Genomic DNA, 72,089 nt, shown 5'->3' on the forward strand with positions numbered 1-72,089 from the left:
TGTTCTAACTCAGATAAAAAATAAAAATTGAGCTCATAGAAGTAGAAAGTAGAACTATGGTTATCAGAAGCTGGAATAGGTAGGGGGAGAGGAGGATAGGAAGAAGTGGGTTAACAGATATAAAGTTACAGTTAGATGGGAGAAATAAGTTCTTGTGTTCTGTAACACTGTAGGAAGAATATGGTTAATATTGACTTAGTTCATGTGTTCAAAAAGCTAGAAGAGAGGATTTTTGAATGTTCATAACAAAGAAATGATAAATATGACAGGTAATGAATATGCTAATTACCCTCATTTGATCATTATGCATTGTATATAGGTATTGAAATATCACTCTGGTGGGTACGATGTGTGTTGCTTCAGTAATGTGCACACTGAAGGCCCTAACTTCACCACAACGCCATAAATCAATGTAACTAAACTGCACTTATACCCTACGAATATATACAAATAAAAAACAAATGGGAAAAAAACAAAAATAAATAAATAAATAAATAAAAATTAAAAACCCACTTATTTTCCCCTAATAAAACCAAATGCTTTTTATTATCTTTATTGAATACAAAATATTTACTTCTAATATAGACAAAAATACTTGATTATAATAGCTTGTTCAAAAGAATAAATTAAATTGATTCTCATTTTTACCCTATTCCAAAAAAAATGTAATTATGTATTTTTAAAAAATAACTCTGTATCCCATGAATATGTACGCTTATTATGTATCAACTAAACATGAAAGAAAAAAATTACCTCTTCTTGTATAATTATGATCATACTAGAAACACTGTGGGAGACAGCCTCTAAGATAGTTTCCCATTATTTCTGCATCTTGATTTCATGTCTTTATGTCATCTCTACACCTTGAGGGAAATGAGATCAGTGACTTGCTTCTAAACAACAAAATACGGCAAAGGTGATGGGATATCCCTCTCATAATAGCATGACATTATTTCAGACTTGGTCTTGCTCACAGGCTCAATGTAGAGACTCTCCATGGTGGCTTAACGAAGTAAGCAGCCATGTTGTGGAAGCTCACATTGCAAAGAACCACAGACAGCCTCTAGGAGCCGAGGGCAGCCTCTAGCCAACAGCTAGTAAAAAGCGAAAGCCCTGTGTTCCACAACTGCAAGGAGATGAACTCTGTCAATAAGGAGTGAACCTGAAAGTATTTTCTTTCCAGGTAAGCCTTCAGATGAGAATTCAGCCTGGCCAACTCCATCAGTGCAGTCTCGTGAGACCCTAAACAGAAGACTCAGCTAAGGCATACCAAGACTCCTGACCAAAAGAAATCGTGAGGTCATAAACATGTGTTAAGTTGCTAAGTGTACAGTAACTTGTTATATAGCAATAGAAAACTGGTACAGATATTCTGCAATGTGTTTTTTTTTAATTTAAGAATGCATCTTATTAAATACATTGGACCTATTACAAAAATGTCCAAGAATCTTTTTCTATATTATGACATATAGATTTATATCTTTATTTTCAATGAGTTAGTGATATTCCCTTTAATGCTGTGGTCCCCAGTCACCAGGCCTGGGACCAGAACTCGTCCTGGCCTGTTAGGAACCAGGCTGCACAGCAGGAGGTAGGTGGCAGGCCAGCGAGCACAGCTTCATGTGTATTTACAGCCACTCCCATCACTTGCATCAAAGAATAAGCTCCGCCTCCTGTCCGATCAGCAGTGGCCATTAAATTGTCATAGGAGCATGAACCCTGCTGTCAACTGCACATAGGAGGGATGTAGGTTGTGTACTCCTATGAGACTCTAATGCCTGATGACCTGAGGTGGAGCTGAGGCAGTGATGCTAGGGCTGGGGAGCGGCTGCAAATACAGATCATCATTAGCAGAGAGGTTTGACTGCACAATAAATGTAATGTGCTTGAATGATACCACAACCATCCCCCCTGAACCCTGGTCCATGGAAAAATTGTCTTCCATGAAACAGGTCCCTGGTACCAAAAAGGTTGGAGACTGCTGCTTTAATGCATATATGTCAAAATGCGTATAACTGCTCACCTACTAATAGACATTTAGTTCATTTCCAGATTTTTGCTTTTAAATCAAGTGCATTGTTACATGTACATTGTTTTGCATATATGTTTTATATATAAAACAATATGTACAACAATTTATACATTGATGAACATATATATTTGGGTAATAGTATTAAAACATCGGTAAGATAAAATATGTTACTAGAAGCAGAATTTCTAAGTACACATGCGCTTTTCTTTATAGAATAAGGGCTTAAGTTTTAAAAATGTATTTATTCTCATAAATTCAAAGTAACAAAGTACAGAGAAGACAGCATAATCTAATTCCATATCCTACAACCCCAAAATAATCAAGGTTAACATGGGTTGAATGTCATTCCAAACATAGCTTCGATGATGACAGACCAAGATAGACCAAAAGCTATAAAAGTAAATAATTCAATCAATTCACATATGTGTAACTTGATAGACAAAGGGGATCTACTATTTATGTTATTTTGAAATAGAAAGCATTAAAACAACTTTTATTTGAATTAAATAATAGAAAAGGAACTAAAACTAAGAAATTGTTAGACTTCTGATAAATATTTTTTATCAAATCATTAATATTAAAAGATCCCTTTCAGTTGAAGAAAAAAAATAACATGACAAATATTAAGAGGTTCTGCTTAATTTTTATTTAACAATCTTACCTATCAATTTTAGAGTATATGTATTGACTTACTGCTATGAAAAAATGGTACTTAGAAAGTACCCCAAGCTAAATTATGATTCATAGTGAAAACAGAGGACATCTTTGGCTCCCAATTACCAGGAATCCTCCAGAAGTTTTATCATAAAATGAGTAGTATATTTGTGGTTAATAACATGCAAGGAACTTCTTCATATTCTTAGTTGCTAAAGATAATTATTGTAAATGAGGTTTGAATTTTATGAAATGTTAGTTGTTTTCTAGATCTAATGGGGTGAGCCTTTGAGTTTGCTCTTTTAATTTTATTGTAATGGATTACATAGAAAGATTTTCTGATGTTGAAGTATTAATGCATTTCTAAAATACCAATTTTGAGTAAGCTCTTGGATTCTATTTGTGATATATATATATATATATATATTAGTATGATTGAATAGTGTGTTTGAATCTCTGTTTTAAGAAAATCTGGCCTGGCTGAATTACATAATGGGTAAAATCCTTGGTTCAATATTTCACTTATCAATTTATTCTCCAACTGTGTCTGTTAGATTTTTTAGCCCATCTCTTAAGTTTTCTTTAACTGTATTTATATATATATTTTTTATTTTGTATTTCCACATATAACGGGGGTACAAATGTTTAGGTTACGTATATTGCCTTTGCCCCACCCAAGTCAAAGCTTCAAGCGTGTCCATCCCCCAGATGGTGTGCACTGCACACATTAGGTGTGAATATACCCATCCCCCCTCCCCCTCCCACTTGCCCAACACCAGATGAATGTTATATTACTATATGTGCTCATAAGTGTTGATCAGTTAATACCAATTTGATCATGAGTACATGTGGTGCTTGTTTTTCCATTCTTGTGATACTTCACTCAGTAGAATGGGCTCCAGCTCTATCCAGGATAATACAAGAGGTGCTATTCAACAATTGCATACCTCATTCCTACGGTCTTTATTGGATTCTTTTTCATGCATATCTATTAATGCTTCATGGCTGCAATGTTGTCTATTCCAAGTCTTAAACTACTGCTCAGTTCAGTTTACTTATATGCACATTTTAAATGTTTGTTGATTCTGTTTCATGGCTGACACTATTTAAATATCTTTTGCTTTTTACTGTGAGTATATCTTTGCTATTGAGATTACGTGGATATAAAATTCATGTCTGGATATAAAATTCTTAAGTCATAGATTATTTCTCTCAGATCCAATGGACTGGTATGTTCCCCTAATGACTGCAGCTTTACAGAAGCCTGGGGCCAACCCCAATTTTTTGTTTTGCAGGTAATTTTATTTGTGCTTTGCAGGTACTATATGCCTTCCAGATGGGCAAGACACCATGTCTCTCCAATAGGATGCATCCTCCCTTTTTTTCTTTCCTCCCATCCTCTCCAACTCCTTGGTCTTCTCCCTCCCTCTATTCCCAAGTTCAGTTGTTTTTCTAGGATATATATCTCTCATGGTTAATTATTCTGTATTAACTTTTTCATGGACAAGTTTCCAAGGATAATTCCCTTTAAAGTATTTCATTTACACACACACACACACACACATACACAGTTGTCCTTCTATATCTGTGTATTCCACATCTGTGGATTCAACCAACAACTGATCAAAAATGTTAAAAAAAATAAAAAATAATACAAATTAAAAACTAATAAAATATGACAACTATTTACACAACATTTACATTGTATTAGGTATTATAAGTTATTTAAAGATTATTTAAAATATATAAGATGATTGTGTAAATTATGGGCAAATACTATGTCATTTCATATAAGAAATTTGAGCATAAGCACATTATGGTATCTGTGGAAAGTAGGGTAGTCCTGGAACCAATCTCCTGCATAGACCAAGGGATAATTGTACACATATATTTATATGTATACATGCTAATTATATATCTGAATTAATGTACACATATATAGTAATATATATAAATTCTCTCACCATTTTTCCTGTTTTATCCTTTTTCTTTGTTAATTATTATTCATATTAGATATAATTAATCTATTTTCCAAAATTATCTCTCAGATCACACTTTCTTTTTATTCTTTCCTATTTTGTTTCATGGGATTTTGTCAAACATACCCTATGTATGTATGATCATATTTTTTAAAATGCTTCAGACACTTTTTTGATGCTTCTTATTTGACTTTCTTTTCGATAATGTTTTATTTTTCTTTCATTTTTTTCCTCTAATCTCCACCAGTTCAATTTTCATTGTCTTTAACTTTTTATTTTTAGCTCATATTTGAAGCACTATATGTAAATTTTTGGAACATTTAGAAATTTTTTTTTTTAGTTCTGTTCCTTTGAACAGAATCTATATATACACACACACACTCATAGAGATAGAGAGAGAACATAGCTTTTCCTTTCATTTCTTTTTTAATTACAATTATATATATTCCCTGTGCTGTTTATAGCTTATCTTTGAACAGGAAATCCATTATTTTTGAAAGCAAACTATGGAAAGTGAGGTCACTCTGGGGAAGATAAAAGCTTAAATTTAGCTATCATCTCAGAACATTTTTTCACAAAATCTTCATTTTTTCTCTGCTCTTGGAACATATCTCTTGGTTTTCATTTCTTTCCCCTACAATAAGTAAAAAATTAGTATGGGTCACACTGAAACTGTGCATGCCATAGGTTCCCTGAGGAGAAATTTACTAATTTGGATCAACAACTGCAAAACAATTTGTTGTTTTCTTTCTCACTTTCACTCTGCCTCACCACCAGGCAGTTTCTCTGTGTAGAACACTATGTCAAGGAGAACATAAGAACAATTTCCCTTTCAGTCTTATTCTCTTATAATCTTTATGTGGAACCTGAACTCTCTAGAGACACTCCTCAACCTCCACTTATTTCCTCCTACCCCTGCTATTTATGCTTTTTTCATAGCACCCCATACTTCCAGATCTCATTGGTTCAATTAAAGAATCACAGATGAGCCTTCAGCACCATGCCATTCACTCTCTCATCATTTTAACTAAGTGATGACTTCCACATTTATCACCCTAATTTGACTGTATCATAAACTTTAGACTCACGTATCCTTTTGGACATACCAACTTGAATGTCACACAAGCACCTCCTCAAGCTTACTGTGTTCAAAACTGAACTTATTTTTTATTCCAGACACAAACTTCTGCTGCTGCTCCAGTACTTAGGCACTATTATCTATGCAGCTATTCAATCAGAAGCCTGAAAACAATCACAGACTCTTCACCTCTGATAATTCTACTCCCTCATATTTCTTGAATGTGCCCCTCCTTGACATTCCTATGTTGGTGTATTCCAGTGTGACCACTTTTCTAGATCATATCCCTAATTTCATCATTGTTCATTAAGTTATCCCAATGTATTTCTAGAGATGTCTTTTTAGAATAATCTAATCATGCTTTTATGTGTTGCCAGTAGACGTTTACTTATTCTCTTACAATAAACCTCCTGTTTATATTATATTCTTCTCATGGCAATCAATCCATATTATCTTGTCCAAAAGACACCTATAGCTCATACAAAGAAAAATAAATGCATGTTTCAAATATCTCAGACTTTAGGTCTTCCATAGTTGGAATAGAAAAAGATAGTATTTTAAATATCAGAAATGGTGCTTCTCTTAATTACTTTTTCATAACTTCACTAAATAAAGAGTACATTTGTATTTTGTGAGATCAACCAATCTAAAACCTTCTACTTACAAGTCCTAAAAATGGCTGTTATAATAAGAAATATCACTTGAATAAAATTCTTTGGGTTTAGGATTAGGGGAAAAAAGGTAAAAAAAAATTTTGCTTGTAAATGGAAACCACAGGAGTTTAATAATTTAAAATAAGAGTTCAAACTGTTTGTTATTCTCATACTCCATGAACTTTACTGATTTAACTAACTAAATCAAAATATTTCTTTTGGTATCATATGGACCCCTTACTTCATATAGTGTCATAGTTTCAGGGCCTCCATTCTAAGAAAGAGAAACCAGCCTATTTAAAAAAAAAAAGAGACATTGATAGAATCATAAAAACTCTATGGTACCTCAGGTCAAATTTCTAGTGTAGCTTCATAATTTTATTTAATGTGTTGTGAATTCCAAGGATAAAAGGCATAGAAGTGCCAATACAATTACTTTTCAAACCCAAATGGAAATGATTTTGATGCCATGAAACATTTAAGTTTGGGCTCATTTCTAAGTCCTTTCATCATTATTCTGAAAACTCTGGAATTGTCAGTAGGTCCAACATAGAATAGCTATCTTATTTGTGGGATCAATACACAGACTCTTTGTGATGCAGAATAAATGGTATTAAGTAAAGAGAAAATAGCATGTGTTCAGGTTCATCAGCCAGGTTATTGTGATAAAGCAACATCTAAGATGTATTGGTATCATCTACTTTTGTAACAGAGATAAAGGTCTGAAGAAGGGCAGCAAAATGTTTTACAAGTTGTCTTTTTAAAACCCCTACCCTTTTGGGAATTAAAACCTGTATTCCTTCCTGAGGCCAGTAATCAAAGGGGCAGAAAAGTATTCTTTGCTGTTTGTCTTACAGTGTCTTAAACAACAGGCGACAGCTCAACAAAATTGCCTAAGACAAGGATCATGAGATCGTTGTCATCAGAGATAAGGTCCACCAAAACCACCAATTATAGTTAAACAACAATAGCCCAAAGCCAGGACATGTGACACTGGTCAGGTATACCTGAGCCCAACTGCTGACAACACCCCTTTTAAAAAGCCCTGTATGAAACTTTTCTAAAGAAGACAGAAGAATGGCCAACAAACATATGAAAAAATGTTCAACATCTCTAATCATCAGGGAAATGCAAACCAAAACCACAATGAGATATCACTTAACTCCAGTGAGAATGGCCTTTATCAAAAAGTCCCCAAACCACAAATGCTTGCGTGGATGCGGAGCGAGAGGAGCACTCCTACACTGCTGGTGGGACTGCAAACTAGTTCAACCTCTGTGGAAAGCAATATGGAGATACCTCAAAGCGATACGAGTGGATCTACCATTTGATCCAGCAATTCCACTACTGGGCATCTACCCAAAAGATCAAAAGTCACTTTATGAAAAAGACACCTGCACTCGAATGTTTATAGCAGCACAATTCACAATTGCAAAGCTGTGGAAACAACCCAAGTTCCCATCAATTCATGAGTGGATTAATAAAATGTGGTATATGTATATCATGGAGTACTACTCAGCTTTAAGAAACAATGATGATATAGCACCTCTTGTATATTCCTGGATAGAGCTGGAACCCATTCTACTAAGTGAAGTATCTCAAGAATGGAAAAACAAGCACCACATGTACTCTCCAGCAAATTGGTATTAACGGATCAACACCTAAGTGGACATATAGGAATAACATTTATCGGGTGTCAGGAGGTTGGGAGGGGGGAGGAGGGGGGTATATACAACCACAATGAGTAAGATGTGCAACGTTTGGGGGATAGACACGCTTGAAGCTCTTACTCAAGAGGGGAGGGGAGCATGGGCAATATAAGTAACCTTAACACTTGTACCCCCATAATACGCTAAAATAAAAAAAATCAAAAAATTAAAAGCCCTGTATTTCTGCTTAAAGACAGGATGATGGTCTTTTGAAACACTAGTTTGTCACCCTCCTCATTTGCTGGCCAATTAATAAACTCTTTCCTTCTCCTCAAACCACTTGTCCTTGTTCTGATATGGCCTCAGGGACAAGTGCTGAACTTTTGGTAACAGTATATTCTCTATTTTCTTAGGATAAGCACATGAGGGATTAGAAAAAAAGGAACTGAATAGAGCAGACCTTTGAAACATACAATCTAAGCAGATAGCTCAGTTGCACAAACTTAGAAGAAAATTATACTTCTATATAGGAGCAGTAAATTTGAACAACAGTTCAGTGGTTTTTGCTTTTATTTGTTTGTTTTTTAAGAGACAGGGTCTCGCTCTGTTGCTCAGGCTAGAGTGCAGTGGTGATCAACAACTCCCTGTTACCTTAAACTCCTGGGCTCAGGTGATCCTCCTGCCTCAGCCTCCCAAAGTGCTGGGATTGTAGGCATGAGCCAGTGGGCCCACCCATCAGTTCAGTGTTTAAAATGATGGTCTTTTTTCCTTTATTGTTATAGGTTTTATATATTGGGAGTAAAAGGCTGTGGAGAAGCAAGTTGAGGAATGCCAACCTTAGTGCCTCCCTTCTTCTTACACGTAACCTTTTCCAAATTTGGGGGGCTTACACAATGCCATAAAAGAGTAATAATGAAGAACTCAAAGAGATCATTGAAGGCAAATAGAGGAGGTCTGTGGCGGGGCTTTTTGGTTTTGCCTTAGTTCTGCTGCTACAAGTTAAGTACATCATGGAAGTCACTTAATCTCCATGTATCTCAGTTGTCTCATTTATAAAATGATGATACTTATACCAACAGAGGGATATTACTGTAATAAATGATTGAGAAACATGTTTGAAATGCTTTGAAAAGCTGGAAGCACATTATATATGTAAGGTACTGTTCTGTGTTGATGGCAACTCGAAAACAAACACTGGGACGTTTTCTCAACGAGGAAAACTATCTTTGGGTCACTGGGATGAAAAATTCTGAGAAACAACAGTTTGTGTTCTCTGTTTCCGAGTGGCCAGTACTATGAGGAAAAATCACTACTCTATCATTTTGATTGAGTAGATATTATTCTTTCCTAACTGAAAGACAAGAAAATATATAGTTTTGTTTCACTGGTGGTGCCTCCAGTGTTTTAAGTCACTCCATCATTATTTTGGGAATATTTTGGAGAGGTGGCAGAAATGAACCTCTCTGAAATAAATCATATGTGTGTTCTTTTAAAAAAAAAAAAAAAACACACACATACATTACTCCAGAATGGTAGGTCCTACTTTCAACTTTATAGCTTTCAATACTAGCTTCATCTACCATTTATGTTTATCATGTTTAACTCTGGTGTTTCCCAAGGTAAGCAATGAAATTTCTCCTTTTCTAGCAAGGCAGAAAAGAGGAGCAGAAAAGACGGGATCACTCTGATATCTCATTCCTGAAGTGTGACTGATGTTAGCAAAGCCTACGGTGGTCTAAGGCTTGGAGGAAAGATGGGATGGAGTACAATGGTTTTGTGATCTCATGTCAGTCTCACCTGGATGTCAGAGTGTCCTCTTGCAGGTGGAGGCCACCCAAACAAGAGAGAGCCAAGTTCTAAAGCAGCCTAATCATCTCATTGTTCCTAGATGTTCAGCCCTCAATGGTACTGTTCTGAATATGACTGATCTTAGTTCTATGCTCTGTGATTTAGCTTTTCTCCAGTTTCTCCATCTGACTTTAAACTCAAAATGCCACTCAGAGCTCAGCACTGACCAGGTTTTCAAGTCCTAAACTAAATCATTTGATTAAAAAGTCGTGTGATGTGCCTGACCATTCTGTTCTTCCTGCATGTTGCAGTCTTAATTTTCTAGCAGCTATTTTAAGACTGAAGGTGCTCCAATAGCTAACAAGTGACATCTCTGATTGGCCACAACAGGATTCATGAGTCTCATGGGAGATTCAGCTTGGAGAAAGGGAAGGTCACCTTTATCTAATTGGAAATAAATTTGAGAGCCTCACAAACATGAATCCAGAACATTAATAAAAATGAAGAAAGGAGCGCTGCCAAAAATGTTATCCAAGCAGATCACTCAAGGGCTAGTCTTCTGGGACTGATAAAATCATGCACATTTGCTTAAAGTCTGTAGGACTCCTACTGTGTCACAGCTGTGCACTTACCCAATTTATTGACCCCAAATACAGAGTATGAGAATAAACCTAAGACACAGCTCACGTCGTGTTGTGCATTGGGATAAGCTTGAAAGTAAACTGCAAGCCTGGCAGGGAAAGACAAGGGAATGGGTAGTTTCTATTTGGCTGCAAATCTATTTTAGATACTCAGCAATGGGGACAGCAAGAAGGTTGAAGAGACAAAGGAATAAAGGCAGGAATTGGTGATAATTCATATTTGAAAGAAAACTGCTAAAAAGGGAGGGAAGCATTATCTGTAAACACACAATTTCAGAAATGTTGGTTATTTCAGACTTTGAAAGGGCACAGAACACTTTGGATAACTGTTCCTGTAGGTGCTATTCTCAGAGAACAAATTTATCATCAGTTCTTGTGGCATATTTCAATAAACAAAGAGGCGACTGTGATAGGTATTCTAGAGGGAAAAAAAAATCAGAAACAAGAGGAATTATCCAGAATGAGTCTTTACAGAGAATAAACTATCCTATTACTGCTCAATTCTCCCCTTCACTCTGGCTTTCACAGGCCATGAGCCTATGTGTTCCATTATTCCATTAAGTACACAACATCCATGAGACTCCCTGGTTTACTCAATGACCTAACTTTCACAGTTTGGTCAGGCCATAGATAATTAAGTAGAAATTCCTGCTTTCACTTTATAATTATGCAAAGACTCCCAAGCTCTTCCCAGGTTACCTGGTCTAACCATGTGATATTTCAGTTAAGAAGGAAATCTATCTTTCTTTGGTATTGAGGGAATCAATTTAAAGCAAATATTTGGATCGAATATTCCAAATATTGGCTCTTTTTTTGTTTCTTTTTTACAGTCAAGGTAGGTATGCTGTTCTTTATTTTAAAAAGATTTATTTATAAATAGAAATATTATATATAATATATAAATAACATATATATTATATATAGCTATATATATAAAGTGTGTGTATATATATATATAAAATATATGTATAGCTATCTGGAAAGTATCTAGCCACGTAAACATTCTCATTATATTAACAATGGCTGGATACTTTCTAGACAGCACTTTTACACACACACGTGTGTATATATACACAAATATATATATACACATATATATACACAAATGTACATATTTGTTCAGTCATAAAACAGCTTCTGATAAAATGAATATTTTGAAATAAAGTTTTCTGGCCAGGCACGGTAACTTCCGTCTGTAATCCCAGCACTTTGGGAGGCAAAGGTGGGAGGATTGATCACAGCTGACTGCAAACTTGAACTCCTGAGTTCGAACAATCCCCCTGCCTCAGCCTTCTGAGTAGCTAGGACTACAGGCACGTTCCACCGTATCTGGCTGATTTTTAAAATTTTTTTGTAGAGATGGGGTCTCACTATGTTGCTCAGGCTAGTGTTAAGTGATCCTTCTGCCTTGGCCTCCCAAAGTGCTGGGATTACAGGTGTAAGCCACCATGCCTAGCAGTTTGGGATGATTCTTCACACTCTCCCATGTCGCTATTGGTGTGCAATGTCACCCTGGATCAAATCCTTTCGAGCATTAAGTCAAATTCCTTAGCCTACTCAGACTTCCGGCCTCCATCCCTCATATCTCTGGCCAGGCTATGGTGGTATGGCCCTGCCTTACTTTTCCAATCTTTTCTGCTATAATTCCCCTTCACCCACCCAGGCCACAGGCAAACTGAATGACTAGCTGCCCTCTCTTACACCATGCCTTCCCATCCATGCCTTTACTTAAGCCATTCACCTGCTAGGAATGCCCTTCCTCCTTCCTCCACCACATTCACCTGCCTTAATCCTGCTGTCTTTCACAGCCCAGCTCTGATGCTTCCCTTGCTTTTGTGGCTGGGAGTAATTTCTCTCTCCTGTAAAGTTTTGTAGCACCTTCTTAGTATATTTCTTGTGAACTTCTCACTTTGTAATATCGTTATTTATATCTGAATCTCATTTGACTCTCTAGAGCTGTGGGCAAGATCTATGATCCATTCACTGTTGTATCTTCTACAGAGCCTAGTTTCTGTATTAGAAGCTAACATAGAAGTGAGGATGCCAGATTTAGAAATAAAATGTTTAAAAGGACACATAGTTAAATTTTAATTTCAGTTGAAGGACAAATGATTTTCAAGTATATTTTTTATCTTTCATATCAAATATATGAAACATTTTAAAAATGTTCATTCCTTATCTGAAATTCAAATTTAACTGTTTTATATTTTATCTGGCAACCCTCTTAATAGACACTTACCAAATAGTTTTTAAGTGAACGAATTTCATCTAAGTGCTCCAAATTTGAGACTATGGTATCATTAGCACAGATTGAAGTACCCTCAAATAGTCATAAATTATAGGTAGTTTTGAAAAGGATCATAACGGTAATTTAGTCTAACCTCCTAGTTTTAGGATTATTAGAAAGAAAAAAAAGGATCTCTCAGAGACTTGCTCCAAATTGCACAATTAACTAATGTTCAACTATCAAAACTGGAACTGTTAAAAATAAAAAGTAGATCATGCAAGCAAGCCTCAGAGAGCTACTAGGACATAGAGAACTTCTGTACACTTGAACTGTACTTCTGTATTTGCTCAATTTACTCATTTTGGGGTTGGCATTAGTAGCTCTGTCAGCCCTAGTTTTATTGATCTATGTCTCTCTACACATTTGTACATATTGTTTCAAATTATAAAGTCTTAAGAGTCATTGACTGTCCTGTCTGATCATTCCTGCCTGCTAAATGAGATGCAATTATAAAACGCTCCCTGAAATATATTCACAGAATCAAGGAAGATGTATGTAAAATGATCTAGGTCACAATTTTGATTCACCCCACTGCTGGTAACACTTCTTTTCCCTAGATGCCCGACACATGACCTTAGGATCCTCAGGGAGCCCTGCCTGCCAGACTTAGTTCCATGCAAGGCCTTCTTTCTCCTTCCCTTTATCAAAACTTTCCTGCCCTGCTCTCATCTACTTGCCAGGTGGGAAAAGCAACCTATAAACTACGCTGAGCAAAGGTGTTAAAGGCTGACTTGGATTCAATAGGTTTAATGTGCATCTCCTCCAAGAACCAGCCCAAATGTCATACTCTCTGTGAAGACTCCGCTGATTTCCAAGGAGGTCAACTGCTTCCTTCTGGGAGCTACCACCGCACTTCTATCCACCCTCTGGTATAGTACTTCTCTTAGCTATTTATAAATACTCACAACATGCCTTCCTCTTATTTATACTGCCAACACCTAATATAGCATATGCTCAATAATAAGCAATCAATATATACTTGTTAAATAATTTTTTTTGTTAACTTTATTTAAACAGGGGATTCCTAGATATTTAATAGGCAATACAATGATTCTTTAATGATTAGAAAACCAAACATTGGGCATAATCAACAAGGAAGTCTTTTGGGTCTTGGTCTAACAAGTAGTCTTCAATTATGTCTAGCATTTCAACCTTGAAGATCTCTTCTGAGAATAGGATTATTATCGGTTCAGGAGTGTTTATAAGGCAGAGCATTATAAACCTTAAGCTGTTTTATTTCTTCTAATTATTGTCTCCACTTATGCTATCTTAAACCTCTCTCTCTCTCTCTCTCATTTTCTTTAATGACATCTTGGACAGATTCTATAACTTTCTGGTCACACTGAATGGTCAAAACAGGAGGGGAGAGGGTGAAGCATGGTATGCTTTCTGACTCCTTCCCTCCCTCCCTCCCTCCCTTTTTCTAGGTCTATTTTCTCTGAAGTTGGGGGCAGGGAGGAGGGAATAGGAGAATCAGAAGTCATCTTACAAAAAAGATCCATCTACTGGACTGAGGTGTTGGGCATTTCTGGAATCACCCTGGCTTGGAATGGCTGTGTCCTTTTCTCATGGCTTCTAATGTGGTGGTCTCTGTAGGGACAGAGTTCTTAGTTTATTGGAGACATGTTCATCTCCCTCCAGCCCCACTGCAATACCTTTTCTGGATAGGGCTCCCTCTCTCTGGGTCCTGCATGAGCTGCCTTACAGCTTCTACACCCCCACCCCAACCACTGTGTCCTTTCTCATGGAGCTTCAGAAGTGACTGTTTTTCATCCAAGTATTCTTTACTTTGGTGCTTTAACACAGTATAAATACAGGCTATCCTAGTAAGCTTCCTGACTTTAAAATATCTAAACCAGAAATAGGTACTTTCCCCCATGATTACAAACATGCTCTTCCCCCAAATTCTTTGTCAAGCTCTCTTAAACATTTCTTTCACCGTGCTCCCTTGTGCTCCAATGGGAGTTCTACAGTGGGCTATGGTTTCTACAAATCAGCAAGGATCAAGAAGACAAACTCTCCCCTTTTGTTGGCATCTCTACCTGCCATGATTTTCTTGCAGCACCCCCCTCTCACCTACCCTCTCAGACAGCTATTCTTAAGCAGGGCAAGTAGTCCTCAGCTGGCCAGCTAGGAATGATGCTACAAAACTGTGGCACTAGGGTGCCTCTCTTGATGCTGGTATATAACTATCTACAGAACTGACAGTTACAGATACAGAACTGGACTCTACAACATGGATCATTGAAACGCGGCTATACATCTTAAAACAAACATTTTCACCATCTAAAACTATCATGTTACCAGCAATTGGGGCTTGGGCAGATATTTAAGTTGTTTCTAAACTGTTACTCTGTTACTCTTGTTTCAATTTTATCTTAGCTGTAGAATTCAAAGACACTGTCAGCACTGCTTAAATTAGGATAATCCTCTAGGCTCTGTTGAATGAAACCTTACTTTCCTCTGAGACACTCAAAGTTTCACCAATTCAATTAACTTCCTATTTCTCCCCCGCCCCATGGAAGATATACAGACAGTGCTTTTTAAGAGTTGTTTCTAGGAAAAATAAAACAAATCACACGTACTCAGCATGTAACACTCAAAGGGCACTGGAATATGAAAATAATAAGTAATTACTACTCAATTTTAAAAGGAGATAAAAAAACCAAGAACTGTATTTTGCTGGAAGGAAGCTAGCACATTGTCCTGGCTTGAGCCCTCAGGCTATTTATAGATCTTGCCCAGGAAGGCCTTTGGCTCAAGATGCTGTGAACCATATTTTATGGGTTGAATTGTGTCCTCTAAAAGACATATGTTGAAGTCCTAAGCTCCAAACTCCAGAATGTGACCTTATTTGGAAATAGGGTCATTATGGAGGTAATCAAGTTAAAATGAGGTCATGAGGCTGGGCCTTAATCCAATAATTGGTGTCCTTATAAAAAAAGAAGAGTTGCATATAGAAACAACACAGGGAGAATTCCATGTAAAGATGAAGGCAGAGATTGGGGTGGTCCATTTACGAGCCAAGAAATGCCAAAGATCACCAGCAAATCACCATAAACTAGGGGAGCGGCATGGAAAAGATTCATCTTCACCTCTCTCAGAAGGACCAACCCTGCAGACACCTTGATCTTGTACTTCTGTTAGGTAGATAGGGTAGGATTCCAGGTCTCCTAGGGACAAAAGTGGGTACTCTTGACTTGGTACAATTGCCCCGCCTGGAAAGAAGAACAAGGGTGGGCCCCAGGCCCCCATCTTGGTCCTGCCCCACCCTAATTCTCTCCTGAACACAGAGGACTCTCTAGCCCACAGGCCAAGCAGCATAGGTACCATAGAGTCTGGAATTGAATAGAATAACCTGCATATATAAGTAATGCAACTCCCAACTGTCCAATCTAAGTGGTTCCATGGTGACGTCTGAGCCACTAGGAAGGTTCCAATCTGGGCACTATAAAACAAGACTCGGACCATAACCAACCTCTTTTGTGCCCTTTCTTTCACTCTCCCTTTGCTGCAACAATGGGTCCAGATGTCATCTGTGGCATATGTATCATGCTCTATAAACCTATATCTTGCTCTTTCCCTATAATCCTATCTTTCTTTCCTCAATAAACCTCATTTTTGTGCTTGCCTTATTTGGTGTGTCTGGTCATTCTTTGGCCATGAGTGCACTAAAAACCGACATTACAGGCTAAAACTGACACCTCTAGCCTCCAGGGTTGTGAAATAATGAATTTTTGTTGTTTAAGCCATCTTGTTTGTGGTACTTGTTATGGCAGCCCTAGTGAACTGATGCACCATTTGTTGCTAATCTCTCAGTATCTGAATTCATATGAAAAGGACTCAGCTCATTCTTGGGAGCAACTCCTATAAGGGGTAAGGCTGAAACAGAGGGAGTAGCTACTGGGAATCTGATACGGTGAGGCAACTCAAAGCAGAGTTTCTTCACCCTTAGCTCTGTGGCTCCTGCTCTCTCTCCCTACCACACCACTTTTCTGAGCCAAAAAGATGGCATTGTCAAGTAACAATTGATTCTAGTAGATACTTCACTTATTCTCTTCCCTGAAATTGTTTTTCCCCATATAAGCTTAGCATTCTATATTTGTGAATTGGTAAATAGTTGGAGAACTTAAATCTTCTCAATTTTATTTGCGAAATAAAAATGAGAACTTTTTTTTTTTTTAACAGAAAGGACTTATCAAGTCATGTAGAAAAAGGCCTTCATTTACTAAGTAAGAAATCAAAAATAGAAGAAGCAGGAACCTGGGAACTAAGAAATGCTACACTTCTGCAATGTAATGGGAAGAGAGATGACTTTGGCTTCAAGAGTAATAACAAAAAAAAAAAGGAGCTTTACAAACACACAATTTGTTCAATAATAAGATTTGCAGCCAAAAGCAATGTCTAGTAACTAACTGATCAGAAATTCTTTATACTGCTCAATGAAGTACAAGGGGATTTCAGAGGAAGGAAAAGAAGTAAACTAACATTTATTGACCACCCTCACTGTGCCACGACTTTACACTCATTATCTTATTTAACTTTCATCACAGCAGCCTTATTAACCATATTGTATGAAAAAGTAAACTGAGACTTAAATGTTTAGAAATCTTCCTCAGAAAACAATGACCAGTAACTGGAAGAATGGAGATCTGAACTTAGATTTGTAATAACCTGCTAGGTTAGCAATTGTTCTTAACTCTGAGGATCACCTGCATCTGAATCGTTTGGAGAACTATTATAAAGTGATAGTTTAAAGGCCCTAAATTCAGAGATCTTGCTTTTGTTGGTGTGTGGGTGGGGTCCAAGAATTTGAGTTTCAAACAAGTTCAGCATCACACATAATTTTTATACAAGTCAGCAGTGTGCCACATGTTAAGAAATTCTTCTTTGAAAATGATTCTCAAGTGATGCATAATCTTTTATATATTAGTTTAGACTAGCTCTTGACTTCTGACATGCTCTTCCTCACTAAGCTCCTCTTTCCTTTTTTTTTTTTTTCATTTTTTTTTTTTTGTAGACAGGGTCTCGCCCTGTTGCCCAGGTTGGAGTACAGGGGTAGTATCATATCATAGCTCACTGCAGCTTCGAACTCCTAGGCTTGAGGAATCCTTCCTCAGACTCCTGAGTAGGTAGGACTACAGAAGTATACCACCATGCCTGGCTAATTTTTTAAAAAATTTTTTTGTAGAGATAGGGTCTTGCTATGTTGCCCAGGCTGCTCTCAAATTTCTGGCCTCAAGTGATCCTCCTGCTTTGGCCTCCCAAAGTCCTGGGATTACAGATGAGCCACCACGTCCAGCCATACTGTTATTATCAGTTTCATTTGTTAAACTTCTCCTTCTGCTATAGTGTGAATGTCCCCATCCCCACCCAAAAATTTATATATTGAAATCCTAACTTCCAAGATGATGGTGTTAGATGATGAGGCCTTTGGGAAGTGATTAATTCATGATAGTGAAGCCCTTGTGAATAGGATTAGTTCCCTTATAGAGGCTCAAGGGAACTCATTTGCCCCTTCTACCATGTGAAGACACAAAGGTGCCATCTATGAATAACAAAGCAGGACCTTGCCAGACACCAAATATACCAGAGCCTTAATCTTAGACTTTCCAGCCTCCGGAATGGTAAGAAATAAATTTCTGCTGGGTTATAAGCTACCCAGTTTATGATATTTTGTTACAGCAACCTGAACTGAGACACTCTTCTAAAACTTATGTTATGACAAATTTAAAAATTAAAGTAATATTTTTTTCTGAGGAACTCATTAACTCCCTTGAAATAACTGAAAACACAACAGGATATTAAAATAACAATGTCGAAAATACTGGGAATAAAAATTGAACATTAAAAAATGTTACATTGGACAAATATTTTTAGCCATTTCCAGTTTGTTTGGGCTGATAATTCCTAAGGTTCTCTGTACTAACAATATTAAAATAATATAGCTTGATGTGCAAGTTGAGGAAAAGATACTAGAGGGGTTAGAACATAACATGCCAATTTACTTCACTGGATCTGGCTTAAGGCTCATCACAACTCAGCAAAGGATGGCTACTTTATGGTTCTAAACTAAATTCCATTCGAGTTGTTAACAAAGATACTGTCTAAAGTACTACAAATGTATAGCTCAGTTCCCCAAACCACTAATAAAGAGGGACACAGCTGAGGAACTAAGTTGATTAATTAATAGGCCTGGAATGATGAAAGGATAACAAAAAGCAGATAGCTACTTTGAATCCAATGTTATTTTTCTTCTTCAGCCTCAACTCTAAACATGCATTATAAAGCCCATAAATTTAGAATCTAATTTTATTCACCCAGAACATTATGTTCACTCCATTTATCACTGTTTACTTATGTAAAAGAAAATGAAATAACTTTGTGTAAGGTTAATATTAATGCAACAGCGCCACCCAGTGAACATGCTCTGAACATAAAAATGTTACTAGAATTTATCATTTTATTAGTGTATTTTCAATACATCTATGGCCCCAGCCATTTACATAAAATTATACACTACAATAATTCAAAAACATATAAAATTACAATTACTTATTCACAATTAACTGCAGTTAAGATGTGCAAAGGATATTCTAACACTTGCAAATAAAGGATTTTGCATATTAAACGTTACCTATGTTAGCAAGCCAAAAATGTTGGCTGATAGAGATACATCACTATTTCCTTTCATATGAAGTGTTAGGCGAGTATAAAACTATGACATTTGTAGATCTTATATTATAGTACATAATTTCAAAGATTTTCTGTCACATGCTCAATATGAAATGCATGGTCATAATTTCTCTTCAGTCTACTCTTCCTGGTTAGTCATCATTTATAAGACATCAATATTATTCATGATTCATATAAGTGAACTGAATGATGGCATCAATGATACAACCACAGAATTTATAAATCAATCAATATGATGTGATCAAAAATGCTAATATGATCTCATAGCATTAAATATACTACTCTATACTGACTAGATCATAGTTGGAGAATTAAGTCCACAAAATTGAGCAGAACACTTTTTTTTAATCATCTTTTTATTTCTCATAGAAAATACAAGTATGGACGAAAAAGGCAAAAAGAACCCAAGTATATACAATAGAAAATAAAATCTCTTTTTCACTTTGACCTTCAGTGTCCCTCCCTAAGATTACTACTGTTACTTTCTCTTGTTAGATGCACCATGTTTTTAACACACTGACTGCTACACTAGAAAAGAAAAATTTTTCCTTGGGGCCATGGTGTTTTATTACAAAAATAGAATAAAAACTTTGGAAATAAAATGATCCTTTGTAATTTAATGAAAAATTTGTCATTTCTTATTATTTTCTGTGTGTGAGTTATATGCAACTTGAAAAATAGTGCATGTGGGTCCCAAGGTAAAGAGACACGTGAATTACATATCCTTCACAAGGCCCTGGGCTCAAAACTAGTGTGAGTTAAATACAACTCACATGGTAGTTAATGTGTTAAACCATATTTTAAAATTAGTTCAGCTCAATAACAAACATTGATTAGGTGTCCAATTTCTGCCAGACATGGTGTTAAGTGGTAGGAAATCAAAGGTCTTTAAGCATCAACCTTGTGTAGTAGTAGAAACAGACACAAAACAGATCATTTCCACCTTATAAACTTTTATTTTTTTAAGTATGCAAAGAATCCATTTACCTCAGACCTCTCTTACTGAATTTCAGAATCACTCATCCAGTTGCTATGTATCTAGACACTGTGACATATATGTTTCACAGGCATCCTGAGCTAGATATGTCCAAAACTAAATCATTAGTCACCTCCCAAGTGAGTTTGCTTCTGTGTTACCTAAATCAGAAACTGGCACCCCATTTATCTAGGTACTCAAGAGAGAAAATTCATTCATTCATTCATAGGTATTTATGAAGCATCTCCAGTATATAAGGGCTTATGCTAAGCGTGGATACTTGATAGCAAATTGAACTTGTTTATGGAATTTTTCTGCCCTTACAATTCAGTCACCAAATTCTGCCACTTTTACTTCCTAAATTCTTCTGAGATATATTTCCATCCACATTGGCCATAGCCTAGGATCGTATGACATCTTCTCTTCCTTGGATTACTACAATCATCTCCAAACCAGTTTCCCTCTGTCAAAGACTGACACTGTTCAATTCCTTTTTCTCAGAGTAGACAGATTCATCATCTAAATACAAACTTGATCATATTTAAACCACTCAAATATATTACTGCCTTTTAGAAGTCCAAACTCTTTTATACAGTAATGCTCTTCATGATCTGGTCCTTATTTACCTCTCCAGCTCTGTTTAGAATCTCAGTCCTTAGACTGTGTTCTCCTCTCATGCCCAGGCCTTCACAAACATTGTTACCTCTATATAGAACACTTGACTTTCATCCTTTCAATTCCTGGCTATTCTCAGACATGGAACTAATCAGACTGAATGCTTTTTTTTCTTTTCGTAATTACCTGTTTTCCTTCCCTATGAGAATGTAAGCTCTTGCAAGGCAGTTATTAGATTGGTTATTACCAAATTTTCCCATTCACTATCATATTTCCAGGCTCTAGCTCAGTGTCTGGCATATAGAAGAGCTTGATGGATATTTTTTATGTGAATAAGTGAATGCCAAGAAAGCATGGAGAAAAGTCAACTAACTGAGACTATAGAATAAGGAAAGGCTTCTTGCAAAACCTCTGACAAATAAGTAAGGATAAGGAAGAGTCAGGCAAAGAAAATAAGGATAGTCCAGACAACAGTCAACAAGAATGAGAAAATGTCTCGAAGTATAAAACAGCCCCAAGAACGAGAAGTGGGTATGATGGGAGATGAGACTAGAAAGTGATGATGGAGGCCCTAGTATACCAGGCTATGGAGTTGGACTTAAGGTGGAAGGAGACTGGGGAGGGGGATGTAGAAATTTAAGGAGGCAAGTGAAATGGTCACATTTACATTTGAGACTGGTCATTCTGGCTGCTACTTACAAGATGGATTTAGTGGTGTAGGTGGGGGTGGTAATTATGGCCGGAGGCAGTGAGATAGAATTGGTAGTGGAAATGAAAGGAAAGGATGAATTAGAGTTTGAAGGACTCAGGAGCCCTCCCAAATGGAGGAAATAAAAACCTTAACTTCAAGGGAGAGGCCAGGAATAACAGTTTTGGAATCCATGAGCAAAAAGGTTAAAACAATTAGAGTAGGTACAGGCTAAGAGGAAGACACAGGCAGAAAAACAACTCAAGACTGAAACTTTGGGAAATACTGCTTAAGAATATGCAGAGAAAGAGACTCCAAAAAAACATGAAAACAAGTAGAAAAAAATGGGAGAGATGGAGTTAGGTTCTAAAGATGGTCTGATTGATGGTATTATATGTAGCAGAAAGGTCTAAAAAGAAAAACAGTGATCAAAACATTCGTGGAGGAAGTCCATTTTATCTTCTGAGATAGACTAAAAGAGGTAGATAAATGTAGCACTGATGGAAGTAGTGGAGGCAGGAAATTAAGGTGTATGTTGCATGATGGCATTATTTTTCTCAATTAACTGGGAAAAGGGTACAGGAAATGCCTGTGGCCTCTAGGGAATCTCCATTCAAATGAATGGGTGCCTGATGGCAAGCTGAGCACAGGACCTAGTCTTAATAGTTCACCCATTCCTACCATATTAGACCAAAAGAAACAACTTTTGTCCTTACTGATCTGCTAAAAACAAAGCAGAAATAACAATTTGGAAATTTGTATCACTTAAAGAGATTTGTTTAAAGCACTAGCTACCACAGGAACACCACCTGCATTAAAATCCCAGTTGCAGTTGCCATAGTCTCACTGAACATCCCCATCACTCAAAGGTGGATTCAGTCCTTACAGGTCTGTCATTCAGCCTTTAAAGTGCAGTCTAGAAAAGGAACATGGAATTAAAATTAGAACAAGAACAGGTACAACAAATTGCAGATGCATATGAATCTGATAAGTACTTGAAACATACCTTTAAGACTACTTTGGTCTCCTTCTATTAAAGAGAAGAGTTGAGGTTGGGAAGGGGATTGAGGCAAGTGGTTAAGTTTGTAAGAAATCACTGAAAGTTATAGGATGCACCTAGGTCAGAGGCACTGGACACAGAGAGGTTGACAAACCATAAAGTCTAGTATAGGAAGGGAGGTAATGGCAGGAGGGTTGACAGGGAAAATGAAATAGTGCAGGTGAGAGTATGGAGGAACAGAAAAATATGCTATAATAGAACAAATACTGGAGTTTAATTTTCTGCAGTAGTTAGTGCTTTTATGATGATAAAATTCTGAAAGTCTAGGGTGAGAATTCTGCTGCTGCATCTTTTAACTCACACTGACCAAGTTATCAGGCAACCAAATTTTGAAAAAGTCAGACTACCCCTTGTAATTAAGATAACTTGAATAAATACTCAGTTTTTTTCATAAATAATTTCAATTCTTTTTTTTTAGATAAAGTCTTGCTCTGTTGCCTGGGCTAGAGTGCCATGGCGTCAGCCTAGCTCATAGCAACCTCAAACAGCTGGGCTCAAGGGATCCTCCTGCCTCAGCCTCCTGAGTAGCTGGGACTACAGGCACATGCCACAATGCCTGGCTAATTTTTTTCTATTTTTAGTAGAGATGGGGTCTTGTACTTGCTCAGGCAGGTCTCAAACTCCTGACCTCAAGTGACCCTCCCACCTTGGCCTCCCAGAGTGCTAGGATTACAGGCATGAGCTACCACACCTGGCCAATAATTTCAATTTTAATATATCAATTTGCCATATCGATAAATTAATCACCAAATAAATAATTTTTATTATAGATACAAGAAAATGGCACCTTGTTCTTTTCTTCCTTCACCTCATTTTTCTCTTTCTACATTGTCCATTCTAATCTTGGCTATGGTATAGGTCACTTTTTTCTTATCTAGACTCTCAACAGACATCTGCTGAGCACTTGCCATTTTTTTGGGGGGGTGGGGGGGGACAGAGTCTCACTCTGTCCCTAGGCTGGAGATGCAGTGGCACAATGATGGCTCATTATAATCTCAAACTCCTGGGTTCAGGCGATCCTCCTGCCTCAGCCTCATGAGTAGCTAAGACTACAAGCACATGCCACATATCTGGCTAATTAAAAAAAATTTTTTTTGAAGAGATTGGGTCTCACTATGTTGCCCCAAATGGTCTCATACTCCTCCTGCTTCAGCCATCCAAAATGCTGGGATTACAAGCATCAGCCAACACACCTAACCACACTTGCCATTTAAAAGACGTCTCACTAGGGACCACGTGCAAATAATAGTCAAAATAACAGCTAACCATGCTCCCAATTTTGCCACTTCACTAAGCACTTTACATGATCTAATTTCCATAACCTTCATGATGCCCTATAAAGCAGATAGGACTGTTATCACTATTTTAAAAACACAGAAGTCAGCTCAGTTAGGTTAAACAAATTGCCTAAGTCCACATATGTAGTAAGTGATGTCGTCAAAGACTTAAATCCAACTCTGATTCTAGAGCAGGCGTCCTCAAACTACCACCCCAGGGCCACGTGTGGGTGTTTTTGCCCGTTTTTTTTTTTACTTCAAAATAAGATATGTGCAGTGTGCATAGCAATTTGTTCATGGTTCTTTTTATACTATAGTCCGGCCCTCTAACAGTCTGAGGGACAGTGAACTGGCCCCCTGTTTGAAAAGTTTGAGGACGCCTGTTCTAGAGCTGTGCTCCCAGCTACTACGCGATGCTTCTCTCCCCTGCCTCTAAAGAAATAGGGTTTAGTGGAGGATGTTTATGCATAAGTTATCGATTTGATCTGGCATGTGCCTATGAGAAAGGTGTTTTTTTTCCCCCTCCTTTCCTCACTGTCTAATATTTTCTACTACTTTTGAGTTTTATGTGCAGAGGGATGAACGGAGAGAGTAAAAAGCTAAGATCAGGAGACCTGGGTTCTAATCTAGGCAGTGCCATTCAACTGTATAACTTGGAACAATAAATTTCTCCCTGCGCCTAGGTCTCTTACCTGTGAAGTGAGAGGATTTGACCAGATGAGTGTGAGGTTACTTCCACCTCTCGAAGCCAGTCTTATGAACGCAGAATCAGAGGATCTGTGTCTGCATCCTGGTTATGTTACCTGTGAACTACTGTTCTCAGCTCTCGGAGTATTTGCATACTCTCTACGATTCAGAACCCTCATTTTGAGTGGATAATGTTAGTATCTATCCGCTCCCCTTTTAATAAATCTTAAATGAGATTATGCCTACAGGCATCTAACACAGAATCTGGCTCACAATCAATGTGCAACAAATTATTATTACTCTGGGACTCTACAACTTACCCCTGTCTCACTGAGAGCCCCACGTCCTTTGTCCCTTTCACCCTGAATTATGCTAAGTCTCCTTCACTCGCTTTTGCGCTTCACCTCAGGCCCTAAAAATCGATACACGTCTTGGCGGAAACGACAACTGGAATAAATGCCCGACCCGGACTCCTCTCCCAAGCCACGGTGCTCCCACTTCCTGCGGAATCGAGGTTCCGACTGGACGCCAACTCCGCGAACAATAGTTCCGCCTGGAGCCCACCGCCTTTCATCCCAACTCAAGCCCCACCCGCCTTGAGTCTATTGAGCCCTACCGGCACCCGGCGCGGGCGGAAGTGAGTTTGGCGGGACGGGGCGGGACTTCCAGTAGGAGGCGGCAAGTTTGAAAAGTGGCAACCGTCGGTGTTGGCTGATTTTTTGACTTTGCCTGTGGCTGCTCCCCGAACTCGCCGCCTTTTTTGTGGGCGGCTGGCGCTGTAGGTGAGCGCGAGCGGGCGCGGGAGGACGGAGGAAGGGAGACTTGAGGGCGTCCTCGGCCCGCTGAGGCGCGGGCGGGCTTCGGGACTCTTGGTCTTGCAGTGTTTTCTTTGTGTGCAGGGTTGGGGAGGAGGCTGAAGAAACTAGCGCCTGGGAGGGCGGGGACGAGCCTATAGTTCATTTTTATTTGATTTGCCCTTGGTCCCAAAAAAAAAAAAAGCGCTCAGTTCCTGTGAAACTAATGGGTGTTGCCTGGTGCAGCGTGAACTGTGGAAGACGAGTCTTGAGTTGAAATTGGTCAATTCAAGCTTGCGTCTATGTATGTTTGTTAATCCATTTAGTGGGAAGGGGGGTGGTAATGGGGATTCTTTGGTTGCAGCTGGTTGTCAACTTTTTTTATAGTGCTCCATTGCTCAAGCATCTCCTAACCAAATCTAAAACCATGAACCAAAAGGCAATAGTAATATCGTGCTTAATCCAAGAGTCAGAGGAAGAGAGCAGTGTATGTATGGCACTACGCGTACGTAACACGATCATTTTTCCTTGTGCAGATTCAAAGAAGTTTTTACTTAATTCGTTGAGCTTGGGAGTCATTTCTGTTTGTTTTTGTTTAATCTCTGCCTCCTAGAATTATGATTTCCACAAACCGGTTTATTTTAGCAAACGAAGTCTGTAAAATTAAACAGATATCCTTTCAATACCTACTCTGGTCAGCATGCTGGTGTTGCAAATAAACGAGAAACCAGGGGGGTAATTAGCAGTTAATCTCTGCCACTTGCTAGGCAGAGAGGTCATCACTTTACATATATTAAGTCATATCTATACTTTATTCCATCTAAGAGCTCAAACTTTGTACTTAGAAAGTGTCTGTCTTTCTTATCACTTTCTCCACACACACATATTAATGAATAAATTGGAACTGAATTTGTACTTTGAAAGAATGGTAGAATTTGGATATTGGGGGAGATTCCAAAAGGAAACATTGGAAGTGTGGGAAAGCTAGGAGACTAATTTGGAGCAGAAAGTCCATGAGATTATTAAATGTTTTAGAAACCAAGCAGAAATTTTTGATGTGGTGGGTAAGGTGAATAATTGAAGTATTTTTGTGCAGATGTTACATGATGCATTAGGTGTTTTATAAGGATTAGTCTGATAGCAGAGTGCAAAACATTAGGAGAGGGATGAGCAATAACAATTATATTTTACACCTATGCTTTCTATAGTAATAATCTCTAATTAAATAAGATGTAGTTTACTATGGAAAAGTGACTTTTTCTGTAGTCTTTCTTTGGCCCAGTCCTTTTTATCAACAGATTTTTAAATCTAAGATTTAGATGAAAATATAGAATGCATATTTATGCAGAAAAGGACATACAATATGTGAGGCATCAAAATCTAGATTCCAAAAGATCCTAGTTCTATAATGAAATTACATAGTAGAAAATACAGGCTGGGCGAGGTGGCTCATGCCCTGTAATCCTAGCACTCTGGGAGGCTGAGGCAGGTGGATTGATCAAGGTCAGGAGTTCGAAACCAGCCTAAGCAAAAGTGAGACCCCTGTCTCTACTAAATATAGAAACAAATGAATTGACCAACTAAAAAATATATATATATAAAATTAGCCTGGCATGGTGGCGCATGCCTGTAGTCCCAGTTACTCGGGAAGCTGAGGCAGTAGGAGATTGAGGCTGCTGAGAGCTAGGCTGATGCCACGGCACTCACTCTAGTCTGGACAACAAAGTGAGACTCTGTCTCAAAAAAAAAAAAGAAAAGAAAGAAAAAGAAAATACAAATCCTCACTTAAGGTTCAAGTAATCAATTATGTAAGAAGAACATAGGAAAGTCCTGGCTTGATATATAAATGGGTCATGTTAAAGAAGTCCATGGAGTTTCAGTTGATCATAAATATATGTTTGTTGGTAAATGCTACAGTTGTGGACTAGATCAGCAGAGGCTATTGCCTACTGTATGAATACTTTGCCCTAGGCAGACCCTGTCAGTTTGAGTATTGCACTTTAAGAAGACATTGACCAAATAGTGTGCTTTGATATTATTTTTTTATTTCAAAATATTAACAGAGTACGTGTTTTTGTTACCGGATACTTAAATAATGCTTAAATCAGGGCTTTTGGTGTGCCCATCACCAGAATAGTGTTCATTGTACTTAAAAGGTAGGTTTTTAGCCCTCTTCCCCACCCCTTGTCTTGGTTTCTCATGTCCTTTATATCACTTTGTGCCCCATGTGTACCCATTGTTTAGCTCCCATTTAGTAGTGAGAACATACGGTGTTTGGTGTTCCATTCCTGAGATACTTCACTTAGGATAATGGTCTCCAGTTCCCCAAATAGTATGTTTTAGAGGAAGGTGGATAGGATGGTAAAGTTTCTAAAACGATGTCATATAAGTAGTATTTTAAATTTACATACAGCCATACACAAAGAAATTTTACTTAGAGAAGAGAGGGATTAACAGAGGTGTGATAGCTTTCTTCACATTTTTGAAAGTGGTGTCATGTAAACATATTCTATATATATTAATAAATATATTCTATTTAGTTGCAGTGACTAGAAATAGGACCAGTAGGTAAAATTACAGGAAAATATATTTCTAGCCATAAGGAAGAGTTATCTAATTTAGAGCCATATTAAAGTAGGAAAAAGTTGCTTTGGGAGTTAGTGAATTCTGTGATGTTTTCAAACTTTCAAGCAGAAATGGGAAGTTATTTAATAATCTTTTAGAATGGCTTCCTATATTCATTAGAGGTTAGGCAAGTTGGCAGAGCTTCTTTTTAACCCTAATATTCTAGGAAACATTAGAGGGCTAAAGAAATAGATTTCCAGAATTGTGAAAATTCAGTTTGCTTGCATAATGGAATATATTCACTTTGGCTTTCTGGAATCATGCAGCTTCACTGGACAGTAGGGGATCTGTAGGTAACTAAATAGGTATTTAAGTAAGTGGCTGAGACAATGGCTTCTATTGCTGCTTCTCTTCCTCTTACAATTGCTGTTCTCCTAGTCACAGGGAGAGAGATGAAGAGAATGAAAAGGTCTTAGCCTACCAGGTTCACATAATGTAGTGTCAGAGTTCTGTGAACATAATTCCTATAATTGTGACAAGTATTATGACAGAGTTAAATGCAAGGTTCTAGGACAAGTTTTCTTAACCTCAGCATCATTGACATTTTGAACCAGATAGGTCTTTGCTCTGGGGGGGGTCACCCCATGCATTATAGGATATTTATCAGCTTCCCTGGTCTCTACTCATTAGATTTTAATAGCACCTTCACACCTGTTCCAACATCTGAAAATGTCTACAAACATTTCCAGATGTGCACTGGGCGGGAGGGCATAATTGGAGAACTACTACTCTAGGGGACACAGGTAGGAATAATTAGGACATTAGGATAAGTGGTTGTTTTGTTTTGATTTTTTTTAATTCCCACTTTGGTGATAGGAATTCCTGCCAATTACAATATCTATTCTTTATTTTTTTTTCTCCTTTCCTATTTGCATTTTAACCTTATTAATCATCTCACTTAGTATGGAGGATAGGATGTCAAATCAGAATATAATTCTACTCTATATTGCTTTTGTTAATGGTGTTGCCTTATATCCCTTGCTTTGATAATTAAATCTTAGGATTGATCTTGTTAAGCCCTCTGACCTCTAAATGTAGAAAAGAAGCCCATGGTTTCTCATCTATCAATTCAATCAGTTCTCCTTCCCACGTGAAAAAGAACAGTATTAGGAAAATTAGCAGAAAATGACTGTGACACTTTAGAATAAAAGTTATTTTAGGATATATATGCACATATTTGTTTTTATTTTACTAGGTTATTTGATGATAATTAACACTACTGTGGGTAGCACAAAATTGGCTTGTTAATTTTGCCTTACCATTTACCAGTTTCCAGATGATAAGAACTACTACTGATTGTGTGGTATTTCTGATCTTTATTTTTCTTCCTTCAGATTAGCAGGAAACTCCCAAGATGGAAACGTTGTCTTTCCCCAGATATAATGTAGCTGAGATCGTGGTCCATATCCGCAACAAGATCTTAACAGGAGGTGATGGTAAAAACCTCTCCAAGAGTGATCTTTATCCAAATCCAAAGGTAAAATGTGGTTATGTGTGCATGTGAATAATGGAATTTGAGAATAAAGTAAGATACTAGGTCTATAGTGTGGCAAGAAAGGTATATACACTCCTATTTTATGTGGGCCAGTCATTTTGATCCAGAGAAAATCTCTCACCTCAAGTAATTTTAAAATAACAGTAAGTTTATATGTGGGACAACATCATATTCCCATTAGGATTCAATTCTTTAATGTGGTCGTTTTCTTATAAAAAAAATAACTTTTAAACCATATTAAAGTATATTAAATTTTTTATTATTATTGCAATGGTGGTCTGAGAGTATACTTTATTGGTAGGGCTTGAAAGAACTTATTCCAAGTGGTTTCCAATCACAAAAAGTGCTTAGAAACTATTCTCTTCGGAACCTTACAGATTAATTTTCTTGCATTATGCCCCAGGGGGAATTGAGTTGTTTTGACAGGCATTGTTCTTTATATCTTTAGTTATTAAATACAAAAATGAACTATTTATGTGTCACAGAAAATCCCAGAGTCTCCTTCCAGTTTCCCGTCTTGATCTTGAAGTGATAACGTAGTAAAATCTGGTTTTACTGATGTAGAAACTCAAACTTTTTGCTCTCAGTACTTATTTAAAATGGAAGTAATAATCTCAGAATAAACGATAGGCCTTTCAATTGAATAAATTTAGCTTTATGAAAAGATTACCATATTTTCCCTATGTTTTTCATTTTACTGCTTATCCAATAAACACATATATTTGGATCAGAACAGGTTCACAAGCCAGCATTTAGGAACTGCTCATTTAGAAAATAAGATTTTTTAAATCCCCTAATACCCTATTAAATTTATACCTCCTACATCAAATGTTCCCTTAAACTTTAAATAAAAGGAAACCTTAATATCTATAGCAACAAACAAGGTTTCTCATGGTCTTTTTAAAAAGGTACATCCTTAGTGTGCCATTGCTTTTGCCACATGCCTGACAGCCTGTTCTAAGAGGCTCACCGTTTTCCCCCTTCCTTAGGGAGGATGGGTTGCTTGGATTGGATTTGGACATACCTGCTCTCATTCTTAAACATCTTATTTCATTGACCACTCATTATATACCAGCAAACTAAGTGTCACATGTTTTAAAATTTGGAAAAATTAAGGACTATTTCAAGGGAAATAGAGTAATTTTGTGGCCTTTTTCTTCTTTACTTTCATTGACTAATATTAGATGATAACGACGATAGTGATACAGTTTTAGAATCATGCATCAGAGTATTAAAAGTTATTTTTCTGTTGTAGCCTGAAGTCTTGTACATGATCTACATGAGAGCCTTACAGATAGTATATGGAGTTCGCCTGGAGCATTTTTACATGGTGAGTTTAAGATGAGGCAAAACATGATTTTTTGCTCCATTTCTCCTGCTCATAATGCATACTGGCTTTTAAGATAGGAAGTTCTTGACTTTATTGTTAACAAATTCAAAGACTTACAAAATTAATGTTGCTTGCAAAAGAATCTTAGGTACAGTAGTAATCATTTATATTGATAGCTTTAGTAAGACAAAAAACATAGTGAAAGACTTAAAGGACACTTGCACATTATTGATGCTGTGCAATTGTTCACAGATTTATAAGTTTGTCTTCAGAGACTATAATAAACAACAGCGAAGTTTTCATATCCTCTTCTCAGGAAGGACTGCCAAATTAATGCAGATGTTAGGTAGTAAGATTGAAACAAGGTGAGGCAACTGCGCTTATAGCAAATTAGGTGTTAGTAGGAAAGGTAATTTTTCTTTTTTTGTTGTTGTGAAATCACAAGGGCATCATCTAAAGATGCACTCAAAATGTAATGTCTTTGGAATCTCACCAATATGATTGCATATTTGAAATTTGTTTAAAAGTCAAAAGCTTTGCCACTTACTTGCTATGAAACTTTGCTAGTTTCAAAGACGCTAAGCTTGGTTTCTTTGTCTATAAAATAAGGATAGCACTATGTAATAGGGTTGTAAAAATTAGAAGAGAATACATGTAAAATACCTAGCATAGTACCTGATATTTAGTAAATGCTAACCATTAATCCTTCATTTTTTTAATTCATTTAAAAATCTTTACCCACTGAACCTAGCATTATTACTTTTAACGACAACTCTAGCTTTGTACTATGATCTTTATTATTTAAGCATTTTAATTTAATTATAACAAGTTAATATATTTTGATCTTAATATGTAATTAAGGTTTCTTATGTTTGAAGATTTTTCTCATGCTGTCTAATCAATATGTAATTTAGATTTTGTGATTTATCACATTTAGATGCCAGTGAACTCTGAAGTCATGTATCCACATTTAATGGAAGGCTTCTTACCATTCAGCAATTTATTTACTCATCTGTGAGTACAGAATGGTTTTATTGTCTTAGTCTACATTTATATTTACATTACATTAAGCTTTCTTAATGACATGATTTTCTTTAGGAAAGAATTTCTGCCATCTTTCTCTTTATTCCATTCCATAAACATTCAAAATTGTAGACTGCCACCAAACAGAACTGCTTCCACCTATGGCACTTTTTCAGAATGCTTTCAAGGGAAGTTCTAAGATGTTATAAATCTAAAATTATTTGCCATCTTTGTGAAGGCTTTTGTGTTCTTAAAGAGAGTGTCTCCAGTTAGAATCTATAACTATATTCATGGTATTGCATGAATACATTAGTAGCATACAGAAAAAATAGATTTCAGTGCCATAGAATTATGCATTGTAGTAGACTTCTGGCTTTGTCTTTTGATACTGACAAATATATTGAGAAATCTCTTTTTGAAAATAGATGTTTATATCCTATGGCTTAGTATATAATTTACAATATACTTTTCAATATTCTTTCTCCACTTCATCTTCAAGGGACTCATTTATGCCCATCTGCCGGGTGAATGACTTTGAGACTGCTGATATTTTATATCCAAGTAAGTGAGAATTTAAAACAATTTTTAATGTCTGGCTTCAATCTACCATTTTACCTTTCCATCGATAAATGTAAAAAAAAAAAAAAACTTCAAGGAAACTGGTTTTAGAAAGTGTTTTTCATTTTTAAGGACGAATTTTTTTAATATCTTATTGTAATTTTTTTCCTTTGTACACCCACAGAAAAGCTATTTTTCTAATTATTTTTAACTCCTTCCATTTTAAAAGTTCTATGAATTTGGGAATACAAATATAAATAATATACCACTGTGTTTACATACCAATTTTATCAAATGTAACAATTACTTTTTACCATGAAGAAATTATCTTTTGGCACTAATAAGAATAGTCATGATGCTGTATTGTAAAATTCTAGCTTTGCTAGAATTAAGTATGCCTTAATTCATTTGACTCTTTTATTTATTCATCAAGTTATTTTATGTTGCAAGAGATTTGCTGTGTGCTATTTAAAAATTTGTTTTTCACCCTCTTTTGGAACTCTTAACTTTTTTGTTTGATTTATTGACATAAATTTACACACAATAAAATTCACCAATTGTAAGTATAAATCAGATGAGTTTTAACACGTGTATATAGTTATGTAACCACTGCCACAATCTTATATAGAACATTTCCAGGAACCCCCAAAATTTCCTCATGTCTTTTTGCAGTCTCCTTTGGTTCCTTCTATTCCCTGGCAAACATGGATCTGCTTTCTATCACTAGTTTTGACTCTTCTAAAATTTAATATAAATGAAATCCTATAATCTGTAATCATTTGTGTCTGGCTTCTTTAAGAATAATGCTTTTGAGATTTATCCATGTTATTGCAATTATTTGTTGTTTGTTTCTTTTTATTTTGGAGTGTTCTATTATAAGTATATACCACAATTTATCTATCCATTGACCAGTTGGTAAACATTTGAATTGTTTCTAATATTTGGCCATTATGGACAAAGCTGCTATGAACATTGACATACAAGTCTTTGGGTGAACATGTCTTCATTTCTCTGGATAAATACCTAGGAGTTGAAATGCTGGTTCATATGGTAAGTACATGCTTAATTTCTTAAGAAACTGTCAAACTTTTCCAAAGTGGTTGCATCACTGCTAGCAATATATGATAATTTCAGTTGTTCCACGTTCACCCTGGACTTGGTATTGTAAGTTTTTTATTTGTTTGTTTTTTGGATTTTTTTTTTTTTTTTTGAGGCAGAGTCTCACTCTGTTGTCTGGGCTAGAGTGCCGAGGCATTAGCCTCGGTTACAGCAACCTAAAACTCTTGGGCTCAAGCGACCCTCGTGCCTCAGCTTCCTGAGTAGCTGGGACTATAGGTGCATGTCACCACACCTGGCTAATTTTTTCTGTTTTTAGTGGAGACAGGGTCTCATTTTTGCTCGGGCTGGTCTTGAACTCCTGACTTCAAGCAGTCCTCCCACCTTGGCCTCCCAGAGTGCTAGGGATTACAGGTGTGAGCCACCACACCCGGCCTGGTATTTAATTTTAGTTTACATTTCCCTGATGACTAATAATAATGAGCATATTTTTGTATGCTTATTTGCTATATATATATCTTCTTTGATAAAGTTAATATTTGAATCATTTGCCTTTGTTTTAAATTGAATTGTTTGTCTTACTGAGTTGAAAGCCTTCCTTAGATATTTTGGAAACAAGTTGTTTATAAAATACATATTATGCAAATATTTTCTCCTAATCTATTACTTGCTTTCTCAATTTCATAAGTATCTTTTGAAGAGCAAAATAAATTTCAATTTTGAAGATTCTAATTGATCAATTTTTTATTTTATGATTTATAAAACCATTTTTTTTATGTCCTATTAAGAAATTTTATTCTAGGGTTGCTAAGAGTTACTCCTATATTTTGCTTCAGGAGTATTATAGTTTTAGCTTCTTTTATTGTTTAGTGTTTGAATTTTTATATATGGAATGAGGTTTTGTCTTTTTGCTTATGGATATCAAATTACTCTAGCATCTTTTGTTGAGAAGATTATCTCTTCCCCACTGACTTGCCTTGATACTTTTTGTCAAAAACCAATTGACCAACCATTATATCCCTATGAGAATGGCAAAAATCCAAAACAGTGACAATACCAAATGCTGATGAGGATATGGAACAACAGGAACTCTCATTGTTTGCTGGTGGGAATACAAAATGGTACAGCCACTTTGCATGATAATTTGTCAGCTTCTTACAAAACTAAACATACTCTTACCATACAGTCCAACAATTGTGCTCCTTAGTATTTACCCAACCCCTTACTTATGTTTACACAAAAACATGCACACAGATGTTTAGAGCATCTTTATTCTCGATTATGAGAATTTGGAAGCAACCAAGATGTCCTTCAGTAGATAAATGAATAAGCAAACTGTGATACATCCAGACAATGGAATATTACTCAGTGCTAAAAGGAAATTAGCAATCAAGCCATGAAAAGACACAGAGGAATCTTAAATGCATATTACTAAGTGAAAAGAAGCCAGTCTGAAAAGGCTACACAGCTATGTGATACCCTGGAAAAGGCAAAACTATAGAGGCAGTAAAAAGATCAGTGGTTGGCAGGGATTAGGGGTGAAGGAGGGACGTGTAGGCAGGGCATGAGAATTTTAGGTCAGTAAAACCACTCTAATGGTAGATACACGTCATTATGCATTTGTCCAAACTCATAGACTGTACAACAGCAGAAGTGAGCCCTAAAGAAAGCTACAGATTTGGGGTGATAATGACATGTCAGTGCAGGTTCATCAGTTGTAGCAAATGTACCACTCAAGTGGGGGATGCTGATGGAGGAAGCCATACATGTGTGGGGATATGGGCTGTATGGTAACTGTCTATTTCTATGTGTGTTTGCTATGAACCTAAAAGTGCTCTAAAAAATAAAGTGTATTAAAATATCAATTGACCATATATATGTATGAGTCTATTTCTGGGCTCACACTTATACTCCATTGATCTATATGTCTGTCTTTATGCCAAGCACACTACAACCTTGATAACTTTAGCTTCACAGTAAGTCTTGAAATCACACAGTGTTTGTCTGCTTTGTTCATCTTTTTCAAAATTGTTTTGACTATTCTGGTCCTTTGCATTTTCATATGCAATTTTTAGCTTGATACTTTCTGTGCCTCCTTGTCAATAAAAGCTAATTAACTGGGATTAATTTGAATATATAGATTATTTTGAGGAGACTTGACAATTTAATTACTTTTGGGTTTTCTATATGCATGTTATATCTCTGCATTTTTTAGATTGCCTTTAATTTCTCACAAGAATCTCCTATATATTTCAGAGTGTAGGTGTTGTATGATAAATTTTGTTAAACTTATCCCTAAATATTCAGAATTTTAGTGATTCTGTAAAATTTTTTTTAATTTAAATTTTTAGATTATTGGTCATTGTTGGTATAGAGAAATATAATTGATTTTTATATATTCACCTTGTCAAAATTACTTTTTCTAGTAGATTTTTTTGTAGATTCCTTTAGGATTTTCTATATTGACAATCATATTGTTTGAGAACAAAGACAGTTTTACTTCTTTCCAATCTAGATGCCTTTTATTTCTTGCATTCTACACTGTTCAGGACTTCTAGTATAATGCTGAATTGAAATGGTGAGAGCAGTCATCATTACCTTACTTGTGATCTTACGGGGAAAGCATTTTGTCTTTCATTATGAAGTGTTAGTTGTAGGATTGGATTTTGTTAGATGCTCATTATCAAGGTGAGCAACTTTTATTTTTGCTGAGAGTTTTTAATATGAAAGGTATTAAATTTTAAAATACCTTTTTTGCATCTAGTGAGAAAATCAGGACATTTTTCTTTCTAGTCTAGTGAATTACATTATTTGATTTTTGAATATCAGACCAACTTTATCAAACAGGATGGGCCCCATTTGGTTATGATATGTTATATTTTTAATATGTTGCTGGATTTGATTTGGTAATATTTTGTTAAGTGTTTTTGTGTGTATTTTCATGATAGATATTGAATGTCTATAGTTTTCTTTTCTTGTAATGTCATTGTAGTGACTGATTTGGATATCAAGGTAGTGTCAGCCTTCTAGAATGAATTTGGAAAAACTCCCTTTCCCATTTTCAGGAGTAGTTTTATAAAATTTGTATTATTCGTTAAATATTTGGTTGAATTCACTAGTGACTCCATCTGGAACTGGAATTTTTTTTGGTGGGATACATTAGGAATTCAATTTCTTCAATAGGTAAAAGGCTAATCTGGTTGTTTGCTATATCCTGAGTGAGCTTCGTTCTTTTACCTTTTTAAGGGTATTTATCCCCATTATTTAAGTTGGCAAATTTATTTTAAAAATTTATGAAAGTTCATGAAATTACCATATCATTTTTTCTCTACCTATATAGCAGGAACAACTGTATTATTTTATTTTATTTTTGCCAGTAAATGCCATCACGTCTAGTTCTCATGTATCCTTTTAATATCATTGAGGTCAGTAATGATGTCCCCTTTCTCATTTCTGATGTTAATAATTTGTTTCTTTTTCTTCCCCCCCCCCCCCCAGTCTGGCTATCAGCTTATCACTTTTCCTGATCTTTTCAAAGAACCAGCTTTTGGTTCCATTGATTATTTTCTATCTTATATTTCTGTTTTTTATTATACTGGATTCCATGCTTGTTTTTCTTTTTTTTTATGCTTGCTTTGGATTTCATTTGCTTTTTTTTTCTAGTTTTTAAAAATTTTTTTTTATGGTGGAAGCCATTAATCTGAGACCTTTCTTCTTTCCTAATACAGGTGTTTAGTGCTACAGAATCTCCTCTAGCCTTATTTTAGCTGCATCCCACAAATCTTGATATGTTGTATTTTTATTTTCATTCAGTTTAAAGTATTTTCAAATTTATTTTTTTCATGTATGGGTTATTTATCCATGTGTCTACTTTCTAAATATTTGGAGATTTTCCAGTAATTTTTCTGTTACTGATTTGTAATTTATTTATTTTGTGATCAGAGAATTTACTTTGTATTATTTGAATCAATTTAAATTTATCTAGACTTATTCTGTGGCCCAGAATATGATCTGTATTTGTTTACTATGGCGGCTATAATAAACTAGCACAAACTTGGTGGCTTAAGATAACATACATTTATTCTCTTATTGTTCTAGTGGTCAGAAGTTCAAAATTGGTTTCATTGGACAAAAACCAAAGTGTTACTAGGGTTATATTCCCTTAGGGTGTACAAGGGGGAATCTGTTTCCCTGCCTTTTCCAGCTTCAAGATCTGTATTCTTTCATTCCTTGGCTCACAATACCTTCTATCTTCAAAGCCAGCAGTGTAGCATTTTTAAATCTTTCTCTGCTTTTGTGGTCACATTGCTTTCTATTTTCTATCTGTAGTGAAATCTCTCTGCTTTCCTCTTATAAGGACATTTGTGATTGTATTTAGAGCCTGCCCAGATAATCCAGGATGATCTCCCGGTCTTAAAATCATTAACTTAATTATGCTATAATGCTACTTTGCTAATAAGATAACATGCATAGGTTCCAAGGATTAGGATATGGATATCTTTGGGTGCTATTATTCAGCCTCCCACGGTCTATCTTGGTAAATGCTCCATGTGCACTGGAGGAGTATGTATTCTGTTGTTGATGGGCGGAGTGTTCTAAACATGTTAATTTCATCTAGTTAATAGTGTTCATCCCTTCTGGATCCTTACAGATTTTCTGCTAATTGTTCTATTGAACAATTGATGGAGAAGTGTTGAAATATGCAGCTATAATTGTGGGTTTGTTTGTTTTGCCTATTCTTTTTATTTTTGTTTCATACACCTGAAAGCTTTAGTTGTAAAGGTATAGACACATTTAGAATTGTTGTATCCTCTTGATGACATATGCTTTGTTCTGAAATATGCTTTGTTTGATATTAATATAGCTACTGCAGGTTTCTTTTGATTTGTATTATCATGATATATCAACCTTTTAACCTATCTGTGTCTTTATTTGAAGATAGACACTTGGAGACAGCATATAGTTTTGGGTCTTGCTTTTTTATTCAACCTCACTATCTCTGTCTTTCAGTTGGAGTGTTTGGACCACTTACATTAAATGCTATTATTGATATTATTAGGTTTAAATCCATCTTTATGCTATTTGTTTTCTCTTTGCTGTTCTTTATTTCTGTTTTCCACATATCTTGCCTTATTTCGGTACTAGAATATATTTTATTTTATATAGTAACATATATGAGAAAGATATATTCTGTCTTATTGGCTTATCAGCTATACCTCTTTTTGTTAATGGTATTTGCACCAGGGTCGATATATGTCTTTAACATACCATTGTCTATCTTCAAATATACCTTACAATATACTTTTATTTTCCCCGCTTCTGGCCTTTGTACTATTGTGTCATAACCTTTCCATTTATAGATATCATAAACACCTTGATGCATTGTTATTAGATTTGCTTCAGTTATTAATTATCTTTTAAAGGGATTTTTTTTTGAATGTAAGTACAGCTTTATTTTTTTTTTTAATTTTTTTTTTATTTTGGCATATTATGGGGGTACAGTTTTTAAGGTTTCAATAAATGCCCATTTCCCCCCCTTAAAGAGACTTTTTTAATGGGTAAAATTATCTTTTATATTAACTCACATTCTGTTAAGTATATCCAAATTTCTATCTGGTATGAATTTCCTTGCACCTGAAGAATTATGTTAACATTTCTTGTAGTGCTGGTAAAAAGCCTTTATTTTGCCTTCATTTGAAAGATATTTTCTGGAATTCTCTGGTTACAGAGGGTCAAGTTTTCAATTCAAGGTTGGTTAAATTCGTGGATGCAGAACCTGTAGATATGGATTGCCAAGTGTACTACATAATTTTATATCATTTTAAGCATGCATGAATTTTGGTATCTGAGGGAAATGCTGGAACCAGTTCCCTGCGGATACCAAGGGATGACTGTATAGAATGCTGAGTTGACAGTTTTTCAATGCTTTAAAGATATTGCTCCAGTGTGTCTTCTGGCTTGCCTTGTTTCTGATAAGACTACTGCTGTTCTCATCTTTGTTCCTCTCAATGTCATTTGTTTGTGTTTTGTTTTCCTCTCTGGCTGCTTCTAAGATTTTCTCTTTATCACTAGTTTTCAGCAGTTGGATTATAATGTGCCTTTTAAGGGATTTTCTGATATTTTTTCCCTTGTTTTTGTTTTTCTGTTTTGGGTTTTTTTCCACCCTGCTTAGGTTTGCTTACTTCCTTAGATATGTTTTTAGTTTATATGAAATGGAAAATATTCAGCTATCCTGTAAAAGTTTTTTTCTGCCCTTCCATTTTGTGGGACTCCAGTTTCACATTTGTTCTGCTGCTTGATATTTTTCTTGAGTTAATAGCTACGTTAATTCATTTTTTTTCTCTTTGGCTTTCATTTAAGATAATTTCTATCTCTCTGTCTTTAATTTCACTAATCCTTTCATTTCTAGGTCTAATCTGTTAATCCCATCAGTGTACTTTTTATTTCAGATTATTTTATCGTTCAACTCTAAAAGTTTCATTCAGGTCTTAAAAAAAAACTTCCTTTTTCTCTTCATAATGCTGATGATTTTTCTCTACCTTTAAATATTTATAAAGGCTGTTTTCACATCCTTATCTACTAAATCTATCATCTGTGTTATTTTTGGGAGTAAGCTTTTTATTGATTGATTTTTTTTTTCTTAATTATGGATCATTTTGCCCTGCTTCTTTGCATGTCTGGTCATTTTTATTGGATGCCAGACATTGTGAATTTTACATTATTGGGTGCTGGATTTTAACTCCTTTAAATATTTCTGGTTATTTTCTTGGCATTAGTAGTTTCTTCATATTCATGTATCAATTAGTACTCCAGTGAAAACTTTTGGGGACTCCTCTATAGGCCTCCAGAACTCTTTGCAGTTTCTTATTCTCAAGTACTCAGTCCCATAAATCCTAGTTGCTTTGGCCTCTTCAAACTCTAAACTCTGTATTCTTGACTCAGACCCCTAAGTTTTGTTTGTGTTCTCTCTCTTTAGGGTATAGCCTGAAAACTCTCCAAGCCATGGGCTGGTACATTAATAGGGTTCACCTCATTTTTTTCTCTTGGAGATTGCTGTCCTGTATTGCCTCTGTTGTCCAGTGTCTAAAATTTGTTGCTTCATATATTTTTGTTAGTTTTTCTAGTTGTTAATATAGGGGAGTAAATCTGGTCTCTTATTTTTTCAGGACCAAAGTGGTTTATCTTTTCCTGAACTTTGTTATAGCCTATACAGTTTTAGTTTATAATGAGCAGAGTATATGGTGGGAGAGGATGAATTTTCATTTTTATATTATATTCATTCAAAGATTTATTTAAAGAGTCTCACTTTCTATTTTAGAAGCAAAACGGACAAGTCGGTTTTTAAGTGGCATTATCAACTTTATTCACTTCAGAGAAGCATGCCGTGAGACATATATGGAATTTCTTTGGCAATATGTAAGATTTAAATATGCTTTGGGGTCACAGATCAGTAACAACATTTATAAGAACTGTTAATCTGTTTTGAAATGTTTGTCACAGATATCAAATTGTATGGCTTTTAGAATCAAATTTATTCATTCATTCACATATATATATATAAAGTTGTAGGTTTTAGTTATTGGAAAGCATTTCTCAACATGAGATTTTCTTTGATATTTGGTAACATTTTTGTTTTTGTTTTTAATCTTATAGCTGAAGCTTGTTTTCCTATATTAGGAAATGTTAGGGAACAGAATATTGATAGGTTTATGGTTTTTTTCTTTGAAGTTTGCATAGATACTGTAGTGTTTTTAAATAATTGAGATATTTGAGATTTATATTTGCCTTTTAAATAAGGGCCTAAATGAACTGTTTGTGGTAGTGTTTATTGTGCTTGTCCAGCATTGCATTATAAGATTCATTCCAAGGCAATCACTTTAACAGAGAGAAACTCACTTTCCTTTCTTCACAATTTGGAGAATTTAGGAAGATTATGGGTTTTCTGTGTGATTCGTTCCAATTTGTTCTCAGTTTTGGGATACCACACTCTTAGAAAAACACCATAGCAACACCCGACAATTAGACCTTAAGCTCCAGCTACATGGAGCTATATAGGTAAATACTTCTTTGAACACATCATGCTATGCTTATATCTACTAAACCTCACATACTCTTCAAAGCTTGCACATGTGTGTGCCAACTCTTTCTCTCTCCCTCTTCCTCTCTCTCTTTCTCTCTCTTTCTTTTTCTCTCTCTCAGACACACACACACACACACACACACACACACACAATTTTGCTTGGCTAATTATTACTGTATTTTTAAAGATACAGTTCAGACATTATTACCTTTATGTAGCCCTCTATTACTCTCCTCCCCAGCCATTACCCAAGTTGGGTTGGATGTCATTCTTCCCATTATATTCAAAATAATAAGCTATTTTGTAGGTTTTTATTAATATATCTGATCTTCAAGGAGACTGAGTTACTTAAGTTTAGGAACTATAAGTTAGTCTTGGGAATTCCTAGTATCTAGTATAGTGCCTAACTAGGGTAAGAACTCAACATTTGTGTTAAGTAAAGAGATTCCTAATATATTTGTCATGAATGGCTGTCTTAAATTTCTTATTTCTGATGACAAAAATTGTAGAGTGAGTAAATATTTTATAGTCTGTGCTAGTAGACTTTTTTGAAAAAAGGAAATCATTGTTTATATTGAAAATCCGATATTTAATATGCAATTATTAAAATTGCTTTAATAGAAATCCTCTGTGGACAAAATGCAGCAGTTAAATGTCGCACACCAGGAGGCATTAATGAAATTGGAGAGACTTGAGTAAGTAGGACATTTACAAATAAAGTAAATGCAATTTCAAAATGCAAATTACATTGTAAGTAATATTTTACAATCCTACAGTCTACTTTGTCTCTTTTATCTTCCTTAATAGATTATTTAAGCTTGCCTTTTCTACAAAAAGAAAAACTTTTTCTTCTAATTCTTAATTATATAATATATTCTTTGGCTTCTTTCTTGTTAGTATGTTAGCCTGACTTGTTTAAAGTCTTTAACTTACTCTCCTAAATTATATCTGAAGTATTTGTCTTATGTAGATGAGTAATAACTGTCTGAACTCTGTTTCTCCAGATCAGTTTTGTTAAAATTTTTAACTCCTACAACAGAGTTTTTTGTTTGTTTTGTTTTTGACTCAGTTTACATAGGGGGGAAAGAATCACTTGAAAGTTAAGATTTCTTTGCCTTCCTCATATATATATATATATATATATATATATATATATATATATGTATGTATATATTCTTTTTTTTAATTTAAGCAGAAGGATTTTTGTTTGTTTGTTTTTTCTAATTTGTTGATGTCTATGACGTTATTTGTTTCAGGTGAGAGGTTTTCTAACATGCCCCTAGCAACAGTTGACTTTATAAGCAGCAGAAAGCTGAAAAGACGGGATAGGAGGCAGATAGAACATGGTAAAAGACACCACAGATTAAATCAAAAGTGACAAACTAGGACAGAATAATTGCAGCATATGCCACAAAGCATTACTAACTTCTGATAACAAAATCCATGTAACATTCCTAATACACAAAGCACGCCTACAAACTGATAGGAAAAAAGATAACAGAAAAATGGGCAAAGGCTATTCACAGAGAGTTTATAGCAGAATAAAAACAGATGGCTAATAAATCAGATAGGCAAAAACTAACATAGAGCACATTCATATGGAAGAGCCTTGAACATGTGTAAGTGCTGAAGTGCTGTTAGGAAGGAAGTACTGGTAGCAGAAGGATAGATGATACAGGACTAAGAGATGTGAGGAGATGAGAGCTGCAGCAAAGGTGGAGATATTAGCATTAAACAGGAGAAGGAATACCATGATCATTTTATTAGGAGTGAAGTTTGAAAGTGTAGGTATGTATGTGGATGAATGCATAGATTTTAAGGTAGAAAATTGAAGGAGCTCATCTGATTTTTATTTTCTCTCCGCAGTAGAAGCCAGATAATCTATTTTAAATGGCTGTCATATGAAAGGATATAATTCAGAAACATGAAAGCAGATGGTTTCTTCATCTAAGTTATTCGAGGGCAGGATTTTATTTTAGCCTTTCAAAGTTAAGAACTTGATAAATGTTATTTTAATCTATTTTTCTGTGTTTAGCTCTGTTCCAGTTGAAGAGCAAGAAGAGTTCAAGCAACTTTCAGATGCTATTCAGGAGCTGCAGCAATCACTCAATCAAGACTTTCATCAAAAAACGGTATCTGTTGGGAGACATTTTAGAAAATTTTTTATTTCTGTATATGTAGTGGGGCATGTAGAGGAGTTAAGAGCACATTGCTTTCAATTTCTAAAGAAATAGAATATATTGCTGTGCCCCTTAGAACCATGATGGTTTATGTTGCCAAAGTTATGTGCTTTCTTGTTGAATAAAGTTTTCAAGAGTTCTTTTATGTCTAATTCTGTTTCCAAACCACACACTGTGGCACCCTGGACATTGCAGCAAACCCTTAAGGGAGCATCAAAATATTACATATTTTCAAGGGAAACACCACAATACTCAGCATCTGTCATATATTTCTTGAATTCAAGGTAGTTCACAGTTTCAGTGTTAGATAATTTTACTTTTCCTATCTTTGTGAAGCTGAGGTTTTGGCATTTGCTATGATAAAAAGCAAGTACCATGTGAAAATGATTATGGCACAGAAAATAAGAAAGTCCATTTCTAATCTGAAATATACATTCCAGCGTACGCAATGCCCAGTAGTTATACACATCTCATTAGGGAGTAATTTTGGTTATTTAAGAATGAAATAAAAATATTTTTTTCTTTCAACTTATATGTATTATTTTTTCAGGGGGCTACAGCATTGTAGAACATAAATACTTATCCAGTTATTTGGTCTTAATTACATAGTAAAGAAACTCTTAGATATTTCTTTTGGCCTAAGGGCATCATGAACAAAGAAAGTTTGAAGAATATCTGGTCTCACCCATTTAATGCCTCTTTTTTTCTTACCTTTATTTTATGAGAAAGCAGCAAGTGGCTAATTTAAATCCGTTTTCAGTCATTATAAAACATTTGTCTGCTTTTTCCCTAGGTAGTGCTGCAAGAGGGAAATTCCCAAAAGAAGTCAAATATTTCAGAGAAAACAAAGCATTTGGTAAGCATCTTTTTTAAAACTAGCATTTAAAATTTGAATATATTGTGTGAAGGAGTATTTTAGTTGCATGTGTTGTTATAGTCAAAAGTTTCTTTCTTTTTCCCTCAAAATGAAACTAACTTAACTGTTTTCAACCTAAATATAATAGATTATTATTGTTCTAGAAGACACCAGAAATGTATAAAGTAAAAATCACTGGAAAGCAGCTTAGCACACAATATGACATATATCATAGATTATATTTGCTATGCAAATGTAAATATGTATGTGTAATTTTACATAAATGATACTACACTCAACATATCTCAAACCTGCTTTTTTCCCCTACTTAACACTATAGTTCAAATAATTTTGAATTTCACACAGATTCTCATTATGTTAATGCTTGCATCTGGTTGTACATTATATGTATGTGCTGTAACGTAGAGCCTTTTAGTCCCCCCTTGATAGACTTTCATATTGCTTCTAAATTTTTTTGCTTTTAAAGATAAATATATGTATGCATGTGCTATATGCATACATATGTACATTACTGCATGAAGCTGCTTTTTACCTTATAAATTTCTTAATTTAGGATTTCTGGATTATGGAAATATACATTTAATATTGACTCATATTTCCAAACAGACTTCTAAAAAGATACCAATTTATATTTCTACCAATAGAATATGGGACTGTTTCCCTATACCCTCTCCAAAGTTGGATGTTTTAGTTTTGCTTTCTTTTTTTTTAACATTTTGTCACTCTTATAGGGAGAAAATTTCATTTTAATTTGATTTCTTTATTTCTAGTGATTTAGATCATCTTAAGTGATTTCTTGTTATTTCTTATTTTGTAAATTACTTGTTTGTGTACCTTGCTTATTTTATTTATTTTTAAGGAAACTCCATGAATTAGGGATATTAGTTTTCTATTTATCTTTCAAAATCATAATTTGTTTCTATTTGAAGGTTTACATTTTTATATACTAAAATTTATAAATAGGGCCTTTATGGTTTTTGGCTTTAATTCTATATATAGGAAAGCCTGCCCCATTCATCAGACTATTTTTTAATACTATATTTTCTCATTATATTCTACAGTTTCCCCCATCATTTTAACATTTATACTTTAGAGCCATCTGAAATTTACTTTGGTGTTATATACCCTTATTTTTCTATCATTCTTTTTATTAGCAAATGTTTTCATTTCTGTAATACTTATTATGGCTCAATTTTATTATTCATTTCTTTCTGTCCCATTAAATCTAGATTAAAACAAAATCACTTTATACTTATAATATCAAGTTTAGGCTTTTTATAAAGGGAAGAAAAGTGATGAAAGTTAACACTATTGTAAGGAAAATGATCTCTAGTAGAGCATTAAAAGAGTAGATAGTATGGTGGTTTGTGGAATTCTAAGAATAAAATAACAAAATATACAGATATAACAGAAATGCATTTTTTAAACATTTCATTTTGACCTCTGAGTTAGCTGATCACTAAGGTAAGAACTTTTCTTTTTTAAAGTTAGAAATATTTAGACCAATTACATAAGCCATGCAATAATACATTTCTGTTATAAGTTATTCAAATGACTGTGTGTGTGTGTGTGTGTGTGTGTGTGTGTATGAGAGAGAGTGAGTGAGTGTGTGTGTGTGTGTGTGTGTGTGTGTGTATGAGAGAGAGTGAGAGTGAGGGGAGGGGAGAGAGAGAGAGAGAGAGAGAGAGAGAGAGAGAGAGAGAGAAAGGTCAAATATAAAAGGACTTCTCTCAGCCCTTTTACCTTGAGGTGATACTCTTCTTTTTCCATGACATTGCTTGCATATATACAGATGCATATAGTCATTTGTCACTGTTTTGTTGTTTTATAGAAATATATAATATGGTTCTTTCACTTAATATTTTTGGGAAATCTTCCATGTCAATACATAGAGTCATAGAGTGTCCTAAAACAATGTAAATATAATTTATCAACAATGAACAAGAAATATTTGGGAAGGAAATCCATATGAATTTTTTTTTAATAATTTCAGACCGCAGCAAAGTTTTAAAAGCTTAGATTCCTTGAATGGTTGCACTCACTTTTGAAATTCAGGAGAAGGGACCGGGCAGGGCGGCTCACACCTGTAATTCTCAGCACTTTACGAGGCTAAGGGTGGAGGATTGCTTGAGCCCAGGAGTTTGAGGTTGCAGTGAGCTGTGATGATGCCACTGCACTCTAGCCCAGGCAACAGAGTAAGACCCTGTCTCAAAACAAAACAAAACAAAATTTTCAGGAGAAAGGAGTTTGTTTTGATTCCACAAAAATGTATTGAATATGTGCTATTACTTTGTTTGGGTATTGGAAGAACAAAGATAACTCCATAACTCTAATCTGCTCAGTCAATTATGAAACATATATTAAATACATAATTGTAGTATAGAGTTTCATGTATAATAATTGCACTCTTTATGGAAGAAAAGTACAGGAAATGGGAGCAGGATTTTCAAGGATCAATAGAAATTCAGCAGGCAGACAGGAGTGGGATGACTATATTCTAGGAGGACCATGCTGATCTAAGAAAGATCACTAGGACTTGTCTAAGCATGAGGCTAGTATTACCAGATTGAAGGGTGCAGTAGGAAACAAGTGGGAGATGAGCTAGGAAAGGAGAATAAGAGGCATGTAATGAAGGGCCTTGAACATCATGCTAAGGAGCTTGATCTTTGGTCTATGGATGAATATGAGCAATTAAACAGGCAAGTGATGTGGTCAGAATTTATTTTTACCCTATTGACAGTGAACATGGAACTAATTTCTTTCTTTTTTCCTTTTATTGGAAGGGTAAATCACCAATTTTATTATTATATCTAATATATAAAAATGTTTTCTTGACAGAATGAACTAAAATTGTCAGTAGTTTCTTCGAAGGAAGTACAAGAGAGTTTGAAAACAAAAATTGTGGATTCTCCAGAGAAGCTAAAGAATTATAAAGAAAAAATGAAAGATACAGTCCAGAAGCTTAAAAATTCCAGAGTGAGTTATCTTTTTATTTTAATGCTTTTCTATCTTTTTTATTTTTTTAAAGCAAACTCATATCTAATCGTGTTAATTTTCTGATTTCTAGATTATCAATATTTCAAGATATTGACCTTATCTCTGAGTTGTAGCTCTTCTCTAAAGTGGATATGGGGAAAAGAAATATAGTTTCAAGACATTTGTTTCAACTATGTGACAAATTTTTGAGGCTTTGCTCTGGTGATCAAACAGACCTGCTCTGTACTCATGAAATTTAGTTACTTTATAACAATGGAGAAAGATATTAAACAATTTTGCGATTACATAACTACAAATTATAATATGTACTATAAAAAAGTATAGGCTATGCATGTGTGGGAGCAAGATGGGGTATATGAGAAATCTCTGTACCTTCTGATCAATTTTGCTGTGAATGTCAAATTGCTTGAAAAATCAGAATCTATTAATATAGCACTAAAAAGAGAGGGGCAAAGAATATAGGGTGCTTTGAGATAATATAGTGGGGGAAGCCCAATTTAGTACTGTGAGAATCAGGTGGAAGAGGGAAGGAAATAGAAATTTATGCTGCCATCTGAAGAATGAACAGTAAATTGTACATGGAAGAACATGCAGGGCAGAGAGAATGGCATATGTGAACTCTGAGGCAGTAGGGAACAAGATATATTCAAGGTTAGGGGTTACTATGGGAGATGAATTGAGGTGGAGCCACACAAAATTAGAAGTGGATAGACAATTAAGCATCATATATGCAGCAAAGTTTTTAATTTTTATTAATTAAAATTTCTTATTTATCTCTGAATTTGTTATCAAAGTTATTCCTAAAAATTAATATTATCACACAAGAATGGACAAATATCACCAGAGCAGAAATGATAACTCAGAAATTGATCTGAGTATTATTGGGAAAAGGATGGTTTATTTAAAAAACAGTTCTGGCTCAATTAGCTATTCATCTAGAAGAGAGTTGGGCCTATACCTTTCACCATTTACAAAAATAAATTTTACGTGGATTATTAATTTAAATTCTAAAAATTAGCAGTGTTAGAAATTTTAGGAGAACACTCACTTATATAATTTTGGACTGGGATAGATTTTGAAAATTAGGATTCAAAACCCAAAAACTATGGAGAAAAGTAGATTACATAGCACATATTTACAGCGACTGTGACAGATAAAGGGATTATATCCCCAATATGCAAAGAACATTTACATGTTCTTAAGTAAGGAAAAGATAACAGAAAAATGAGCAATTATATGATTAGGCATCTCACTGAAGACAAACTCCAACTGCTTGATAAGTTAGGACAAGGGGTAGGCTAGTGGGGAAAAGGGAAGAAATCTTTGTATTGTTACAGTGGTTGTGGTAAATATATGTTCATTTTGTAATTTTAGAAGAGGAGTTAATCTTTTTAAAAGAATTAGCTATAATAGTTATTATACAAATGAATAGGAAGATTATAAATGGATAATATAATTGCCCAGGAGTAATCAGAAATAGTTTGAGTATTAGGAGAATTAACGCTTTTAATATGATCAAGAATAACCTTTGGAATGTACTTCAGTGAGGGATTTAGTAAAATTATGCCAGTTTTCCTTTGTTCAGGGATATTTGGCAATTAAGAAACATAATTATATGTACTTAGACACATGTCAGTAGTAGTGCTTTGTTACTGACCTAGAAACTTAATTATTTTCTACTGTTAAGCTTTCAATATTAAGTGCAGAAATTATTTAAGAACAAACAAATTGACATTATTGCAGTTTCATAAAGGAGAATATCAAACTGTGGTTTGTATTTTTTTTTTCTTTCAAAGCAAGAAGTGATGGAGAAGTATGAAATATATGGAGACTCAGTTGACTGCCTGCCTGCATGTCAGCTGGAGGTGCAGTTATATCAAAAGAAAATACAGGACCTTTCAGATAATAGGGAAAAATTAACCAGCATCTTAAAGGAGGTTTGTATTGTGTGCAGTTTTCATGTCTTTGTTATGTAATAGCTTACGATAGTTCTTTGGATTTTGTTTCCACTTTTTGTTACTATTTTCCTAAAGAAAAGCAGGATCATTCTACGATATAATAGATATGGCAGTGAATGCTGGGAAATAAGACACATTGTTTTTTTAAACATAGCAGTATCAAGAACCCATTTTTTAACCTTCGGATGCAATGAATTATAAATCGACTAACATAGCACATTGCCATGTATATTTTGTAAAATGGTACAGTAGTCCTCTCTTATCAGGAGCGGAGGGGATACGTTGCAAGATGTAGCCAGTGGATGCCTGAAACCGTGGATAGTACCCAACCCTATATATACTATGTTTTTTCATATACGTGCATACATATGATAAAGTTTAATTTATAAATTGGGCACAGTAAGAGATTAGCAACAATAAGTATTAATAAAAGAGAACAAGTGTAACAATATGCTATAATAAAAGTTATGTGAATGTGGCCTCTCAGTATATCTTATTGTACTGTACGCACCCTTGTATTGATGATAGGAGATGATAAAATAACTACATGATGAGATGAAGTGAGGTGAATGGTGTAGGCATTGTGACAAATCATTAGGCTACCATTTACCTTATGACCATAAGTCAGAAGGAGGATCATCTGCTTCAGGTGGTCCTGGATCATCAAGCCATTACTGTGTCTATGGCTGGATGTTGATGACTGAAGGGCAGGTAATGTATACAGCGTGGATATGCTGGACAAAGGGATGATTCACATCTATGGTGGGATAGAGTAGGACACTCTGAGATTTCATCATGCTGCTCAGAACAGCTTGCAATTTAAAACTTACAAAGTTTTTATTTCTGAAATTTTCCATTTAATGTTGTCGGACCATGGTTGGCCTCGGGTAACGGAAACCACAGAAAGTGAACTCATGGATGAAGGGCTGCTGTAATAGAATTTTAAACTTGTTCTAACAGTTAGAAATGATCTTATAATCAGAAAGCATAAAATCTCAACTTAGTGTCCAACTCTGTACCTAGGGCCTATAAAGAGATTTGAAGTTTATAGCAAAGCCTCTGCCTTGAAGAATGAGAGCTTATGGCATTTACGTTTCTCAGTCTAGAAGTCCCCAGGTTCACTAACATTACATTTGAGAAATGATTTCCTTTTTTGAGAGAACCCTGAAGTTTAGAAGTTGAGATTGCCTGAGATATTCTTTCCTAACTGCATAATCCCCTCACCTACCATCAAGAGTCACCCAAAAAAGATTGAGATCTGCTTTTAGTTGTTTCTCGGGTCTACTCTTTTCTCTTTACTTCTCCTACCTTGGTTCGGACCCTAACCTCCTCAACTCTAGTCTCTTAGCTGATCTGAGTATATGCCTCTGTCCCATGCTCTGCTCATAGGATGACACAATAAAAATGCCTCTCCAGTTGTCATGCTTTTTCTCAGCACCCGTTTCTCAGCCTTCCTATTGTCTCTTTTGTTCAGTCTGCATCTTCTGCTGTGCTTTCAGGGTCTAAATGGCTTTATCTCATTTTCAAATTGTATTTTATTAAAGCTCATCCTAGAAAATACTCTTTCAAATTATTTATAAATCCTCATTGGTTTACTGATTTTAAATATTTCCCATAAAATACAGAGCCTGAACTTGGAGGACCAAATTGAGAGTGATGAGTCAGAACTGAAAAAATTGAAGACTGAAGAAAATTCATTCAAAAGACTGATGATTGTGAAGAAGGAAAAACTTGCCACAGCACAATTCAAAATAAATAAGAAGCATGAGGATGTTAAGCAATACAAACGCACACTAATCGAGTATGAAGTTATTATCAATTTTAGTATATTAGAAAGTAGTTGGGAAAAGTTAATACATTCTCCCCCCTGGATTCCAAAACTACTAAAATTTCAAAAAGGGTTTAAATAGTTTTATCTTTATTTAGTCAAATTTAGGTGACTAAAACAGATGGCTTAATTATGAAACTTATACTGCTGGATCTAGGTTTAGAGATGTTTTAGCTACTAGTTTTGTTTTGTTTTGTTTTTCCCTAGATACACAATTCCGGTTCCTTTGTATCATTCTTCAAGAGGGTTCTAGTGCTACTGCTTATTTCAGTGCACTTTAGAGACAGTGGTCTAGAGTTGCATTAGAATGAATCAGCTGATCTGTCTTACAGTCTAGCTGGTCTGTAGAGTTATAGCTTTCATTGAGAAAAAGTCTTTATTTTTTATTCAGCTAAGAATTAATACTTTGCTAAATATGTTTTTTACCAGTATGTTGGAATATTTCATTGGTAGGGTCTTCTCCCCATCATTTCTAAGAATGTGTTTTTAGAATACCTGCTCCAGATATGTTTATGATGTCATTCTTTCAGTCCCTAAAAAATGCCTTAGAGATCCATCATCAGTATTTCCTTTGCACTTCCTTAAGCATATGAAGAAAAAAGACAGAGCCTGAGGATTTTGTATTTTTTGTCAAATTGCCTTGCAGAAAAGTTGTACTAATTCGTGTGAAAAGGCTACACTGTATGCCATGATGTGATTAGAGCACCATGCCTTGGGGTTTTTGTTTGTTTGCTTTTATATCTTGAGAAGAGTTTTAGATGTGTTAAACAAATACTGACACAGGATCACTTTGGAATCAAAATTAGAATTAAGTGTTTGCCTTTTTGGATGCTTAAGAGGCTTATATATTAGCTGTCTCTGTTTTCCTTTAGGGATTGCAATAAAGTTCAAGAAAAAAGAGATGCTGTCTATGAGCGAGTAACCACAATTAATCAAGAAATCCAAAAAATTAAATTTGGAATTCAGCAGCTAAAAGATGCTGCTGAACGGGAGAAGCTGAAGTCCCAGGTGAGTATGTGTTCATAAGAAATTGATTTCAGATAATCTCATGAGTTTAAAATGTAAATTGTCACCCTCATTATGAGGATTTTGTGTGTTCCTGGATTAGAAATTGACCCCTCCGGTCCTTTTATTTTCATTTATAGCACCTTTTCTATTACCCTTGTATAATTGGTATATGTATTTTCTCCATATCTTTTTTCTTTCTTGCCTTTTTTCCTGATAACACATAACAGAATGTGGTTCTTTGCAGTAAGAGCAGTTGTTCCATAAAGATTCTGAATTTTTTAGGTAAATGAACTTGGATAGTGATTTTTAACTAATTGCCTCCAAAAAGTTTCTCCATTTTTTTTTCCTGATAAAAGGATCTCAAAAGTATTTCTTAACATCAGTGTTAAATATATTGGAGGTGTTAACATAAACAAAACAGCTTAGCTTGGTCTTCATATGTTATAGTACTTTTAAATGATATCTTTATCATAATTACCTAAATTTATTTTCTTTGCTTGTTTTGAGTATATTTATTTTATAACTTCATAAACAGTCTTAAATACAATGAGAACAGACATGTTGTCTTGTACATTTTTACCTTTCAAAATGCCAGCCCTATGTCAAACAAAATGTTCACCCATTTCTATCCTTCTCTTAACTGCCAATGTCTCTAACAAGTTGTCTATTCCTGATACATTTATTATATGTCCATTCTCTTCTTATCTTTTGAAGTTTGATATATCGTCAAGATTGTTCTACTAGAACAATCATCTAAACTGCTCTACCAAAAATCATTAAAAATAGCTATTTATGATGCAAAATCTCTGGGCCTTTTGTTCTTTTCTCAGTTTTCTTCATCTTGCCTATGCTTGACACCTCAGATCAAGGTTCCTCAAATCCCTGATAGCTGATAAATATTTAAACACTTGCTGTCACTACTTTCCACCACGCACCCAATTTGCAAAAAGAGCCACAGTAGACAATGCCCTTACCTGTGCTTGGTAACTTTTATTCCTCTGAAAGATTACATTGTGGCACTTGTACATGTGAGCACTATCTCAAGGTTACTTTAAGAGGAAGGAAAGAAGAAAGAACTGGAGGGAAGGAAAAAGAAAGTAAAAAGAAAATAAAATGGTTGTGAGTCCCCTTTCATGGTCTGCCTAGTGCACAGTCTGTCCTATACAACTGCTTTTCTTTTTCCTGCCCCTTAGCTGAATATTCATCACAATTCAGTCGTTGGCCCTTTGCTTATCTCTAGAATGGGGATTACAGAGACCTTAGGAGATATTTAATCCTGCTTCTTAACCAAATCAAATTGATAAATATTTATGTGTTATCACAAGGTCTGGGTAATTAATGAACCAGTTACTAACGAATTAGTAACTAGTTACTAACTCAAATTTCAGATACCTTTGTTTATCAGTCATAAAAGATAACCATGCTTACCTTATATTATTGTTAGTTTTGTGCATGTGTCTCTTGCCAGCAACATTTTATGTTTCTTGATAGTAGCAATCATGTATTGTTAACCTTAGCATATGTCAAACCATACCTAGAATGGTGCCTTATAGGTAGTATGCTTTCCTTAAATATGTTAAAATTGAAAGGTCATCTAGCATGGTGTTTCTTAAAACTAGCTGTGTATTAGAATTCAATGATTAATTTAAAACTAAACAACCCCCACCCAAATACATTGGTTTAGACTCCACAGCAATGAGGTCCACAAACCTGTATTTTTCAATATGGCTTTTGAGAACTGGTGATAGGTCCTGCTTACTTGTTTTCAATGGTATAGGACTCATAACTTATCAAGCTGTTTTGCTAGGACAGCTTTAGTTGTTAAAATATTATTTCTTATGGAGTTTAGAATATTTATTTCTATATTCTAGTGAACCCAGATCCTTTCTCTGGAAAAAGTCTATACCTTCTTCCACTTAATAACCTTTCAGACATTTGAGGATAGTGATCATGGTTTCTTTCAGCCTTCTCTTATTCAGGTTAATTAGCCCCAGTTTTCCAGCCATTCTTTACATAGCTTAGTTTTCAGATTCATTACTATCCTGTTTACTGTTCTCTCTGTTTCCTACTTATTTTTATTCTGTTTAAATATAAAACCCAGTACTAAACACAATCTCCTAACATAACGATGTGACCAGCCCCAAAGCACAGGGCTTAATGAAGCATAACATTGGGCTGGATTTTTGGCATCAGCATCTTGCCCTTGACTCACTGAAATTGTGATTAAAGGACCTCTATCTTTTTCACATACAGTTCTGCCAAGGCAGGATTTTTTCACTGTATTTTAGTGCAACTATTACTTTTAATTCAAGATTTTACCTTTTTTTTTTTTTTTTTTAGATTTCATTTTATTTATTTCAACCTAGATTTCAAAAATATCACAGTCAGTTTAAATCTATCATTCCATGATTCATATTAACTATTTCTCATTGTTTAGTGTCACCTGCACATTTAATCATCATGCCTTTTTCTCCAAGATGAAAATGTTGAGTAGAACAGGGCCCTTTGCTGCATTGTATTTTTATTTTTCAAAGTGGCATAGAACTATTGATCAACACTTTAGGTACAACTGTCCAACTTGATAAGTTATTCTAAACTACCTTTACCTGTTCTGTATTGTGATATCTATTTGTTCCACAGTAGCATGGGAAGGTCTCTAACTACTTTGTTGAAATCAAGGTACTTTTTGTCAGAGAACTCTCCTTAGCTTACTTTATCATCCACTATGAAAAGGAAAAAACTGTATGTTAAGATTGCCAAATTGTTCTTTGCACAAATTCTGTTGAATTCTAGTGACCATCATATTCCTTTTTTCATTAAATATTCTTTCCCATACACAATTTATCTCTTCTAGTTTCAATTGTTGCCTTTATTTGGATAGCTGTCAAAAATCTGTTTCCTGTTCTGGTCACTCACAACAAAAATAACATATATAAAATTACATTCAACATCTTTCTGTATCTGCCCTCCCTCACTTTATCTCTTCTTTCCCTTTCTCTCTTTCACTCAATTTCTTCCTATTTCTTTATGGCATCATCATTTTCTATCATAGAGAATTGCCATTTTGGATTTGCCTTAGATAATCCTGATAATCTAGACAATCACCAAGTTAATTTCATGATTTTGTTTTACTCAGTGATACTATTCATAACTACCCTTTTCTATTTATACATCTATCGCATAATGTTGTAATACTCATGGATTGCAGCAACACTTGCTGAATTTCTTCCTGATTTTAGATTCTTCTGTATCAAATCCACATTGAGTACTAAGAGAATTTGGATAATACCAAATTTATCTTGCTAAAATAGTACTCTCAATACAATACTTTCTTGTTTAACACAGGAACTGTTTTTCTCAGTTTATTCATTCAGCCAGTATTTCAACAAATGGCCTATGTATCTATGAGGTATCAGGCATAACACGTGACTGAGAGAGTAAGTTGTAAACAAGTCAGGCATGGCAGGGCGCGGTGGCTCACGCCTGTAATCCTAGCAATCTGGAAGGCCGAGGTGGGTGGATCGCTCAAGGTCAGGAGTTCAAAACCAGCCTGAGCAAGAGCAAGACCCCGTCTCTGCTATAAATACAAAGAAATTAATTGGCCAACTAATATATATAATAGAAAAAATCAGCCAGGTATGGTGGCACATGCCTGTAGTCCCAGCTACTCGGGAGGCTGAGGCAGTAGGATCGCTTTAGCTCAGGAGTTTGAGGTTGCTGTGAGCTAGGCTGACGCCACCGCACTTACTCTATTCTGGGCAACAAAGCGAGACTCTGTCTCAAAAAAAAACAAGGCAGGCATGATTCCACCCACCTCTAGGACTTTTAGAATTTTGTATCTGAGATAATCATTTCCCTTATTTAAGGTTCAATAGAGATTATATCCTCCATATAACTTTTTCTGACTCCTTGCACACATCTTTGATTTCTCTCCTCTCTCAGATACTATAGCACTTTTAGTCTATTCTAAATAATCTGAATCTGTGCTATTCAGTGAGGTAGCTATTAGCAATATGTGGCTGTTTACATTTACATTTAAATTAATTACAATGAAATAAAATAAAAAATTTTTCCTCATTTGCACTAGCTATATTTCAAGCACTCAATATCCAATCTGATATGTTTATATGTTCCTTTAGGGTAGAAGGCATTTCATCTTCCATTGTACTATTATTTACAGTGCTACTTGTAGAAAGTATTCAATAATTTATTTGGTTGATTAATACATACTTGTGTGGTAAATGGCTACACTGGGTATAAAAATCCATAGATTTTGTATAATCTTAAATCTCTGATTTAAAAAGTGAGATAATTATTAATATCTAGACCAACACTGTCCAATAGAACTTTCTGCAGTACTGTAGCCAGTGGGCACATGTGGCTGTTGAGCTCTTGATGTGTGGCTAGTGCAACTGGGGAACTGAATTTTGAATTTAATTTGATTAAGTTAAATTTAAATTATAGTAGATTGAAATAGTCACATGTGGCTAGTGGCTATCAGATGGTGCAGAACCAGTTTTTGAGTTTAAAAATACTTAATTTCAATACAGCCATCACAGTAAGACTTACTATATGTGAATTGTTGTGGATTAATATTATATAAAGTTCCACTTGGATGTAGAACTCAATTGGGAACTTTAAAATATATAGCATTTATGATGGTTATGAACTGTCACCATTACACATCTTGTGAGGGCTGGCTTATGACTTCAAGTGTTTGTTTGCTTCTGTATATATGCCCCTAGAATTGGGCTTTAATGTGGCTCTATGGGCAGAATTTGACTCCTTGAGAATATATTTGTTCTCAGGAGGAGAATGTTCTTTTGGGTATGCTGAAATGGTTGGTTCAGATATTTACAGATTGTATGTCTTTATTTAGCCATGCTTAGTTTTGATAGTTTCTTATAAGTAATATCTTTCTACCAAATTTATTCAGCTTGCTTTTTAGTATGAATAAACATATAGCCCTATAGAACTAGGAAGTTAAATTGATCTATAGCTGCTGAATGTGCTGATTTTTTTTTTAAATGGCATTCACACAAGCTAGCAACTAATTCATGCTTATTTTTCCTATAGGATTTAAGAAATAAAGCTTTCAAAATTTTTTGATTTATTTTCCTAATGGTTTATATTCTATCATAGTTATAGTAATTTGATATCTGCTTAGATCTTGGAAATCTAAACACACTCTTCTATTTTTGTATTAGGATTTAATAACTATGTTTGAATTTTTGGAGAGCATTTAGTCTTAAACATATATTTACATTCGCTTAATCCGGAGTAATAGTTGTTAGACATGCATAGGTGGCAGAGTCCCTGAAAATAGTGTTCTTTTTTTTGGAACACTCAATTCATACGAGATCAAATTCTAATCTATATAATTTATTCAAAACCAGAATCTATGCTAGAATTTAAACTAAGACAAGTAGTATAAAACCATAGGTTTAAAAAAATTTTAGAGGAGAGATGGTTAAAATTGAGAACATTATACCCATTTACTGTTTGTCTTCCTCCCCTGTTGGAAAAGGGTGGCTGTATTATTTCAGTGGCAAAAAATATCCTGTAGCTTTGTAGAATACCACTGTTTCTTCTCTCATGGCTTGAGAATTGTTTTGTCTAAGAAGAATGAATAATAAAAGGATGATTAATATTGTATTTGGTAAGTATGAAATAGAAAATGTATGCAGGCTAATATGTTTCTTATTTAATCTGTAAAAATCGTTTTGCTTTCCTTTTTTTAATTCTTAGCACATAAAGTGTGAACTATCAAACCAATATTTTAAAACAACTCAAAGATACTAATATATTTTTCAGTCCTATAGATTACTTATTAAATCTGTTTACATATCTTTTAAATGATGATTAGGGTCAAATACAGGGGTTATAGTTTATAGTAATCTAGTTATTTTCCAGGTTTAGCATGGAAAGCTCTAAAGTAAAATTTTTCTTTGATAATTATAAATGTTTATTTTTAATGTCTTAGAATCCTAACTATTGTCACATGTCTCTGCTTTGTTTTTTCTAAGTAGCAGACTTTTTTGATGTGTTTGTACAGCTTGCAGAATGAATTTTTAATAAGAGCAAGCATACACATGCATGTGTGTATGTGTGTGCATAACAGTTTAGGCTTTAAAATATTAATATGAATGAAACTACTGGAATTCTTGTAACTCATTTTTAGTTTAGGTTGTTGCATGGAATAATTCTTATTCTATTTTATTTTCTACACAGGAAATACTTCTAAACTTGAAAACGGCTTTGGAGAAATACCATGAAGGCATTGAAAAAGCAAGAGAGGATGGTTGTGCTAAGATAGATGAGAAGACAGCTGAACTAAAGAAGAAGATGTTCAGAGTGTCAACCTGATTAACATATTAAAATAATATGTATTTTTGTAAATAGCTTGTCATCTTTTAATATTCTATTTAGAAAGACAATAGTTAAGTTGAAGCTAATGGAAGTATCAGAAGTACCAAATAATGTACCCTTGTCAGTTCTTATATACTCTCATAAGTGGCTAGTTTATAAGATAAAAATTCAAGGTAGGCTTTTATTAACTTAAAATTAAAATAACTTGTGCAGCCATTCATGTCTCTACTCTGCCGCTTGCAAATAGTTGTAATAAAATGAAACTAGTTACTTTTGAAATATTTTTTTTCTGTTATTATCATGGCTGTTGTTTTGTTTACATACAGAGTTGTAGCATTATTAAGTCCTGCCTGTGCCCTAAGCATTGTAGTTGGGAATCTCATTTGATCCTCATGTAAGCAACTCTAAGTAGATCTTTTTATTACTACTTTATAGATGAAGTAACTGTGAAGGTCCCAAAAGATTAAATAGCTGAACCAAAATTTGAACTGTGCTTGGGTGATACCAAAGTCTGGAATGTTTCAACGACACTACACTTTCTGATGTAATTATTTCGAAAGAAAAAGTTTGAGTGTGGTAGTCTATTTCTTCCTTGATGTCACTGGCATTTTTATGAGAAAGATAAGTTAAAAATGCATAAATGATTAGAATAGTGCCTGGCACTTAGTAGACAATACCTATGCTAGGTACTTTTCTCTTTGTCAAAGATAATAAAATGCTGTAGGTAGAGACCAGGCCTTCAGTGAGAGGAAAGCCTTGGAATGAGAGGAGCAGAGCAAAAACCAGGTGTCCAGGGAGGAATAGATGGGGATGCAAAATTGAGCTATTGCCCTCTCCCTTCCTTGCTCCTCTTTAAATAGTCATGGATTTTCATAGAAAGGGCAGCCTGTAAGGCTAGGTAACAAGTGTAAACATGAACCCATTTCTCTCATATTCAAAAATTTTAACTGGGCTGGGCGCTGTGGCTCACGCCTGTAATCCTAGCTCTTGGGAGGCCGAGGCGGGCGTATTGCTCAAGGTCAGGAGTTCAAAACCAGCCTGAGCAAGAGCGAGACCCCGTCTCTACTGTAAATAGAAAGAAATTAATTGGCCAACTGATATATATATAAAAAAATTAGCCGGGCATGGTGGCGCATGCCTGTAGTCCCAGCTACTAGGGAGGCTGAGGCAGAAGGATCACTTGAGCCCAGGAGTTTGAGGTTGCTGTGAGCTAGGCTGACGCCACGGCACTCACTCTAGCCTGGACAACAAAGCGAGACTCTGTCTCAAAAAAAAAAAAAAAAAAATTTTAACTGCCCTGTATCTATCTCTACTATTAGCTGCTGCCCTTTTTTTCCCCAACCAAATTTCTAGAAAACCTATTGTATACTTGCAAGTCTATTTTATTTTCTGTCCATCATGGCATTGTTCTGTCTATAGTAATTTCTGAACTTTGTTAAGGTCACTAAAAAATTCCTAGTTACCAAAATTCCATAAATACTTTTTAATCTTTATCTTTTTAAAATTCTACCTGTCCAATACTGTTTTCCCCCTTTGTCTCAGTAACACTATTCAGTTCTCTTAATTCCCTGTTCCTTTTTAATTTCCTTTCCTGTGGGCCTCATTCTGTTCACCTCTTAAGTGGTTCTGTTCTCTAGGCTTCTGCCCTTGGCCATCCTCACAACCTCTATCCTTCTAGAAAACTTTTGTCTACACCCACAGCTCCAATCTGTACAAATTAAACATCTGTACAACTTTTGCTACATTTGTATACATTTTATTAGGTCTGTCATATATCTCCTGAATTTCAGACTTGGTTATCCCATGGTCAGTAGGTGTCTTTAACCTTTTGGCATTCTGGTGAAGCCTATTGGACCCTTTCGGAATTAAATGTTTCATGCATGAAATAAAATACAGGATTATAAGGGAAACCAATTATATTCGAATATGATTATCAAATATTTAAAAACATGCTAAAAGCCATTCTCACTGGAGTTATATCTCATTGTCATTTTGATTTGCATTTCCCTGATGATTAGAGATGTTGAGCATTTTTTCAGATTTTTTTTGGTCATTAGTCTTTTGAAAAGTTTCTGTTCATGTCCTTTGCCCACTTTTTAAAGGGGTTGTTTGATTTTTTCTTGCTGATTTTCCTGAGTTCTATATAGATTCTAGTTATCAGCCCTTTATCGGATGTGTAGCATGTGAATATTTTCTCCCATTCTGTAGGTTGTCTGTTTGCTCTCATGATAGTTTCCTTGGCCGTGCAGAAGCTTTTTAGTTTGATCAGGTCCCATTTATTTATTTTTGTTGTTGCTGTGATTGCTTTTGGGATCTTCTTCATAAATTCTTTCCCTAGGCCAATGTCTATACGAGTTTTTCCCACCTTCTAGAATTCTTGAGTCTGTTATCCACCATGAGTTGATTTTTGTGAGAGGTGAAAGGTGCGGATCCTTTTCAGTCTTCTACATGTGGCTATTCAATTTTCCCAGCACCATTTATTGAATAAGGATTCTTTTCCCCAGTGTATGTTTTTATCTGCTTTGTCAAAGATTAGATGGTTATATAAGGATGGTTTTATACCTGGTGGATATGGCTTATCAAAAAGTCCCAAAACAATAAATGTTGGCATGGATGCAGAGAGATAGGAACACTCCTACACTGCTGTGTTCTGCAAACTAGTACAACCTCTGGGGAAAGTAATATGGAGATACCTCAAAGAGCTACAAGTAGACCTACCATTTGATCCAACAATCTCTTTACTGGGCATCTACACAAAGGGAAAATAGACATTCTATAAAAAAGACATCTGCACTCGAATGTTTATGCCAGCACAATTCACAATTGCAAGATGGAAACAGCCCGTGTCCATCAATACATGAATGGATTAATAAAATGTGGTATACATATACCATGAAGTTGTACTCAGCCACAAAAAACAACAGTGATCTAGCACATCTTGTATTTTCCTGAGTAGAGCTGGAGCCCATTCTTGTGATAAATGAAGTATCACAAGAATGGAAAAACAAGCATCACATGTACTCACCATCAAATTGGTACTAACTGATCAACACTCAAGTGTACATATAGTAGTAATATTCATCGGTGGGAGGGAGAGGATGGGTATATTCACACCTAAAGGGTGTGGTGTGCACCATCTGGAGGATGGGCACACTTGAAGTTCTGACTTGGGCAGGGCAAAGGTAATATATGTAACCTAAACATTTGTACCCCCGTATATGCTAAAATAATAAAAAAGAAAACATTGTGGTTACTAATATCACCAACTATACTTCTGCCCATGTTGGAAAAGGAACTCACCTACTTTGTCTCTTATGCCAGTATTTCACTTTATTAGATCTATTAAGTTAGCAAGAGCTATGGATTAAGGTACCCAAATCTCCCTCCTGTCTCCTTTGCTCATGTTGCAATTTTGCATCTTTATAATTTCTTACTCATATGCTGCAATAATCTTGTTACCAGCTCCTGGTCTCTAACCCAACTTTACAAAGGAATTAAAGTGTTTTGCCTGGCTAGACTGAGTTTCCTTAGGCCAATGACAAGTCTGTTTTAGTATTTCCAGTCTAGCATAGTACCAAGCACCTGGTAGTCACTAAAATGTTTACTTAAGGAATAGCCATTTCTCCCATGACCAAATTATATAGTCATTGAGGTCAGATTTATCTTAATCCAGCAAGAAACATTGTCTTTTATGCATTTTCTCACACCAAATGTCAACATATGTTTTAATAGTTTGTTATCTTCACTATTTTTGCCTCCAAAGAAGTAAAAAGCCTTGTTCAAGAGGCCCTGGGTACAATGTACATTAGAGCCTATATTTGGATGTTTTGATTGAAGAATAAATTATAAAACTTAGATTTTTTTTTCCCAGAGCCTTCTTGAAAATGACTGTTTGGGCCATGCAGTCTTTTAAAATTTATTAATATAGTAAAATTAATACTCCACAGACGCAAATGGCATCATGAGTACATGGCACGTGGTGAAGCCCGATCTTAAAGGAAATGCTGTGCAGATACAGACTTTGGTTATCATTTATGAGTTCAGGTACTTAGCTATATGTAGAGCAAATATTTAATTTCAAGTTCAACTGACATATTTCAAGGAGCTAATCCATTTTATGACAAAGCAAGGGAAATTGAAATATGCACCTCGCAGGCTGAAGTTAATACATCTGATTTTAGTTTAACGGGATGTTTCCTATTTTTAGTAAGACCAGAAAAATTTTATATGAAATTCCATTTCAAATTCAGGGCCTGCCACCTATTTCAATTAAGTTGGCACTTTTCCCTTTGATTGAAATATGCTTCTCATCTTCCTATCCATATTGCCACCAGGGGGCATAACACAACTTGCATAACCAATGCTAAAATGGATGGATTTTAAGGTTTGAAATGTAAAAGCTGAAAATTTTAAAGTGGTAGTAACAACTCAAAAAAAGAAAAATGTCAGGAAGAATTTAGAGACAATTGTTTGGAGTTGAAATAAGTTCTAAGTAGTATCTTAAGATTATTTTAAAATAATTGCTATAAGGATGATTCTTATTCCAAGGCTCTAATTCTAACCCTATGTGTATTATCTTTTTAAAAATTATTTTATCTAAGTTATCCACTCAGTAGTTTGTTCAGGATTTCTAGCTCAGATTCCATACAACTCTTAAAGTTGAATTTTCCTGAGTGAAGAATTTGAAATTTCATACAGTGAGCAAATCACTTAGGAAATGAACCTAGAACACCAGCTGGCACTGATATGTCACTGTGACATATTTTTCTGACAATCTTGTAAAGTAACTTTCTACCACCAACCACCTCCTCAACTCTATTCTTACTGCCACCACATAGACCTCCCTAAAATACAAACTCCAGTGCTCTACAAATCTTTGACTGTAACCCATAATACTTTGAAAGGCAATATTTTGGTGGATACAATATAGTGTATTAATGGTAGTTGTCAAACTTTAGTGCATATAAAATTTGCCTGGGGTATTTGTTAAATATACCATGCCCCCAGAGGTTTAATATGGTGGGTTTCTGAGTTTCTCCACTTGAACACACTAAGTGATTGTAAAAACAATAATCTTTAGTGCTCACTTTAAGAACTGCTGTGTGATTAAGAGCATAAACTAGAATCAGTCTTCACAGTACTTTCCTTATATAATGAGAATGACAAATACAGTTGACCCTTTAGGAGTTAGGGGTACCCACCCTCTACAAACACAAAAATCCACATATTTGATTTCTCAAAAATTTAACTACTAATAGCCTACTCTTGAACAGAGAAGCCTTACTGGCAACATAAACAGCTGACATATTTTGTATGTTATGTGTATTATATGCTGTATTCTTACAAGAAAATAAGCTAGAAAAAAATGTTATTAAAATCATAAGGAAGAGGAAATATATTTACTATTCATTAACCAGACTTGGATCATCATAAAGGTCTTCATCCTAATCATCTTCACCTTGAGTGGGCTGAGGAAGAAGAGGAAGAGGAGGGATTGGTCTTGCTGTCTCAAAGGTGGCAGAGGCAGAAGAAGTAGAGGAGGGGGAAGGGGAGGCAGGAGAGGCGGGCACACTCAGTGTAAATTTTATTGACAAAAATCCACATATGAATGAACCCATACAGTTCAAACCCATGTTGTTCAAGGTTCAAATGTGTGTCTCGGGCACATAAGGATTGAGCGAGGTCCGGAAAACAATTAACACAGTACCTGCCACGCAGCAAACACTAAAATGGTAGCTGGTGCTATTATAAGTATAACCGTTAGTTGATTGCTGCGGGGGCCAATTTGATATGCTTTATATCTTCTGTACTACCCCTGTTGTAATCCTTTACACCTAGTTGGTGGTAAATGAATCAACGTTTGCTGAACTAAAGAATCTAGTCTGCGTGTCTAAAATGGGCACAGGACTCTAAAGCAAACAGTTTGCAGGAAAAGAAATCATCTTGGTATTTCTAGTGCAAAGAACAAGGATCACGACAGTTTTATCCTACCAGGGAAAAAAAGCAGGTATTCACATAGAAAAAGGTGCAAACTTCCCTGGGCTCCACAGGGTGTCACTGCTGACTCCTCTTTCCTGGTTGAGCATAGGTATAAGATTGCATGGTATTAAGAAGATTTTCAAACCTCAGGGCTCATCAGGATCACCTGGGGAACTAAAACAGCTTACTGCCCCAGAGTTTCTGATTCAATAGGCCTAGGGTGGGGCTCTAGAATTTGCATTGTAATCCAGTTCTCAGGTGAAGCTGATGTTTTGATTCAGGGATTATACATACAGAAGCCCTGCATTAGAGAAATCTACGCACAACTGAGGTTAGGTTGTTTTTTCACATGTCTTCTATGACAGTATTTCTCAAACTTCGATGTGCTTACAAGTCACCCGGAGATCTTGTTAAGAGTCTGATTCAGTAAGTCTGAGTGGGGCCTGATGGCCTGCAATTCCGAAAAGCTCCCAGGTGATACCAATGCTGCTGAACACAAACCACATTTTGAACAGCAAGGGTGGATAGCCCTTTCTGCCCCTAGCATTGATTCTACCTCCCTGTCACCAAGGTCTTAGTCTTCTAAGACTGAGAAGATGTTTATAAAATGCTTGGCACGGCACGCAGCATAAGTCAAGCACTTAACACGTGTTAGAAATTCTTATGATGAGGTATTTACCTTGTTTCCCCGAGAATAAGACAGGGTCTTATATTTATTTTTCCTCAAGAAGATAACCTAGTGCTTGTTTTCAGGGGATGTTCTATTTTCCCCTCAAAGCCTCAGCTTGCAGCACGCACAGGATGGCTGGGACCTGACAGCGGGAGCCAACCTTGTTGGTGGGGCTGCCCGCACATTTCTGGTCACCTCTGGGATAGTAGCTGTCACGATGGGGCAGATGAGAAGGGCTGCTCGTCTTCTTTACCGCTCTGCAACAAAATGCATGGGTTGTGCAGATACGCTGCGTAGCCACGCCCATCACTAGGTCTTATTTTCGGGGTAGGGCTTATATTGCGCAAATGCTTACAAATCCTGCTAGGGCTTATTTTATGGGTAGGTCTTATTTTAGGGGAAACACGGTAGTACAATGATTAAGAATGTGGATTTTCGAGAGACAGACATTTGAATTCCATGTTTGCAACTTACCAGCTTTGTGAACTGGGGCACGGCACAGAATGGCATTGAATCTTAGGCTCCTTATTTTCAAATTGGGGAGTTTACCAGTTGCAAGGATTGTTGCGAGATTGTTGCAAGTATTAAATCAGATAATAAATGTAAATTATTAATACTTAGCACTCCTTGCAAATGGCTATTATTACTAGTAAATTCCAAGAAATAGAAGTGACAAAAATGGCTACAGCAAGTGTTATGTGAGCTTTTACAGTTTAAAAGAAATAGAATCTACTATCCAGGAGAAAGAAATCATACAATGATTATGACCAACCCATTAGACCACTAATGTTCATTTGTTGCTATCAGGTATATCACCAGGCAAAGGAGAAAGAACTCAGAAAACACTGAGATACTTAAGGCCATCCCTTAAGACTAGATTTGTAGGAAGAAAAAGAGTTATAGAAACATTAGTATCTTTTCAAAAGTTCTTAGAAAGCAATTGCATTTTATCAGGGAGGGCAAATTTGTCCTTATATAATCAGGAGAACTCTATGGCAGTGCTCTTTCAAGCCAGAGACTATAATTTATTTTGTATATGCAGTACTTAGCACATAATAGAAGCAAAATAGTATTTCGTGAACAAAAGAGTGAAAAAGCTCATATTCAAAGGAGTAAGTAATAGGCTGTTCTTTGTTAGTTTCTCCCACTAACTTCCTCTAGTTTTCTTAGATGGGTTCCTTTAATCTTCTCACTGTTCCAGCTTTAGCACTGAACGTCCCTCATTTCAGGAAACCCTTCGGTTCAGGGCAAACCATGACAGTTTGGTCTTCCCAGACATGCATTCTACACGAAGCTCCTATTTGTCTTCTGCCCATGGTTTGGGGCTACCTTTACTTTCACAGAATTTAAGGCCCCTCTTCTTCACTCAATAACTCCACTATGCACAGGCCCAATCTGAGTACATTGGAAGAAGTCAGAGAAAAATAATAATTCCTGCTCTCAAGAAGTATTCATGGACACTGTCAACTCTTAAAGACTCTGTCTTCATCAAGATGTTATTAGTCTTCCTTTCTGCCCAGATCCCTGTATCCATTGCTGTGTAATCAATCACACCAATTCTTAGCAGCTGAAAACAAAAAAAAAAATATTTATTAACTCACACAATGTTGGAGGGTCAAGGAATGTAGGAGCAATTTAGCTGGGTGGTCCTGGTTTAGGGGCTTTCATGAGATTGCAGTCAATCTGTCCTCCAGGGCTGCAGTCGTCTGAAGGCTTGGTTAGGGCCAGAAGATCCGCTTCCAAGATGGCTCAATCTAACGACTTTTGGCAAGAGGCCTCGGTTCCTGCTGACTGTTATCAGGAGCCTCAGTTCCTCAACACAAGGGCTTCATACGGCTGCTGGCTTCCCCCAGAGCAAATGATTGCAGAGAGAGAGAGAGAGAAAGAAAATGAGAAAGTACAATCAAGATGGAAGCCACAAAGCCTTTTATAACCCATTCTTAGAAGTGACATGCCATCAATTCTGCCATGCTTTACTGAGCACTTAGACCAGCCATGGTACAGTGTGGGAAGGCACTGCCCAAAGGCCTGAATACCAAGAGGCAGGGCTCTGTGGAGCCATCTTGTGGGGTTGGCTACCACCCTCTTCCGTCCCTGTTTTGGGGGTACAGGGTTCTATATCCTAACCACCAGCATGTAGGAACTGTTTTAAGGTAAAGTTGGGGAATCATTTCTTTGATTGGTCTGCTCACACTGATGCATATATCTTCTTACCACACTAGTGGATTTCTGACAACATACCTTTTTCTTGACTGGAACTTTATACCTGTCTAATGGGATCACAGCACGACTCAGTAGATGAGGCACTCATTATCTCCTGTGAAACAGATGGGAAACTTTGGCTGGGAGAGGTTCTTAGTGGCAACCAGTTGATTCACTTGCCCAAAAACCTAAAACGACTGCCAATGTCCTCATTAGTTCAAGTCTGAACTATTTAGTTGGCATTCAAGCCCTCTTTAAACTAGACCTATATTTTTTCAATCAGATAGTTTCCTCATTGACTCCAACATACATTAGCATAACATTAGGAGTTGCTTCCAAATAGGATCTGACCTTCCTTCAAACTTTTAATAAGAGCAATCAGACATTCACTAGCCACATTTCCAGAATTCAGGGACCCATCGCCTGAACTCTACAAGCCAGGTGCAATTCCAAAGAGTTAATTCTGAAAACTCTGGGAAGCACAGTTTGGCTCCTTAGCTCAGACTCCTATATGAGAAAGACAAATATAGATCTTTCCCCACTCTCGTTTCTATTGTGGCAGTCTGGGATTACCACCTACCCCCTTGCCCTGGATATGTCTTGGTTCGCTGCAGTTTTTCTTTGAGGATTCAAGATCAACCTAGTTTACATTAGTTCCAATAACTTGACAGCTACACACTATGTCCACAATAGTTGACTTTCCTCCTCAAAGTGGTTGCAGAATAAAGTAGGCCCTCCCAGGCAGTCCTGCTTCCATCAACCCCAGGAGGCATGCTGCCTCAAAGTACTCATGATAGAGCACCAGCATGCAAGGTTAGGTATCATTGCTGCAGTGGAGAGGGCCAGGAACCCAGACCTGTAAGTGCCTACTGTGCACAAGGATCGCTTGAGCCCAGGAGTTTAAGGTTGTTGTGAGCTGTGATGATGCCACTGCACTCCAGCCCAGGCAATAGAGCACTTGTAAGTGCCCACTGTGAAGTTTTCCCTAGCTTTTCCAGCTAAATTTATTCCTCGCCTTCTATTTTCTGTGAGGTCCCTATCTGTTTTTTTTTTTTTTCTAGTTAAAAGGCAATTTCTAAGACATTATAGACATCTGACATGAGGTCCCAGTCCAAAAGCCTGATGCAACCTAAATGAAGGCTACACTTTGATACTCTACCAAACCACAGTAACCAGCACAATTTTCAATGTAAAAAACTCCATAATGTACCTAATTTGTCATTAGCTAGTCAAATATTTTTATTCTAAAAGTAAATATTCAGAACGTCAAGCAGACCTTTTAGTTTGTTTTTTCTCATATTTTGTTAAAACATTTAATAATCAAAACCTTTACATAATAATTGGACTTGAACACCTTTTCATTTTTCTTTAAGAAAGGGATATTTCAGAAATATACAAGGCTACTTACATTGTGAATAATAATGAATATGCATGTACTATCACTTAACTTAAAAAGAAAACATTGGCAATACAATCAAGCAATACAGGTAACCATTATCCTCAAATTGAAATTTATTGTTTCCATGAATTTCTTTATACATTCACTGACTGTATGCAGTAACCCTAACAATATACAGCATTGCTCACATGTTTTCAACTTTGAGTGGTATACTTTACATATTCTGCTATTTGCTGTTTTTGCTCAATGGGAGCAACTTAAGAAGGAGGACTTTATTTTGTTCACTGCTGTATCAGAAACACCTAGAACAGTGCCTGACACATGGGAGGCACTCAAATATTCCTTGAATGAATAAGCATTTCATTAAGATTTCTGAGCTATTTTCATATTTACATGTACAGCTCTTTTTATTTCATTTTCACTTCTGTATAGTATTTCATTTCATGGCTATACCATCTACTCCCGTTGAGAGACAGGAGTAGGTTGTTTCCTATCTTTTTTCTGTCATAAATGTGCTACACACTATGAAAATTTATTAGCCTTTTTTTCTTTACACATACATGGTAAAATTTGTCTGAAACATATACCAAAGAGTAGAATTATGGAGTCTCCAAAAGCAGTTTGACATTTTACATTAGCACCACCAACATTTGTGTGTTCCAGTGACTTTGTACCTTCCTCATTGCTTGGTATAATCAGACTTCTCTTAATGTTTGCCAGTGTGATAAATGTGGGGTGATATTGTACTGTGGTTTTCATTTTTATTTTCCTGTTTACTAGTGAGAATAAGCATCTTTGTATATGTTTACTGGCCATTTATGTTTCCTCTCTGGTGAATTACCTGCATATTTTTTGGCTGTTTTTCCACTCGGTTACTTATTTTATTCCTTATCGCTATTGTAAACTAAAAATAAAATCCTAAGCCCCGTTATGACTGAATGGACTCCCTCTTGGTCAAGGGGACCCCAGTGAAACCTTAAAAACTAAGTTCCCGGCCATGACGGGCAGGGGAGTTTGGACATTCCTCATCAGACTCCCCTCCCTATTGGAGTTTAGACACAAGTGACCAGCATTAATGTTAAGATAGAGATTGTAAGATTGACAAAACAGGGTCTTGTAGCAATAAAATACCAATTTATAAATAGGACCTAAGTTCATGCAAGGCAAGAGTTAAGTCATTCATACCTACAGGCCATCAATCTTGCAAAGCAGGTCATTTTGACCCAGTATATTTATGGCTCGCTCTCACAATCTGACTCTGACATAGCATCCTTATCTTAACTTAAACATCCTTTCTGCTAACTCCAAATTTTTAGACAAAGCTTCATTCCTTTAACCAATTGCAAATTAAAGTGTCTCTGAATCCACCTAAGACCTACAAGCCCCCACTTCAAGATATCCTAACTTTCACCAAACCAATGTATACCTTCCATGTATCAATTTATGTCTTTGCCTGTAACTCTTGCCTTTCTAAAATACATAAAACCAAACTGTAATCTTACTGCTTTTGGGACTCAAGACTTTCTGGGTATGTGTTTTCCTTGGGCTGTGGTCATTCATATTGGCTCAGAATAAACCACTTTAAAATATTTTACAGAGTTTGCTTTTTTTTCCATTAACACTTTCAAGGATATATATTTTTAAAAATTCTGGATGCTATCTGTTGTCAGTTGTATGCTTTTCGAATGTCTTCTTCTATTTGTGATTTGTCATTTTTCTTTCTTTTCCCACAGCACTTTTTGTTTATGTATTTTTTATTTTATTTTATTTTTTTGACATAGAATCTTGTTCTGTTGCTTAGGCTAGAGTGCAGTGGCATCACCATAACTCACTGCAACCTCAAACTCCTGGGATCAAATGATCCTCCCCACCTTAGCCCCCACAGGCGTGATCCACCACATCCCACCGAGTAGCACTTTTTAAAAGCTTTTATCATAGTAATTGTCCCACTAAATTATAACTTTCTAACCCACTCCATCCATTAAATCATTAAAAAGTTTAATCCACTAGATTGTGAGGTTCTTGAAAGCTAACCATCGTTTAGTCATGCTTGAGGGCCTAGCACCCTGCCTTCACTTATTAAGGCCCAGTAAATGCTTTTTTTTTTTTTTTGAGACAGAGTCTCGCTTTGTTGTCCAGGCTAGAGTGAGTGCCGTGGCGTCAGCCTAGCTCACAGCAACCTCAAACTCCTGGGCTCGAGTGATCCTTCTGCCTCAGCCTCCTGAGTAGCTGAGACTACAGGCATGAGCCACTATGCCCGGCTAATTTTATATATATATATCAGTTGGCCAATTAATTTCTTTCTATTTATAGTAGAGACGGGGTCTCACTCTTGCTCAGGCTGGTTTTGAACTCCTGACCTTGAGCAATCCGCCCGCCTCGGCCTCCCAAGAGCTAGGATTACAGGCGTGAGCCACAGCGCCCGGCCCCAGTAAATGCTTTTTGATTTTGATTTTTGAAATAGATAGGGCTCTTTTCCTCAGATAAAGTGAAAAGCAGTTGGTGAGCGCTAGTGCAGAAGTTGGCAACACACAGCCCATGGGCGAAACCAGCCCACCACCTGCTTTGTAAATAAAGTTTCATTGGAACACTCATTTGTTACATTCATTTGCTTCATTTTGTCTATGACTGCTACCCTACTATGACGGTACAGTTGAGCCAGCTGTGACAGGAACTACATGGCCCACAAGACCAAAAATATTTACTATCTGGGCCTTTACAGAGGAAAGTTGCCAACCCTGGTCTAGCAGACGAAGGTGAATGAAGCTTGTTGCCATCACATATTTTCAGCTTTGGAAAAAAACAGTACACCTAATCTCTTTTCTTGACGTCTGTTTTCTTAACATCTTCTTAACATTTGTTAGGCTACTTATCTTGTAACTCCTCACCTCATCCTGTCTT

The 72,089-nt window shown here is 35.7% G+C and overlaps 1 protein-coding gene across 4 annotated transcripts; it reads left to right on the top strand.

Annotated features, from left to right (window-relative positions):
* Positions 1-25,427: 25,427 nt before the first annotated feature.
* NUF2 (NUF2 component of NDC80 kinetochore complex) lies at positions 25,428-59,234 on the top strand. 4 transcript variants are annotated; one of them, XM_012768662.2, is made up of 14 exons: positions 25,428-25,542; positions 29,514-29,656; positions 30,930-31,004; positions 31,942-32,018; positions 32,527-32,588; positions 40,960-41,057; positions 42,343-42,416; positions 43,757-43,853; positions 44,695-44,757; positions 47,617-47,754; positions 49,572-49,712; positions 51,359-51,534; positions 52,434-52,569; positions 58,801-59,234. In XM_012768662.2, the coding sequence occupies exons 2-14, from the start codon at positions 29,534-29,536 to the stop codon at positions 58,933-58,935; spliced, it is 1,395 nt and encodes a 464-aa protein (XP_012624116.1). In that variant the 5' UTR covers positions 25,428-25,542; positions 29,514-29,533; the 3' UTR covers positions 58,936-59,234. The 4 variants fall into 4 exon arrangements, with proteins under 4 accessions (XP_012624116.1, XP_075856461.1, XP_075856460.1 ...); XM_076000346.1 differs by having other exon boundaries at positions 25,430-25,542; positions 29,519-29,656; positions 58,801-59,182; XM_076000345.1 differs by lacking the exon at positions 25,428-25,542 and adding an exon at positions 25,788-25,858 and having other exon boundaries at positions 58,801-59,182.
* Positions 59,235-72,089: the final 12,855 nt, after the last annotated feature.

The sequence above is a fragment of the Microcebus murinus genome, chromosome 2 (assembly GCF_040939455.1).
Source record: "Microcebus murinus isolate Inina chromosome 2, M.murinus_Inina_mat1.0, whole genome shotgun sequence".
NCBI classification, from domain to species: domain Eukaryota; kingdom Metazoa; phylum Chordata; class Mammalia; order Primates; family Cheirogaleidae; genus Microcebus; species Microcebus murinus.

Coding starts and splice junctions, on each gene's coding strand:
- NUF2 (XM_012768662.2), top strand. CDS start 29,534: ATGGAAACGTTGTCTTTCCCCAGATATAATGTAGCTGAGATCGTGGTC. Junction 41,058..42,342: donor TGGAATTTCTTTGGCAATAT/GTAAGATTTAAA, acceptor TTGCTTTAATAG/AAATCCTCTGTGGACAAAAT. Junction 44,758..47,616: donor CAGAGAAAACAAAGCATTTG/GTAAGCATCTTT, acceptor TTTTCTTGACAG/AATGAACTAAAATTGTCAGT.